The 71608-nt window shown below is 45.1% G+C and overlaps 3 protein-coding genes and 2 long non-coding RNA genes across 6 annotated transcripts; 3 read left to right on the top strand and 2 right to left on the bottom strand.

Annotated features, from left to right (window-relative positions):
- The first annotated feature begins 18848 nt into the window (after positions 1 to 18848).
- Positions 18849 to 35111, top strand: LOC125529894 (uncharacterized). Its single transcript, XM_087533150.1, has 8 exons — positions 18849 to 19070; positions 19459 to 19508; positions 19874 to 19993; positions 20315 to 20434; positions 20551 to 20640; positions 21136 to 21345; positions 34770 to 34875; positions 34955 to 35111. The coding sequence occupies exons 1-8, from the start codon at positions 18849 to 18851 to the stop codon at positions 35045 to 35047; spliced, it is 1011 nt and encodes a 336-aa protein (XP_087389276.1). The 3' UTR covers positions 35048 to 35111.
- Positions 23084 to 34606, top strand: LOC147960115 (uncharacterized). Its single transcript, XM_087537406.1, has 7 exons — positions 23084 to 24158; positions 24405 to 24613; positions 31973 to 32057; positions 32470 to 32977; positions 33079 to 33196; positions 33395 to 33490; positions 33710 to 34606. The coding sequence occupies exons 1-7, from the start codon at positions 23084 to 23086 to the stop codon at positions 34604 to 34606; spliced, it is 2988 nt and encodes a 995-aa protein (XP_087393532.1).
- Positions 35112 to 45749: 10638 nt separating the features above from the next.
- LOC147960114 (uncharacterized) lies at positions 45750 to 46766 on the bottom strand. The gene is made up of 2 exons (XR_015611549.1): positions 46479 to 46766; positions 45750 to 46132 (listed from the first exon to the last, which is right to left on the bottom strand). It is a non-coding gene; the product is annotated as an uncharacterized LOC147960114 (long non-coding RNA).
- A 140-nt stretch (positions 46767 to 46906) lies between these two features.
- Positions 46907 to 49235, top strand: LOC125529895 (uncharacterized). Of its 2 annotated transcripts, none has more exons than XM_048694313.2 (6): positions 46907 to 47058; positions 47189 to 47297; positions 47395 to 47529; positions 48019 to 48325; positions 48433 to 48614; positions 48725 to 49235. In XM_048694313.2, exons 3-6 carry the CDS (start codon positions 47518 to 47520, stop codon positions 49043 to 49045), a joined length of 822 nt encoding a protein of 273 aa, XP_048550270.1. In that variant the 5' UTR covers positions 46907 to 47058; positions 47189 to 47297; positions 47395 to 47517; the 3' UTR covers positions 49046 to 49235. The 2 variants fall into 2 exon arrangements, with proteins under 2 accessions (XP_048550270.1, XP_087392865.1); XM_087536739.1 differs by having other exon boundaries at positions 46928 to 47058; positions 47146 to 47297.
- Positions 49236 to 49747: 512 nt separating this feature from the next.
- LOC147960113 (uncharacterized) lies at positions 49748 to 51212 on the bottom strand. Its single transcript, XR_015612082.1, has 4 exons — positions 51080 to 51212; positions 50687 to 50933; positions 50480 to 50547; positions 49748 to 50095 (listed from the first exon to the last, which is right to left on the bottom strand). It is a non-coding gene; the product is annotated as an uncharacterized LOC147960113 (long non-coding RNA).
- Between the last annotated feature and the right edge of the window lie 20396 nt (positions 51213 to 71608).

The raw sequence follows: 71608 nt of genomic DNA, 5'->3' as shown, positions 1-71608 counted from the left end.
TATGTTTTTAAATGCAAGAACAAACCTCACCAGGCTACTGTGCAGACTTATTGTCAGTGGAAGATGCTACGGTTGAGCAAAATTGGCTTGGGATTTCTTCTATGCCTGCTGCTCCCTCCTGCAGCAATTATTTAGAACAACAAACCAATTTACTGTGAGATGAGAGAAGGCAGACTAAAGAAGCACATCCGTAAGTGTATATCTAATAATATAGATGCTACAAATCAATAGAACTAAAATACTCCAGCAGTTGGGATCAGCTAGATCTATGTCTACATCACCAAATCAGAAGTTCAGTTACCTGTGGTTCGCTTGATAGTAGTTGCAGGTTTTCATGCACTGAACTCAAGAACCGACCAGCAGCGACCAAATCTAAGCACAACCATCCCTCACAATTTGAATTCTACCCCAGCAAGTACAGACACGTCCTCTGCGACCTCACACAGATACGAAAGCGTCATAAAGCACACCGCACTACGCCGCCACCACGACCTCCAAAACATGTATAACGACTGAAATAAGCGGACACATTCTACTCACACACAAGCATGACATATAAGCGGGACGAGGCCGAACAATACACGATGGCGTGCCAGATCCAGAAAATTAAAATGATCAACAATTTAAACACCATGACAACACGTACAGGAAAGGAAATATGCATTTTAGCTAGACAGAAAGCAAGCAAACCTCGATGGCAGAACAGAGATGCAACAAAGCAGAAGATCAGGATGCAGCAACACAAGAGATCGCAGAACCTAATAAATAAATGGACATGAAGTGGTCAATGCACCGGCATGCTATGGAATAGACAAGTAAAAGAAGAGTCGTTCCCCAGGCAAATTAAAGAACGGTCCATTTACCTGAGTTAGAGTGGAGAAGCAGGCAAGCAGAGCAGCCAAGATGGATGAGCATACGAAGGACGAGCGGCCGGCAAAACCAAACACAAAAACAGAAACCAAATAGAGATCAATTTTCAGCTGAACCAGTAGATTCACTCCTTCAGGTATACATCCTAATTGGTCCTACAATGATCACAAGAAATTAGAGGATGGAACTTGACTGCCTTCTGTATCATTTGAAGGACGAACTTGACTGGCTATTAAAATGATAAAACGCATGATTGTCGCGGCACATGTACTTTTTTGTGGGAAAACATGCTGTTAGGTGCAGAAGTAAAGAACATATCGCATGGTTGCTTGTTGGCATGTATAAAATCATCAGACCAAGACAGAAGAACCATGATTATCATATGTACTGGAACTAAGATCTACATAGTGGCAGCCATTGATCTAGTTACTCAAGGGTAGTGCTACTGTTAAACAACAACTCTAAAGCAAAGTTACTGAATCTACTAAAGTAGAAGAGAATTCAGTTATTTACCTGGGAAGAAACATCACTTCATTTCCAATAGAAATATGACCAGTTCATTTTCAAAGTAAAGATACTCATCCTTGAAAAGTGAAACAAAACTGCAGAAGAGCAAGGTGTCAAAATCAGATGAGAAATTAGATATTGATAGTTGAACTTGGCGAGCATAGCATATGATAAGATCGGACAATATGATTAAACACAACAATGGAGCAAGTATCACAAGTAAACCAACACTGACACACTTCAGTAAATATGGTCTGAATATTTCAGAACTAAGTCTTAGGGTTTGGGTTTAGGGATGTGAAACTGCACCAATCATCCAATTTACCGGCGGCGGCAACAGACAGCGGATCAAATGAAAATTCATGGAGTACTATTATCCAAACCACTAACTAAATCAAGACAGTGAATCTCAGACGAACACTCGGCAAGATCTGAAGATAGCAAGCATCTTCAGAGAAATGGAGAAAAGAACAATAGCTACAGCATGGAAGCCACCCTACTTGAGAGGCCGAGCTCAGACCCGTGCGGCTGCTAGTTCCTGATGCACGCATGTGGACGGAGAAGGAGGAGATCCAGCCGTGGTCAGGGACCCTATGTTCCTGTTGCTCGTGGCCGGGACACCGCCAGCATGGGCGACGGGTGCGCTCGCTCGCGCTGGAGCTCGGTCTAGCCCACCTGGTGTGGTGCGGCTCGCCATGGCCTGCCGTCGTGCGGTGCGGCTGCGACCCTGTCTCTTCCTGTTAAGCACGGAGGAGCCTTCTCATTCTTGCAACCTACGTACACGCAGAGAATGAAATAGTGATCATATCATACAGAAAATGCATGTAAGATTGTATCTTCAGGCACACATATATCTTCAACCGAAGCAAAGCAGACTCATACATATGCACATGATATCCCTGTAAGGATGTGACAAGAATATCGAGAATTAATATCAAGTAAGAAAAAGCATGAGTTGCAGATTTAGTGATGTGAGATGGGGCTGACCTGTAACTCACCAATTGCTGAAAGAAAACTTGTGATCAACTTCCTCCCTTTAGTAACATCCACCTCCAAACTCTGGAATCAAATCAGAAATCCAGATGGGAAGAACGAAAAAAATAGATGTGAATGATCTTTACAGAAAACGAAAAAAATCACACTTGACATGTTTGTAAATAAAATAACAACCTATATGTAATCCGTCAGGGAAAATGATATTGAAAACAAAAATGTTAAATTTCTTCCTCTGTAAGGTGAAAACCCTCAAAAGGGGTAATCCCATGGTCCCATTCTAAATTTCTTGGGGCATATATTTAATGACTAAAGTTTTCAAATTTCTCGGAGTATTAAACATAAAGCTGAAGAATGCATGAAACAACAGACAAAATATATCTATCATAGGATTTCCTCAAAGACATAAATACAAAGAGAGTATTGGGATAAATTATCAAATCTGTTCAAGTGAAGAATGCATACCCAGGGTTTTTTACCCCCCCCCCCCCTCCCCGGCCTCCCCAAAGACACACACAAACACACACACACACACACATCATGTTCTTGCCTCTAGTGTACAACTTCTTATGTGAAGGCAATACCAAAGTACATGAGATAACATGAGGTCAGTTATTTTTCACAGTAATAATCTTAATTGTGAGACATCACTATGCAATATCTCAGAGCCGGTAAAAAAGAGTTGCACATTATTGAGGGTTTGTGACAGGATGGTATGCCATCGACAAGTTAAGGTGATAAATTTTTTGGTGTTTTTCTCTTATGGGCAAGGAAGCAAGAGTTTTGCTATTACAAATTTACTATACATACATGTTGAAGTTTTTGCATACCTACAACTTCGAACTGGTTGGTTCATCCAATGCCCTCTCCTCCAGCTCATACATCATGAAGCCGTGTCGGACCATTAATCTTCTCCTCTAGCAAGCACCTGGGTAAAGATACTAAATCAAACACACACAAAAGTGCCAATGAAACACAGATTCTACGGCACAAACTGAAGGTACGACAAACATTTGCTGCAGTAGTAGTTTAAACACATGCTAATTGCGATGGAGAACAGATGGTTCTCATCATTCTCATTTAAGCCCAATGATCTCATTCATGTCAAGGGTACTGTAAAACATGATTGTTAAAATTCAGAAACATCAAACTATATAACCTCCTGACTATCACCAAAAAAACAAAGTGAATCCCTGCCACCAGAGATCTTGGCACAACAAAATCGAAGCCGCTCACATGGGCACGCTCCTTAATCTCCACATACCTGTTGCACGCCTCAGGGTCTAGCTTACGAGAACTGAGCTCTTCGCATGCGCTAAACACAATCTCATACAAATAGACCATTCTACCACGGAGCTCGGGGAGAAACATGGCGGCGGCTCCTCGCCCTTTCACAATGAGCATGTTTGAGCCAATCAAGAAGGCAAAAAGTAAATGAACAAAACAATTGCAACTGAAGAAATCAGGATGCTCCCTGCAAATAACATATCTCAAGAACCCATAAAAAATGAAACTGCAGTCCATAAGGCAGGTTGCGAAGTATGTGCGGCAGCAAACAAGAACTGCATGATCAGATCATCCTTGATGGCCGGCATGATGTCCTAATCACATAGCGGTGGTGCTACTAATTAAATTGATAACTGTGATGCTTTTATCTAAATCTAAAGACAACAAATGGTGTCATGAGACCGAGTTTAACTATGTGCGGAGGCAAACAAATATGGTTTTAGAGTGGCTACAACCAAAACTACTTTTGTATTGACTAAAAATAAAAAATAATTAGAATGATAACGTGAGAATGAGGTTAGTAGAATCATGTCTTGGAAATTATGCATTTTTTGTATTTTCTGCCTTTCGTGTCAATGTCAAACAGCATATACTTTGTACAAACAGGAAAATGACACCACTGAATATGACCTAAACCTGAAAGGGTTAATTCATGGAAATTTAACAGACTATCTACAAGAAGCAACGTTCTCTTTCCATCTTTTGTATCTCCGTCAAGCAGGTCGTGAGTAACAAAGATGGCAAGTTGGAACAGTACATGAGCATCTGAATATTTCAGAACTAAGTCTTAGGTGTTCAGGGATGTGAAACTGCGCACACGCGCGTGCACAAACAGAGTGAGCGAGTGAGTGCCTGGTTGAGTCTCGGGGAGAGAGAGATGGGGATCGTACCGGATCCAAAGCAACAGTAGCCAAGTTGCGAGAAATCCATCGACGGTGGCTCAGATCCCGCACCAACCTGACCAACCCCTCGAACGGAATGCATCACAGGCCCTGCCTCTCGGTCCACAGCCCGCGCCGCCGCAGACGTCCTGAGCCCTGCCTCTCGGTCCACAGGCCGCGCCGCCACGGACGTCCCGAGCCCTGCATCTCGGTCCACAGCCCGCGCCACCGCAGACGTCCCGAGCCCCGTGGAGTGCGCCACCGGCCACGAGCGCCGCGACGGCGGTGGTCCCGCTCATGGAGTCGTCCATGGCCGCCCGGAACGCGAAGAGGAGGGAGGGGCTCGCGGCGGCGGGGGGGGGGGGGGGTGTCGGTGTCAAAACCGGCGGATCTCGGGTAGGGGGTCCCGAACTGTGCGTCTAGGCCGGATGGTAACAGGAGGCAAGGAATACGATGTTTTACCCAGGTTCGGGCCCTCTTGATGGAGGTAAAACCCTACGTCCTGCTTGATTAATATTGATGATATGGGTAGTACAAGAGTAGATCTACCATGAGATCAAGGAGGCTAAACCCTAGAAGCTAGCCTACGGTATGATTGTTGTATATGATGAAGTTGGCCTACGAACTAAAACCCTCCGGTTTATATAGACACCGGAGAGGGTTAGGGTTACACAAAGTCGGTTACAATGGTAGGAGATCTTGAATATCCGCATCGCCAAGCTTGCCTTCCACGCCAAGGAAAGTCCCATCCGGACACGGGACGAAGTCTTCAATCTTGTATCTTCATAGTCTTGGAGTCCGGCTGAAGGTATAGTCCGGCTACCCGAACACCCCCTAATCCAGGACTCCCTCAGTAGCCCCTGAACCAGGCTTCAATGACGACGAGTCCGGCGCGTAGATTGTCTTCGGCATTGCAAGGCGGGTTCCTCCTCCAAATTCTTCATAAAAGTTTGTAAACACCAAGAGTAGTGTCCGGCTCTGCAAAATAAGTTTCCACGTATTGCCGCAGAGAGAATAATATTAACACAAATCTAATCTGCTGACGTATTCCGCAGCGTGACATCAGACTACGGCCAAGCCTTTATTCGAATCGTTTTCACTTTTCCACCTCAGCGTGTTTTGCGAGGTGGTTTCCTTGGCACGTCTTATCAAAGCAGAGATCGTGTCCCCCATTTACGGGATTCTCATCAATACAGACGTGGGTAACCCAACCGCGCCATTTATCACGGCGCTTGGGAGGCAAGCGAGTTTTACTAGGCTGGTGGGTACGCATAGTCGCATCCGCCCATATAAGGGGATAAGGATCCACCTTTTTACCTACGCCTTCTTCCTCCTTTGCCTATCCATCTTCTGCGCACCCGAGCTCCAGCGCCCAAGCCCGCACTTCCTACCTCAACCTTCTCCAACAATGTCCGGAGCGGGAGGCAAGTGGATGGTCTCCTCCGTCACGGAGGGCCATGTCAAAAGGCTAAGGAAGGCCGGATACATGTCCAAAGACATCGCGCACCGGCTTCCTGAGGAGGGGCAGCTTCTCCCCACCCCAAGGCCCCATGAGAGGGTAGTATTTCTTCCCCACTTCCTCCGCGGACTGGGTTTTCCTCTCCACCCATTTGTCCGCGGGCTCATGTTCTACTATGGCCTAGATTTCCATGATCTGGTCCCGAACTTCATCCTCAATATCTTGGCGTTTATCATCGTGTGCGAGGCTTTCCTCTGCATTCGTCCCCATTTCGGCCTCTGGCTCAAGACCTTCAACGTCAAGCCAAAGGTGGTGCGCGGCAACTAGGCAGAGTGCGGAGGTGCCATGGCGGGCAAAATAGCCAACGTCCTATGGCTTGAGGACAATCTGCTAGAGGTGCTTAAGGGTGCCTCCATCGACGAGGAGCACCATACCATCATGAGTACAGTGGTCCAGAAGGTTCTGTCCGCCAAAAGCAGACTGACTAAAGCTTGTGCTAGCCTTCTAACAGGCTTCAAGGTAAGTAAAAAATATGTAAAAATATTACCGCATAGACAGTAGCCCCTGATGCTCTGTTTGGCGTTCGGAAAGAAAAGCCGAATAGAGGATCTATTAAATATCGCAAGAGTCTAACTAAAAAGGAGTCAATATACATATGCAGGCTTCGCTGCTGGCCACCGTCGCACTGACTGCGGAGGTGGGTGCCCTGAAGCAGGGCCTCGAGCAGACCGAGCAAGAGCTCGGCCTTGCCAAACGGCAGCTCGAGGAGAAAGAAGGTAAGAGATACCTTATAGAAAAAATGCCTATAAGAAGACGCAGTTGCAAAAAATGACAGGAGTACACTGCTTATTGTAGGGGCCACAACTGAGGTGGCGACCCTCAAGCAGGCGCTGTCCGAGGCCGAGAAGAAAGCAGCCACGGAGCGCACCGAGCGGGAGAAATTTGAGGCGCAGGTCGGCGAGGTGCAGCAAGAGCTTCAGGCTCTCATGGAAAAACATGAGAGTTTGGAGCTCGACTTGAAGACGCGAGCGTCCGAGCTTGCTGCGGCCCTTAAAACTGCCAAATCTGCCAAGGCCGAAGCCTAGAAGGCCCTCCAGGAATTGGATGCGGTGAAAAAGATAGCGGCAGGTAAGGCATTCTCTATGCAAAGCAGACATATAAAAGTAAACTACTTGTTACTTACCCGAATCCGGAGCTCTCCAGGGGCATTCACAGATCTTCCCCGCAGTGTATCCGATGCCGCCGCATTCTACCAAGCCGAGGAAGGCAGCTCGACGGAGAAGGTGTTCTGGTCTCAGTACGCTAAGGCTGGACACCCTGTGCCCTTGAGCGACCAGCTGAAGCAGCTGGTCGAGCTCCACAAGGCGGCCGAACAAGCCCTGAAGGGCTTCATAGTTCGGCTGTGGCCTGGAGAGGCCCTGCCTGGGAGCTACTTCGGACTGGTGCGGCGGCTGGTGGAGGCTTGTCCAAGGCTCGAGGTCATCAAGCGCTCCGTCTGCATCGAAGGTGCCCGTAGGGCCCTTGCCCATGCAAAGGTGCACTGGGGTAAGCTGGATGGTGAGAAGCTTGTGAGGGACGGGCTGCCGCTGGGGAAGGAGCATCGCAAGCCCGAGAACTATTACAAGGATGTTCTGGCTGGTGCCCGCCTTATGGCGGATGAATGTACCAAGGATGTAATTTTTGAATGAACTCGCTCGTGTTATCCTGTGCGCTGAAAACTTGTTCATATGCGCTAAACAATGCTTGTTGAATTTAAAATATTACTTTCTATGCGGCCGTTTATCAAAAAATTGAGAGATGGCCAATCGTCGGCTTCTGCCCCCATGCCACTAGTGTTGGGGTGTTCGGGATAAACCTGAGCGCTCTTTTTCCCATGATTGGGTCCGTCGAGGGAGGCGCTCAGCACAACGAACAAGGCAATCGGACTATAATGCTTGAACACTCTCACTTAGCCATAGAACTCTATAATTTTAAATTTCGGCGAAGCCCCTAGTATTCGGAAGACCGAGTTCGGGCGCTATCCACGCCTTGGCCGGACAAAGCTGGTTCCTCGCTCGAAGTGGCATAAGTCTTTAAGGACTCGAAAAACCTCTCGAACAGCGACCGGTCTCTCGCCTCATCATGACAGTCAGTTTTAGCTTTCTCCACTGAGGTGCTCGGCCCAGCTCAACTGGGGCACAATCGCAGTGGTTCTCCTAGTGCTACCTTAGCCGATATAGCGGAACGTAAGGCACCAAAACATAGGAGCCGGGCAAACCCAACTATTGACCCAAATTATGATTCGGAGCCGATGCATATAGTGCTATAAGTTCGGGGTGCCACACTTGTGAAAGTGTACGGACTTCTCACGCCATATTGATGGGTACTGAAGCCCCTGGCGTTTTTTGCCGTACCACAGTGTACGGATGCAACATGTTATTAATAAACATATATATATAAGAGGATAATGCAAAAAATAGACAAAAAGCTATGCATTGTTTATAGAAAGGCTACTATGAAAGCGGAACGATACAAATGGTGCGGTAAGCAAAAGAAATTGGACTATTTAACATGTCCTGGCCAGGGGCAGGCCGCGGGATTGTATTAAAAAACAGGTATACTGCTCGCAATAGAGACCACCTGGAAGTTCCATAATGCGGCGTGGCTTGTCTGCGTTCCTGGATCTTGCATCGTTTGTGCGGCAGTTGAATTGCCGAACGGGTCGTCCGAAGTATGGAGTCCTGGGAGTAAGAAAAAAAAGGGAAAAAAAGGAATCCGGCAGCCTCTGGTGCGGTTTAAGCCGTATTTCGGGCGTGCCGTGATAGTGCCCCTTCCCCTGTGCCCACGGTATTTCAAGAGCGTAGTTATGTACGCGAAGCACTGGTTTCGCTATATCGCGAGGGCTAGGGTTGGGGCCGCATTGCTACGCTAGCTCAGAACGTGCCAGGCGGTCTTGTTGTAGGGTACTCCGGGCGCGCTTGACAGTGTCCGGCTTTTTGAAGGCCGAACTGGAGAACTGCCTAGAGAGGCTGCTTTGTACTTCTGCTGCGAGCGCTGCCGTGTGCTCCTCCATTCGGAGGGAGCGTTCAGTGTTCCCATTGACCGTGATTACTCCTCTAGGGCCTGGCATCTTGAGCTTGAGGTATGCATGGTGTGGTACCGCGTTGAATTTTGCGAATGCGGTTCGCCCGAGTAGTGCGTGATAGCCACTACGGAACGGGACTATATCGAAGATTAACTCCTCGCTTCGGAAGTTGTCCGGAGATCCGAAGACCACTTCCAGTGTGACTGAGCCTGTACAGTTGGCTTCTACACCTGGTATGACGCCTTTAAAGGTCATTTTGGTGGGCTTGATCCTTGAGGGATCTATGCCCATTTTTCGCACTGTATCCTAGTAAAGCAGGTTCAGGCTGCTGCCGCCGTCCATGAGGACTCTTGTGAGATGAAATCCGTCAATGATTGGGTCTAGAACCAATGCAGCGAAGCCGCCATGACGGATGCTAGTGGGGTGGTCCCTTCGATCAAAGGTGATCGGGCAGGAGGACCATGGGTTGAACTTTGGGGCGACTGGCTCCATCGCATATACGTCCTGTAACGCACGCTTCCGCTCCCTCTTGGGGATATGGGTTGCGTATATCATGTTCACCGTCCTCACTTGCGTGGCAAATACCTTCTGCGCACTGTTGTTTGGCGGCCTGGGCTCCTCCTCGTTGTCGCTATGCAGCCCCTTGTCTTTGTTTTCGGCTCTTAACTTGCCTGCCTGCTTGAACACCCAACAATCCCTGTTGGTGTGATTGGCTGGCTTTTTGGGGGTGCCATGTATCTGGCACAAGCGGTCGAGTATTCGGTCCAAACTGGACGGGCCCTGAGTATTTCTTTTGAATGGCTTTTTCCGTTGACCGGATTTGTAGCCTCGGAATCCGACATTAACTGATGTATCCTCGTTGCTGTCGCTGTTAACGCGGCGCTTTTGTTTGTTCCGGCGCGACTTGTCGCTTTTGTCCTTGGTATTCGAATTACCAGGGTTCTTGGTTAAATTGTTGTTGCGAGCTAGCCAGCTGTCTTCTCCCGTGTAAAAGCGGGTCATGAGTGTCGTGAGGGCTGCCATAGATTTCGGCTTTTCCTGTCCCAGGTGCCGTGCAAGCCACTCGTCACGGATATTATGCTTGAAGGCCGCTAAGGCCTCTGCGTCCGGACAGTCGACTATCTGATTTTTCTTTGTTAGGAACCGTGTCCAGAATTACCTGGCCGATTCCTCTGGCTGCTGAATTATGTGGCTTAGGTCATCGGCGTCCGGTGGTCGCACATAAGTGCCCTGGAAGTTATCAAGGAATGCGGCTTCCAGGTCCTCCCAAGAACCGATTGAGTCTGCTGGCAAGCTGTTAAGCCAATGTCGGGCCGGTCCCTTAAGTTTGAGTGGGAGGTATTTGATGGCGTGTAGATCATCACCGCGGGCCATGTGGATATGAAGGAGATAATCCTCGATCCATACCGCAGGATCTGTTGTGCCATCGTACGATTCGATGTTTACGGGTTTGAAGCCCTCAGGAATTTTATGACCCATTACTTCATTTGTGAAGCATAGTGGGTGTGCGGCGCCTCTGTATTGGGCTATATCACGACGCAGCTCGAAGGAGCTTTGTCTGTTGAGTTCGGCCCGGCCGGATTTATTGCATCCGGGGTGACGATCACCGTCACGTGCCGTGGGGCGCCCGCGCGATCCGTAGATCGATCTTGTTTGCCTTGCCTTGTCCTCCAGTATGTCGCGCAGGTCGGGCGCATTTTCCCGTGCCTTAGTATGCTTGACGCGGTGCCGGGGCATGGCTTGAGTGGAGGGCTGAGAGGCCTCTCTGTCGCGGCCATGAGGTGGCCGGTCGGCCATGTCATGCGCTGGTGATGTAGGTGCTTCCTCCTCTAGTCGGGGTAGCAGCCTGCACTTTGGGTAACTCTTGGAGGGGCGTTCGAGTTCATGCTCTTCAGCCGCGAGGACTTCAGTCCATCTGTCAGCTAGCAAATCCTGATCAGCTCTAAGCTGTTGCTGCTTTTTCTTGAGGCTGCTTGCCGTGGCCATAAGCCTGCGTTTAAAATGCTCTTGTTCGGCGAGATCCTCTGGCATGACGAACTCGTCGTCGTCAGGGCTTGCCTCGTCTTCGGAGGGAGGCGTATAATTATCGTCCTCAATCTCTTGATCCGCCGCCCTCTCGTGAGGGCTGGCTTCTCTGTCCTCCTGTGCTGAATCTTGCTGGAGGGGGTGTTCTTCGGCGCTATCCGGAGTAGTATTATCTCCCGTGCCGGAATCACCGTTTTTGCTTTGGCGGGATTTAGAGCGGCGCCGCTGACGCCGGCGCTTGGGCTGTTTCTTAGAGTTATCGTCCCCCGCTGTTCCGTCGCCATCTCCATCCTTTGGAGTGTCCACCATATATATGTCATATGACGAGGTGGACTTCCAGCGCCCTACAGGTGTTGGTTCTTGTTTGTCTCCTGCATCGTCGTCCATGCCGTCGATGTCTTCGGAGTCGAAGTCAAGCATGTCGGTTAAGTCGTCGATAGTGGCTACGAAGTGGGTGGTGGGTGGGTTTTGAATTTCTTCATCATCCATATCCCAACCTTGCTGACCGTAGTCCGGCCAGGGCTCTCCTGATAAAGAGAGAGACTTTAGAGAATTCAGGATGTCGCCGAAGGGCGAGTGCTGAAAGATGTCTGCGGCGGTGAACTCCATTATCGGCGCCCAATCGGATTCGATCGGCAGGGGCGCGGGAGGCTTGGAGTTCGAAAAGGAATCCGGATCCTCGGGGTCACGGGCCATGCGGAGTGCGGGGCTGGAGTTTGGCTCGATCACCTCTGAGATCGCAGCCCCTGAGGCAGCGTCCAACCGCTGATCCTTGATCGGCGCACTAGGCTCCGAATCAATGGTCGGAACCGATGCGTGTGCGGCCTCCAAGGCGCTGTTCGGCGGCAGAGCTATATCATGCCCATCGAGACAGTGCGGCGCGCTTGGCTGTGGTTCGAATCCGTCGAAGATCAAGTCCCCGCGGATGTCAGCCGTGTAGTTTAGGCTTCCAAACCTGACCTGATGGCCAGGGGCGTAGCTTTCGATCTGCTCAAGGTGGCCAAGAGAATTGGCCCGCAGTGCGAAGCCACGGAAGACGAAGATCTGTCCGGGGAGAAAAGTCTCACCCTGGACTGCATCGTTGTTGATGATCGAAGGAGCCATCGGGCCTAAAAGCGACGACACAGTGGAACTCTCAATGAAAGCACCAATGTCGGTGTCAAAACCGGCGGATCTCGGGTAGGGGGTCCCAAACTGTGCGTCTAGGCCGTATGGTAACAGGAGGCAAGGAACACGATGTTTTACCCAGGTTCGGGCCCTCTTAATGGAGGTAAAACCCTACGTCCTGCTTGATTAATATTGATGATATGGGTAGTACAAGAGTAGATCTACCACGAGATCAAGGAGGCTAAACCCTAGAAGCTAGCCTACGGTATGATTGTTGTATGATGAAGTTGGCCTACGGACTAAAACCCTCCGGTTTATATAGACACCGGAGAGGGTTAGGGTTACACAAAGTCGGTTACAATGGTAGGAGATCTTGAATATCCGCATCGCTAAGCTTGCCTTCCACGCCAAGGAAAGTCCCATCCAGACACGGGACGAAGTCTTCAATCTTGTATCTTCATAGTCCTGGAGTCCGGCTGAAGGTATAGTCCGGCTACCCGAACACCCCCTAATCCAGGACTCCCTCAGGGGGGTGAGGGGGACGGGGGAAGGAAGGGGCGGCGTCACCAGGAGGCTAGGGTTCGTGGGAGGGGATCGGGGAAAAGAGCTGCGTGGGTAGGTGGGGGCGCGAGTGCGGGCGGAGGCAGCGGCTAGGGTTTCTCCACGGGCGGGCTGCGTTTTATATGTTGTGCGTGAAATGACTAAAATGCCTTTGGCGGGGCACGGAATTTACAGGCGGTGGCATAGCGATTTAAAGGCGACGTGGAGGCAACGGTCGTGACTACGAGTCTAGGAGGGTTTATATGTTCAATTGGTATCACAAGCAAGTTAATGCCTAGATTAGATCCCTAATCAAGTTTAATGGCAATCGATTTAGGTTGATAATTATGATTAAGTTGAAGACGGCGGCCCAACCGTAATAATGAGGTCCTTGGCCCGGCCCACCGGTCGGAGACGGCATGGTGAGAGACCCCCTAGTCGGGACATCGTCATCAAGAGCCTCGTGCGCGTCGCCGACGCTAAAGAACTCCCAATCTCACCATGAGCTCAACACGGCTAGCGTAGTTCGACGGAGGAGCGCACGACTTTGGGCCCAGCACGCTTCTCCAAAGAATCAGGCTACCACACCGCCATGGACGGCGTGCCCCGGGTCGCCATGATGGTTGGCTCACCTGCGGGAGCCGAAGAAATCGAGGAACGGGAGAAACTAGAGCTAGGGTTGTTGACCGACACCCTTTTTTCTTGCTGGAACTAGCGGGGAGTGTGATTCAATCGGACGACTGAGACTGTGCGGAGCTCAGAGCGGGTCTCTGTCGGCAGTAGGCTCTAACCCAGGTTAAGTTAGTCCGCAGAAAATATTTTTTCCATTGCAAAGGTTTTATCTGCTGGGCCAGGATATAAGTTGTGAAAATGTTTTTCATTGTATATTTTTATATTATATCAAAATATTTATGATTTATGCATTGTCCAAATTGAAAATATGTGCCCAAAATTATGTGAAAATAAAATGGTCATAAGTTTTCCTATGTGTTGTCGTGGTAATAATGGGCCAAATTATGTTCTAGGCAATTTTCCCTTTTCTAGTGCATTTTATATGATGCTATCCTTATAATAATGTTAATGCACTATTAACAGGCTTGAAATTGCCTTAAATGTAATAAGAACTATGTTTAAAATGTCCAAATAAAATGGACTAAAGAGAAATTTTATTTGGAAATTTGTAATGTGATATAATGTTAATTAAGGTGATGTTTTTGCATCATTTTATTGTTTAAATATTAATGTTGTGAAATGATATTTATCTTGATCACAATTTATGATGTTTCACACTCCAAAGTTTATTGATACTTTATTTGAAAACTTTATTTGAGTGAGAAGTTTATGATGATGTCAAACTTTTGACATTTCTTTATTATGTGATCATTGCTAATGAGCTAAGGCCGACTTGAGAAAATTTCGACGACGATGTGATTCGGTTTTTCACACCCCACTACATGGCATAATAAATGCTGGGCAACATGCTTAATGGGAAAACTAAAAAAATGTGCTTTTTATGCCATTTAATTAAGTTACGCACCTTTGAAATATGCATACTGACTCAAACTAATATTTATAATATTATGATTAGTTCTCTTAACAAAACATTTTGTTTAGGGAATTTTTATTCCAAAATTCAATTGACCATTATTATTTTCCAAATACTATTATTTGGTGAATCTTGACGTAATTTTGTTGTTCAAATTTTATAATTTGGAGAAATTTATGATAATGAATAGTAATGCCATTTTCACTTTGAATGTCAATTCCAATCTCATTTTCTTTATATGTTACAAGATTTTTTTTGATAATTTCCACACATATGTTTAATGTAAATTTAGTGTCAAGAGGTATCTTTGTGTGTGATGACACATGATTAGATTTTGATGTTACTTTATTGTTAATGTCGGCTATTAATTTACCCAATTTTTGGCTGGTCATTATGTGATTTTATGTATCTCTTATCAAAATGGAACCAACGATGAGTATCGATTAGAGATTTAATGTGCAAATGTTCTAATGCCATATGATGATATTCTGACCAATATTGATTACTTTTAGAAACACTTAATATCATATGTCTGATAGAAATCAATCCTCAGATCACTCATGCTCCGTTGATGCTTGTTTAATCCCACGGTTGAGCCTAACCCCTCTCCGCGCTGTTAACCACCCAATATTCTTGAAGCCACATTCTCGTAACTGCTCCAGCATGCTATTTTGCATGTTGTGGTAAATCATCTCCTATAAGTAAACAAGCATCAACCATGCCTTTTACTGAGGCAAAACGAGACTAAAGGCAAAGTTATTGGATTTGTTCCACTAGAATTTGGAGATGGCTTAATTCTTCATCTTAATGATATTGTTTGTGTATGCTCTAAGTTATTGGAGAAACTTAATTTTTGTCTCTTTAATAGATACATTGGTGAGTTATTTTTTGTGTATGATCAAGTCAACTCCAATTATGTGATGTTATTCTTGCCAAGAGGCGAGAAAACTTATGTTTTTCTCTTGTAATTATTATTTGTGTTATGGTACAATTAAGTTATACGAGAAGTGTTCCTAACGAGACCTCATCAAAAGTGTGGCCATGTTTTAGTAGACCACATTTTAAGGGGGATAATGAGCATCTCATTTTAAGTGAGATATCACACTCGCCTCTCTTATCAAGACCATGACATGGACAACAAAAGTGTGTTAGTTCTTCTTTTAACTTAGATGCAACAAGTCTTATTTTAATGAATGAATGAAAATCACATTCTCTGATTAAGATGCAACATGTCTTATCTGAAAGAATGTGTGAAAGTCACACTGATGTTTTATCTCCTTTTATCATAAATGTTTATGTCTACTTACCCCCTTATGAATAATATATGAAGCACACATTAATGATAAAAGTGGCAAGTCTGTGAATGTAATGTCGATTATGATATTAATATAACTTCTGGCTTATGGTTATAATTCTGACTAATGTTTTTTGTAATTATATGCCACACTTTGTTAAGTTCTTTTTCTTCTTCCGCCGTACGGTGATGCGGATTAAAACTATTTTTTTGTTTTCTAAGACATTATACACTCTCGAGCATCATATACTGTGTTCTATGAGAATAAAGCAATCACTTGGAACTTGCACCTTAGAGCACACATCTTATGGAGAAACTAATTATCCATAAGATCTTCGTTATTGTCCATTAAGTGGATTGAGGATTATGAAATCTCTAGTGCAACACCTACCTAGTGTTGTTGCTCTTCATTTCCTTGTGATAAATAATGTGTGTGAACATTAATCCTAGTGGCTTGTTGCCATGTAGGATAAAGGCTACAAGCTCTTACGGTTTATGAAACTTAATGTCTCCAGAATGAGTTAAATATGGTATGCTATAAATGGTTTTATAAATCCAAACATAGTATTCCCTTCGTACTGATGCATAAGTCAATCTTATGTTGTGTACCGCGATCAAGATGAAGGAGAAAACAAAAAAACTTGATGTTTGTTTTCTAACTAATACCATTGCACGCAATGAAATGATCTACATGTCGTCTTAAGTCATTAAAAACATACGCATCCCGTATCTCTTATTGATGGATTCTTTTATTTATGTCAAAAAATAAAAAATGCTCAAAATTAATATATCATGTCTAAGTATTTTAAAATTATTTGATTTTCGTAAGATAACTTATGCACAGGGAGTACTAACTCCCAGGAAATTTTGAAAGGTTAAAATGCTTGTAACCAAAAGGATTAGCTACACGCAGCCCACGCCACACAACGGCCGCCGGCGACAGGAACGGTCGGATCTGGTCTGGAGTCGTCGCACGTGTACCCGCCCGAGGAGGAAGAAGAGCACGCAGCCGCCGTACCACGCTCGCGCCCCAGGGCGCCGCCGCATCGCCGCGGCCCCGCAAGCTCGCCGTCGAGCGGCAGCCCAGCGCCTCCGCCCGCAGAGCCGTCCGGCGCCAGCCCCAGGGTCGAGCGGAGAGGAACCAGGCCCCGCCGCCACCCACACCGACCGGGCTTTGCCCGGCGGCGACTTGGGGCGGCGGCCGGGCAGGAGGACCGGGAGGAGAAGGGAAGGAGGCGGCGGGCTAGGGCTTGCCCCGGTCGCGCTCGCGGGAGCGACGCGGGGGAGGGGAGGGGAGACCACCTCGGTCTTGCCTCGATTGGTGTACAACTCGGATGCGCTGGTCCATATCCGTGCGGGCCGCCTGTGTACGTATTTCACGAAGGATTTGTCACCACGATACGCGTCTCACGCGCTAAACCGTCGACGACTGCACACCGCGCACCTGACCGGCGAAAACACGCCTTATGGGCCGAGCTCGGCGTGACCGCGGCTCATCAACGACAACGAGCAAGCGTGATGCAGCCAATGGAGCAAAGCCGTAAGAGAGATCTCTGTATCTCTCTCGGCAATCATTATGTTTCTTCTTTTGCAAAACGTGCAATCCCTGTTCGTCTTCTCCGCTCGTCGGCGGTGTTGCAGCGCGATCAAGATCTTGATCAAGATGCAACTGAGTTAACCCTCCAAACACTATAGTTCCTTTACATCTTGATCGCCCACAACACTATGGTTCCTTTACATCTTGATCAGGATCGGAGCTGTAGTGTTTGAGGGGTTTAACACCTAAAAGCCCTCTGATTCCAGTCCTAAGATACGCTGATTTCAGTCCCATCGCCAAACCCTAAACCGCACTATTTTACAACATAAAAAATCGTAAGAGTAGTCAGATGGGGGGGGGGGGGGGGGGGGGGGTGGTTTGGAGGAGGTTGCCACTATTTTTGCACGGGCACTAAACTATGTTCTGACTTCGTGCCATCGGCGGGGAAAGATCAACGGTTCCTACGACATGACATTTGCTTCTTCACCAAGCATGCATACGGTGTCTTCATGGCCCCTCTTATATGGAGTGCTGAGGTTCCTCAGAAACTAAAAGTATCCGCATGGTTACTCTTCAAAGACCGGCTCAACGCTAGAGTTAACCTTGCACGCAAGTATATCCTCGACTCAGACATATGCCCTCGATGTGCTACGACAAACGAAGACTTCAACCACCTCTTCATCACATGCCCTCTTGCCAATAGGATTTGGCAACGGATGGGGCTCTTACCAACTTCCAGCGACATCACAGATCTATGGGACATCCCTACCCCCCCTCACCTCCCAACCACAGCATGGCCTTCGGTCCTACTGGCCTTACTTTGGATGACTTGGACAGCACGCAATGACATGGTTTTTAGATCGATAGACCAAAGCTCTGTAATTTTTTTTTTAGAAAAGGAGGAATACCCCCGGCCTCTGTATCTGGACGATGCATACGGCCAATTTATTAATTATTGACACAAGACTTTACAAAGTCGTACAACAGTAAGACCAAAGCCACCATCTTCGCAACCTCTGTCGCTACTCCTATCTAACTGATGAAGGGGCGCTGATGGTCTGGGCCTAATACCAAACAGACCTCGCAGCCAAACCTAACATCTAACACCTGAGGTCCCAACCAGGACGCCTGACGGGTATGGCCACCCACCAGTCCGCCGTGCTCTTCAACCAGGACGCCTGCCGGGTATGAGGCCGCCACAGCCACCTGCCACATATCCATCTTCAGAGTTGTACTGTTGCATCGGCCTTGCCCGGTCTCGCTGCCGCCGACGCTACCACGACGCCAGACAGCGTCGACCTCCTGCGCGTGTCCGTCACCACACATCTGACGCCAAGCCTCCGCTGCTCCATGCCGTCAAGAGCCGCCGCCAAGAATATGTAGAACGAAACACCACTCCACCGAAAGGGAGACAGCACACCCCCACCCCTCACCTGCAGACCCTTCCATCCGATCCCAATGTCCTTGGCGTCGCCTCCAGGAAGGTTACGGTGCACGGGGCGCCGCCGACGCCCGATCCGCATCGAATCTTGGGCTTTCACCCGAACATGGGTCGGAGTGGAGAGATGGTGCCCTCAGCAGCGCCCCCAAGGAGGAAAGCGGCGCCAAAAAGCGGCGTCGCCGCTGCCGGCCAGCCAAGGCGGCCAAGGTTTCCCCCGAACACCGATCTGCTCCACCAGAACACATCGGAGTTGGATCCGGCAAGATCCAAACCAAACCGGGGACTGGGAAGGGATGCATGGAAGGGAAGGGGGGCAATACCTCCAGATCTGGCACGCCTGCGGCTCGCCTTCCTCACGGCCGAACCCTCAGGCACGCCGCACGCCACGCCAGCAGGGGCCGCCGCCCTGGATCCGACGGCCTCCGTGAAGAAGCGCCGAAGACCCCGCCGCCACCTTCCCCAGCGCCCGCGTGGGCTTTCCCGGCGTTCGTCTCCGGTGGCGGCGAGGGGGTGGGGGAGGTGAGGAGAGGCGGCGGGGGAAAACCCTAGACTCCCCCGAGTCGCCCTAGGGGCGACGCGAGGGACGGGAGGGACGGAGGGACGGGAGGTGTTCCAATGTAACTAGATCACCAAAGCTCTGTAATAATCTTGAGAAACCTTATTTCTGCTTTGGACCTCTGGTCACATCGTCTCGTGAGTTCACAAGACAAGGAGGACGTCTTCTCGTGGCGTTCCTACCTCTCTGCATGTTGCACCGTGCCTATGTAATTCTGTACTCACTGCCACGGCAGTCCTTTGAGTAATATATATTCAGGTGGGGGAGCCCCCCCCCCCCCCCCCCCCCGAGATTCTCAAAAAAAATTTGCAACTATGTAGGCCAACTAGATCTACAACCCATGTGCGGCAGAGTATTTTGTATTCGGTCCGAAGGGGACCTCGAGGCAGAAAAGGACGACCGTGAGTGTCATTATTGTTTCAGTTTTGCTAAAGCATATCTAGATGTACCATAAGTATTGCACATCTAAATCATATGTCATTGATTTTACGTTAAGATTCGTGCAAACCTTTTCTTTGTCTTTTTTCCTTTTCTCTTTATACTTGATTCACTCACTTAGATGTGCAATAACTAGAGCACATCTAGATGTGCCTTAGACACATCATTATTCTCACTAGTAGTCAGTTTGATTTGTAATCTTTGAGGCTATATTAATTAAGAGTTCAGGCTGTATCGTTCTTGTTTGTACTCCCATATAATGTCTACAAGTCTGAATTTTTATTTTCAGTATCATTGACCAATGATCTACTGCACATGTTCTTATAAGGGTGGAGGAGCATACCGATGAAGTGAGCGGCAGTGAGCTTGGACATACAAGTGCAGACCTGTCACAGTTCGACGCCATGACGCTGAATACCACACCTCCTACAGTTCAATCAGCTGATAGGTACATCATTTTCTTCTGTTCTTCCTTGATTAGCCAAGACTTTGTTCGTGGAAATAATAGGTACTGTAATGACCCAGACGTCTGATATGATAAATCCCGTCCAATGGGGCCTCGAGGTAGACCAGCAAGATCGAAACTGTCATTTTTCTTTTTCAATGATTATTTTACATATGGCTATACCTGCTAGAAGTTCAAACTATATTCGCTTTTGTTTGCTCGTCCTTTCTGATAGAAGAAACAGAATGCCTTACAAGTTGTCTTTTCTGATATCTTCATCATAAGAGTCATTGACATATGATCTGCTGTGCATGTTCTGATCAGGGTTAAGGAGCATTCTACCGAGGTGAGAAGCAGTGAGCCTGGCGGTACAAGTGCAGACCTGTCAAAAGTTGAGGGCATTTCACTGAATGTCACATCTCCTGCATATGAATCAACTGATGGGTAATATTTAGTACTATTTAATTTGATTTTGTTGAAATGGGAGCGCACCAGTTCTTATTGTTTCCATTCAAGAAGAATGGAATTCACTGACTGTGAGTTCAAATTGCGATGATCAGGGCTGTGGTGCATGGCAGCAACATGGACATCGGTGTGCCTGATTCTACAGTTGAGAAGCAACCAGCTGCTCAGGAAGCATTATCCCCGAGGTAAGAACTTGTCAAGTATGATCGTTATGATATGTATGATCGTTGATTGTTAATTTGGTTATTTTCTTAAGACATCCATGACTCTGATTCCATCAGTGATCAGTCCGTCGCTGATCATTTGAGTAGGTCCTTTTGACTGAACCGGAAGACAAGGCTAACTAGTTTTTATGATCTGGATTGAATACAACTTAAATTAAAATAACATACTGCTATCAAGTCGGGGCTTCTGGTTCTATTCAATTAAAGATAACTCCTCCAGCAGGATATTCATCATCTTGAGCTCCTCAGTGGTAATGCTTGTATGGCACCATTCCAGTCATATGATGATATTCTGTTTGCTGTTGGCATGTACGGTACCTACACTATGCAAATTTGTTTCCATGTTTTTCTTCCATGCCATCTGGATTGTTGCTCCCTACTCTATGCAAAAAAATTGCCATGGCATCATTATGGTGCTGCATTCTGAGTAATCTTGTTTGGTGCGCCCTGATTCAGGTCAGAAGAAAGGCGGCGGAGAATAAATCAATACCTCGCTGAACATACATATAATGACGTCTTAGAGGCCATGGTTGCTGTGAAAAATGGCTTCTGCAACCCACCCAAAAAGGTTTCCAACCCCAACAAGTCATCGGAAAAGCTTGCCTTGCCTGATTCACCACAGTCTCTGCATCGACTGGATACTCAATCCTCGCAGACAAAAATACAGTAAAGATTCCAATAGTTCGATTGCAGTTTATCATCTTTTCTTGAAGTTTCATTCATAATCTATTATTGATCTTCTTTATGATAACATAATCTACTGTCACTTTCTCATCAAGATTAATTTTAGGAGTGTGTCAATCAAACTGGGTCAATAACCTCACTTAACGGCACTACTAGTAGAACATGCTACATTGTTCTAAAGTTAATGATTCTTGAATCTTTTGGGGACATTTAGCTTACTACATACTTTTGTATTTTGTGGTGAAGTATCAAATGGTGTTGTAGTGCTTTTTTTTAATTGCTAGCTAGAAATGGAGCAATGTTCACCGTTGGTCTCTAAACATGCATGCATGGGTGCGTCACATTGCTCCTCGAATTTGAGAACTTCACATTTGGGTCTCTTAAGAGAAGGTATATCTAAACCCAACACCGCTAGTTGTTGGCGATAAACTGATAATAGATAACTTTTGGGTTTATGCAAGCTCAAGTTTGAGGGCAACATGGACAGGGGATTGCGGAGCCTTTCACATGTCCCTGCATGGCAGTAGCCAATCCATTCCCACCCAACTTTATATAAGAATTTATGTCATGAATTAAAAGTGAGGAAAATTAGTCGGAAACTCCTGTATAGTTATTAGAATGTTTTGTTATATATTTAACTAGATTTGTTAATTTGTTGTCCACATGGAGTCTATGCAATTTTTGTTTGCCAAGTAAGCTGGTGTCTAATCTTCTGTCAACCCAATTATACAAGTTCGCATACATACATGGATGGGCAATTTTCTAGTTCAAGTACCTCAGATGTCCCTGTCATAAGAAGCACCTGACAACTTATACACCTTACAAGTCCCTATGGTGCACTTTACTCTTACAACTGTACTGCCAGTTAGTCTAATTTCCTCATGATTTGTGTTGGGCTGTATATGTGTGAATCTGGCCCACATGGCCCATGTAAACCAGTATATGTATTGTACAGACTAGAGAGGAAGAGAGTTATCCAGAAATTTCCCAAACCCACCACACTTCATGGTATCAGAGCACAGGCGGGAGGCGATGCTGGGTTCTGTAGGTCGCCGGCGGTGAATCGACAGCGTGGGGCGAAGCTCCGGGCACCCAGGGTGGTTGTTGGCGCGCGTGTGCTGCGCGGGGCACTGGAGGCGGGACCGGCGGCGGTAGAGGCGCGCCTGGAGAGGGCCGGCGGGCGCGGCTGCGTGCGAGCGCGCGGGCTGCCTGCGGAGCGCCTGGAGGGGATTGGAGGCTACAGGCGGCACTGCTCTCTCCCGTGAAGAGGTGCGCGCGCGCGAAGTGCTCCTGGTGCTGCGGGTGCTACTATGTGTGGCAGAGGGCAGAGGAAGGAGGCGGCTGCGCCAAGGGAGAGGCCAAGTACTGGCTGGTTTGCTGCTTGTGCGGCTGGCTTGCTGCTGCTGGAGAAAGACTGAGAACAGTCTGCAGTTGCTGCTGCTTGCTGTTGGTGCGGCAGAGGGTGCTATTTGCACTGCTGCTGCTTGTGGCTGCTGTGTGCTGGAACTGCTGTTGTTTGCAGAGGAGAAGGAGGAAGATGCTGTTGTTGCTGCTTGCAAGTGCTGCTGCTGACTCTGTTGCTGCTGGTGGTGTACTACAGTGGAGTTAGCAGAGAAGAGGAGGTAAGAGCTCCTGGATTGATTTGGTGCTGCTGTGTGAGGGGCTGCTAGATAGCATACTGAGGAAGAAGGAAAGTTCTTGCCTGTGATTGAGGCAAGACATGGGAGAAAATCAGGGACTCGAGAAGGCAATTGAAAAATTGGCTGAGCTCCTAACAGCCAAGGTAGGAGCTGCAGCATCTCTAAATAATGCAATTGTTCCTCACATTGAGCCAATTCAGAAAATTGACTTGATGCCAAATGAAATTAAGCTGGAAGGTGTTAAGAATTATTTGAGCTGGTCAAGAAGGGCGCTACTCATCTTGAGGACTAAAGGGCTTGAGGGCTTTGTCAGTGGTGAGGCAGAGGAGCCAGGAGACAAGAAAACTTCAGAATGGAGGACATGGAGAAGTACCAACTCTTTGATAGTGGCATGGTTGTTGAACTCCTTGTCTCCAACCATTGCTGCAACTGTTGAGACTATCTCAACTGCTACTGAGGTATGGAAAACCCTCTCAAAACTGTACTCAGGTGAAGGGAATGTGATGTTAATAGCTGAAACAGAGGAGAGAGTTGGTGAACTCAGACAAGGGGAAAATTCTGTGATGGAGTATGTTGCTGAACTGCAGCGTTTGTGGGCTGATTTAGATCACTATGATCCTCTGGATTTGCCACATGCAGATTGCATAGCAGCTGCTAGAAAATGGATTGAACGCAGACGAGTGATGCAGTTTCTCAAAGGATTGAACTCTGAATTTGAGGCGAGACGTGCTACTTTATTTCATCAACCTACTCTACCTGCCTTAGAGGATGCCATAGCAGCAATGGCACAGGAGGAGGTCCGATTAAAGTTGATGAAGAACAATACAACGACTCCATCTCATCCAGCCTTCATAGCAACCGACTATAAGAGCAGAGAGTGCTTCAACTGCGGTGAGAAGGGTCATTTGATTCGTTCTTGCACGGCTCCACGTAGGAACATGCGTGGAAGGGGGAGAGGATATAACCGAGGTGGATTAAGGGGAGGCCGAGGCCGGGGATACTCTGGTGGTCAAAGGGCAAATGTGGCAGTCTCAGAAGAAGGATCCTCACTCGCAACCCAAGAAGAATCAAAGAAAAGAACAGAAAGCACAGGTGATAAGGATCATGAGGATTGTAGTTATGGCAACTTTGCTCACTTTGTATCTACAGATGAAGGTAATTGTGCTCATGCATCTATTCTCTCACAAAGATCACATCCTGATTGGATATTAGATTCGGGGGCATCAAAGCATGTTGCCGGCACATCAATGGAATTTGAGTCATATATTCCATAGCCACCCACATGTAAGGAGACTATCCAAACTGCTGATGGCACCTCACAACCCATTAAAGGCATTGGCACAATACAATGCACACCATCTATTAAACTTTCATCTGTTTTGCATGTTCCTGCCTTTCCAGTCAATCTTATGTCAATGAGTGCTTTGGTTGACGATGTGGATTGTCGAGTAATAGTTGACCGCTATTTATGTCTAATTCAGGAGAGGCAAACGGGGAAGAGGCTTGGGACTGGAACCAGGCGTAATGGGCTATGGTACATGGATCGCGAGGTGCCAAATAATGCGGTGTCTACGATGTTAGCAACAATGATGGGAGAAAAGGAAACAAAGGTAATGCTTCACCATTGTAGAATGGGACATATGTCTTTTGAGAAGATGAGTAAAGTCTTTCCCGATGTAATGTGTGGGGTGGATAAGAACAAGCTTGTGTGTGATGCATGTGAGTTTGCTAAACACACAAGGACATCTTATGTGAGTAAGGGTCTTAGGAGTATTTCCCCTTTTATGCTTGTTCACTCAGATGTGTGGACATCACTACAGGAATCAGCTATTTTGCCGTCTGCCACGGCGGACGGCAAAGGCATGAACAGCGGACGGCAAAGGCCTTTGCCGTCAGCCGCGGACGGCAAAAGGCTCCGGCAAAGTAGGCTACGGTAAACAGCTACTTTGTTGTCTGCTTCCTGGCGGCTGACGGCAAAGGCCCTTTGCCGTCTGCGGCGGACGGCAAAGAGAGCGGACGGCAATAATTGCGCTGTCAGTCCGTTAAGTGGCTAACGGCAGGCCCTTGCCGTCCGCCGCTGACGGCAAAATTTCTAGTGTCTTTGCCGTCCGCCGTATGATGTCATCTACACGTCACTACATGGCAGGTTCTTTGCCGTCTGCCACTGATGGCAAAGTGCAGGTTCTTTGCCGTCTGCCACGGATGGCAAAGTCTTTGCCGTCTGCCACTGTAGGCAAACTGACCAAATGGGTCAGCTCCCAGGAAGCACAGCTGGATGCCACGTGTCTTCTTTGCCGTCCGCGGCAGACGGCAAAGAGCCCATTGCCGTCGGTGGCAGACGGCAAAGAGCCTGCATATTGGCTCTTTTATCTGTTTTTTATTAAATCCAACAATTTTCATCACAAATATATATGACATATATAGATATATTTCAAAAGGCCATTACAGAGCAAACATATAAGATATCCAACACATAACTTCATCATCCAACCATATATATTACATGCATAGTTCCATCATACATAACAAGTTCAACATAGAGGCATCCAACCATATATATTACAATAGTTTCATCCAACGATACATGCATAGTTCAACGATACAAAAGAAACAGAGAAAGGGATAAGGAGCACTCCATCTATGCAAGCTTTCGTCAAGTGAATGAATCTGCAAAATGAAAAATAAGAAAGTTAGAACAAGAAGAGTAGAACAAGAAGAAGAGTAGAACAAGAAGAAGACTAGAACAAGAAGAGTAGAACAAGAAGAGTATGTCATTTATGAGCTAACATACGTGAAATGGATCATATATGAGCTAACTAAGTTGAAATGGGTCGTTTATGAGCTAGCTAAGGTGAAATGGATCATTTATGAGCTAACTTAGTTGAAATGGGTCGTTTATGAGCTAACTAAGGTCAAATGGATCGTTTTTGAGGTAACTAAGGTGAAATGGATCGTTTTTTAGCTAACTTAGGTGAAATGGATCATTTATGAGCTAACTTAGTTGAAATGGATCGTTTTTGAGCTAACTTAGGTGAAATGGATCATTTATGAGCTAATTTAGTTGAAATGGATCTTTTTGAGCTAACTTAGGTGAAATGGATCATTTAAGAGCTAATTTAGGTGAAATGGATCGTTTTTTTAGCTAACTTGGTGAAATAGATCGTTTATGAGCTAAATTAGTTGAAATGGATCGTTTATGAGATAACCTAGGTAAGATGGGTCATTTTGGAGTTAACCTAGGTGAAATGGGTCATTTTAAAGCTAACGTAGGTAAAATGGATCATTTAGGAGCTAATCTAGGTAAAATGGGTCATTTTTGAGCTAACTTGGATGAACTGGATCATTTATAAGCTAACCCAGGTAAAATGGGTCATTTTAGAGCTAACTTAGGTAAAATGGATCGTCTATGAGCTAACTAAGCTAATTATGCAATTTTTGACATAAGTAAGCTAAGTACAGATCATTTTAGAGCTAACTTAGGTAAAATGGATGGTTTTAGAGGTCAGTAAGCTTATTGAGTCATTTTGGAGGAGAAGAAGCTAAGTCTAGGTCATTATGGTAAGCATTGGAGGAAATAAAGCTAAGTCTAGGTCTTTATGCATGTGTTAAGCAAAACACTAGATAAACTTACCAAGATCCAGGAGGTGTAGGAGCGGGGTGGCTCGTGTCGGTAGCTGGAGAAGGATCGTGCGATGCTTGTCTGGAGTTACGCTGCACCAAAGATCATTTCCAATGTCTTGTTAGCATGATGACACTCAAATGTTAAGACTAGCAAGTAATGACCATTCAAATAAAACTCACCGTGGTCCCAGGAGCAATCACTGGCATCGGCGGAGCGGTCTGACCTGTCTTCTCGCACACAGACTGCACATTTGGTTTTGACGACTCAGTCATACTAGTTAGTAATGAGACAAACACTACATGAATGTTTTGGCTAATCTGCACAAGAAACTTACCACAAGGAGCTCGTACATGGCCCTTGCCTGCATGTCATTCCGTGCCCTCTCCTCCTCCATCATCTTTGTCGTCCTCTCCTCCAACTCCCGCTGCCTCTCCGCCGCCTCCGCCAGAAGTTTCTCCGTTCTATCTCTCTCACTCTGTATAGCAGCCTGCAACACCACTCACATGACCATTTGTAATCATTGATGGAAGCGCACACAATGTAATGGAGAAAGATAACTGAGTACGTATCACTAACCTTGATGGCGAGTTGCACCGGCCGTTCACGAGGCCTTATCTCAGGAGCGGAGCTCGACTGGCGCGCCTTGATCTCCGGGAGAGTGCTAGGACAACAGATAAGTCCATCTCCAATGGCTATGGAGCCATGGGACCTCCCGCCACCAGATATCATCACCAGCTCTGGATCAATGGGACCCTGGCTCGGGTTAAAGTCCTCCCCTTTCCTCGCCTTCCCCTCATCTCTATATCTCACGAGCTTGTTATGGGAAGAGATGTTGGTGAATTTGTTTGCATCATCGAGGTCAGACTGAGAGAAAGCCTTGACTTTCTTGAAAGAGGCAGTGTGGGCCATGGCATACAGGTCGTACACCTCTGGCACCTTATCCGCCTTATTGTAGCGTGCCTGAAAGAGAGAAACAATGAAAATTAGTAATTAAAGGGCTCAAGCTAGCATGATGAATGAATTGCATGAATCATGAAGCAAACCACATACCCAGTTGCGCCCGAACTGATATAAGTTGGAGCTGCCTTGATGGTGTGGCACACCTTCCATTTGGGCACGTTTGTCCTTGGCCTCGTTGTGGAGGGCTAGTCATTGTTTTGAGCACCACTCATCGACCAACACCTCCCAACAATCCATCCGATCCGCACACCATCTCGGAGGCACCTAAGTTAGCAAATAGAAACTTGAGCGCTACGGCTAAGAATTACTAAATGAAGGAACTTAAGTAGAGAAGGCCTTAAGAATTACCTTCATGTACTGCTCCTTACTCAGGAACTTATCGCGGCACGCCGGCTTGGTCTTCTTGATACCACGCAAGGCGTAGTAGTCTCGAACAGCCTGCACCCGAGCCTCGTGTCGTAAGTTCTGGAGTAGGAGCTTGTAGACGTTCTCGATAACATGTGCCGCGTCCTCCTCGTATCCCTCCTCACACCTGTAGAATGTCTGCAATCAAATGAGACAATATTGATTAGTACAATTAATAACTAGCTAGTTGAAGATTTTTAAATGTGTAAAGGAGAAATTACCCAGAACTTTCTGATCACCATGTCTGCCCTCGTGTCGCACACGACACCGTCGATAATCTCATCCGGCGGGGCCGAGGCAGCCACGTAGTGCTCCCAGCTCAATCCAAGCTCTGGAAGCCGACCCTCACCAGGCAACGTGACAAACCCCGGGAAGTTTTGCCGGCAAAGAACTCCAAGGACGGAGTTGGGCCGGCGGACACTATGATGGTGGTCCCAACCCCTGCAGCATGACAAGGCCAACGCATTAGTTATTTGAAGAAACGTGAATGCAGAAGGTACAAAAATATTAAATGCACTTACGTACCTCTCCCCATCAGGGAAAATCAACCACCTCTGCTCGCGGGTCACCGGCACGGACGGGAGCCGTGTAGCACCACGCTGGTAGACGTTGCCCCCCTCCTCCCCCTCCTCATCAGTCAGCTCCCCGCCATCATCAGCATGGCCACTCGGCTCCCCGCCATGCTCAGGCTGACCCGACCAGGTACCCCATCCAGACGTGTGCTCCTCCGGGGTCTCGTGGGCCGAAGGCCCGTCGACCCGAGGCTCGTGGGCCGAAGACTCGTGGACCGGAGGCTCGTGGACCGGAGTCCGTGCAGCCTCCTCCTCAGACGAGTCCACCCTAGCAGTCACGTGCTCGGGTGAAACAGCTGGGGACGGTGGCGAGGAAGGCGCCGTAAGAGTCACCCTACCTCCTCTCCCGCGACCACGTGCTCCACCTCCTCTCTTCTTCTTACCTCGTCCCCTGTTGGGCATCGCGGTCGACGAAGAAGGGCCCGGCGGTGTCGCCATACTGTCCAGCAATGCTCGGCGCAGAGGTACGTGTGGAATGGAAGACCTCGCACCACGCGCCGACGAAGAAGGGGCCTCGGCGCGCTCCCGACCAGTGCCCACCATCTTTCAACACCTGCCATGACAAAGAATAAACGAAATTAGTACAACATAAAAAAAGTACTGTCATAATAATATGTATATCACTTAAGTGCACGGAGGATTTTGTCCGACTGGTACAGGTTTGCAGGCATTACATGGCCTTTGGGTAGAAAGCGTCCAAATACTGTCATAATTGCGTCATAGCATTCTCTGCCCAAGTTGAACTGAGCCTTCAAAGCCATTACTTGTGAGATGGCATCCAACTGACAAAGCTCAGTGTGCTCGTGGAGCGGACGTTTTGAAGACTCCAACATTTCATCGAAGGCCTTTGCAGATTCCTCCATCTCCTCGTCCGAATCCCGAGCATCATCATAGTCTTGCACCATGTTTTCCATCCCGGTACCATGCTCGCCGGTGCGACGATGATCCACCTCAGCTCGGTCACGTTGGGCAGACTCACCATGAAATGTCCACACCGTATAATCGGGCGTAAAACCATTCTTCTGCAGGTGTTTACCCATTTCCGCCTCTGTCCTCTTTTCCCAATTGCCGCATCGGAAACAGGGGCACCAAGTTTTCCTCTGGCCATTTGCAAATGCGGCTTGCACAAACCCCTTGGTTTTTGTGAACCATTCAGCGCTCCATTTGTTCTGACCAGTGTGACCGGTATACATCCACGCACGATCACTCATCTTGACTTTCAGAGCTACTGGACACACAACAATTATATATATAATTCACCATGTATATATTCATCAGTTGATCTACTTTGTCAATTTTATTACGTCCATGCAACCTACACTCTAATAGGTAATGATAGGTCCTAATCCCACCCGAGTATGTGTAGATTGGGTTCATTTTCCCATATGCTATGCTCCGGATCCGACGCAAAATTTTGGCAGCACCTCCCCGCTGTTCTCCTGATACACGTCTCTGCAATAAACAGAGAGGATGTGTACCCGGAGAACAACAGGGGAGGCACTGACGAAATTTATGCGTCGGATCCGGAGCAAAGCATATGGGAAAACGAACCCAATCTACACATACTCGGGCTGTCCATGGATAGCGTTGGACAATTCGAAAGAATCAAGGTTATAAATATGCAAATGCATGCATATTTATAACTATGACGCTTTCGAACGGGAGACACATATTGGTTACGCATACTGATAATTCAAGACACATATATAGCTAGCTACCAAATTTCATGTCATTTGTGCAAATAATTAATGGGGGAGAAGGACATGTCATTTGTGCTCACCCACGAACGAAGGGCAGAGCTCGTCAAATGCACGGCGCGGTCGTCGAACACCAAACCTCGCAGTGATGAAACAACTGCACATTTAAATCTACCCGATCAACACAATTATATATGATGTTTTTCATAACAAAATCGAAAAATATATGACCTAACTAATAATTCATAAATATATAACCCCGTCGGCCTCTGGAAGGCCAAAGAGCACCTTTTCGGGAGGTTTAGGGGGTCGGGGTGTCATGTCGGTGTCGGGGTGCTGTTTCGGGGTTAGGGTGTCGTGTCGGTGTCGGGGTGTGGTGTCGTGGTCTGTGTGTCGGGGTGTGGTGTCGGGGTCGGGGTGTCGGGGTCAGGGTGTCGGGTCAGGTCAGGTGTTGGGGTGTGGTGTCGGGGTCAGGGTGTCGGGGTCAGTGGTCGGGGTGTTTCCTTCTATCCTTCTTCTTTCCTTCTCTTCTTTTTCTTTTTTCTTCTTCTTTCCTTTCTTCTTCTTCTTCTATCCTTCTTCTTCTTTCCTTTCTTCTTCTTCTTCTTCTTCTTCTTCTTCTTCTTTCCTTTCTTCTTCTTTCCTTTCTTCTTCTTCTTCTTTTTTCATCTTTTTTCTACTTCTTTTACTTCTTTTCTTTTCTTCTATTCTTCTTCTTCTACTTCTTCTACTTCTTCTACTTCTTTTCTTCTTCTTCTTTTTCATCTTTTTTCTACTTCTTTTCTTTTCTTCTTTTTCATCTTTTTTCCACTTCTTCTTTTCTTCTACATATTCTTTTTTCTAACACTAACACTAAATTTTCTTCTTTTCTAACACTAAATCTAACACTAACACTAACACTAACAATTAAACAAGAATTAAACAGCAAAAAAAGAAAAACAGAAAAAAAACTCACCGGAGCAGGGGGCGACGCTGGCGCCGGGGTGGTGGGGCTCCGGGGCAGTGGGATGGCCGGGCGGCGGGGGCGGCGCCGGGCGGGAGGGGCGGGGGCGGGAGGGGCGGGGGCAGCGCCAGGCGGCGGGACGGTGGGGGCGGTGGCGGGTGGGGGAGGGGGTGGGAGCGGCGGCGCCGCCGGACGGCGATGGGCGGTGGCGGGTGCGGCGAGGGCGGGGGCGGCGCCGGGCGGCGGGGGCGGGGGCGGAGGAGGTCGAGGGAGAGAGATGAGTAACAGGCGGGGGAGGGGGCTCGGCCGTTAGTTAGGTTAGTTAGGGTAGCCTTTGCCGTCCGCCCTCCTTTGCCGTCCTCTTTTCTTCATATTTGCCATCTGCGACGGACGGCAAAGTGGGGGGGCGTTAAGTATTTTTTAACCAGCTCCTCAGTGGGCCCCCCTCCCTCTTTGCCGTCTGCTAGCGGACGGCAAAGAGCTGGCTGATGGCAAAGGCTTTCTTTGCCATCAGCCAGTTCTTTGCCGTCTGCTTTCGGGTAGCTGATGGCAAAGAGCTTCTTTGTCGTCCGCTAGCTGACGGCAAAGAGCTGGCAGATGGCAAAGTAGCTGATTCCAGTAGTGCATGTCCTGTTATCTCTTTAAGTGGAATGAAGTATTTTGTTACATTCATTGATTGCTATACTCGTATGACATGGGTGTATCTTATGAAGCATAAGGATGAGGTTTTTAAATGCTTTCAGTATTTCTATGCTTATGTGCAAAATCAGTTCAATACACAGATACAGATGGTCAGGACAGATAATGGGACAGAGTATGTGAATAAGGAGTTTGTCACATTCCTATCAAGTCAAGGTATATTGCACCAAACATCTTGTCCGGGTACACCACCTCAAAACGGAGTAGCTGAGAGGAAGAATCGCCATATTTTGGAGGTTGCTCGGTCACTAATGTATACAATGAACGTGCCAAAATTCTTGTGGAGTGAGGCTGTAATGACAGCTACATTCCTCATCAACCGGATGCCGTCAAGGGTGATTGGAATGAAGTCGCCATGTGAGATGTTACTAGGTGAGAACAAATTCTTAGTTCCTCCTAAGGTATTTGGATGCACCTGCTTTGTCCGGGATCATAGACCCTCAGTGGGAAAATTGGATCCACGAGCAGTAAAGTGCATCTTCATAGGTTACCCATCTGGTCAGAAGGGATACAAGTGTTGGAGTCCCAGCGAGCGGAGAACATTTGTGAGCATGGATGTGACATTCAGGGAGTCTGAACCGTTTTATGGAGAGAAAACGGGATCTCAGCTCGTTATTTGACTTCGACTCTCCTAGCATGAGTGGTGCTAGTCGAGAGGGCGGGAGTGAACCACCAAGGACAAAGGAAGATGAACCACCGAGAGTTGTGGTTAGTTCAATTCCATGTCATGCAAGGGAAGAGAGATGGAGAAAGCCAAATGAGAAAGAAAATCTAAGGGTGTATACCAGGAGGCAACCTATGATTGAAGAGAAATGGAGAAAGCCAAATGAGGAAGAAAATTTAAGGGTCTATACCAGGAGGCAACTACAAGATGAGCAGCAACAACAACAATCTCCAATAGCAAGTGACACACATGTGCAGGGGGAGCAACAGGCTCCAACAAGTGTTGAAATTGTTGAATTGTCTGATGGTGAGACATGTGCCACTCCAACTCCATCTAATGTAAACGATTCAATGAACTTGCCTATTGCCTGGAGGAAAGGAACCCGAGTTGGAGCTAGAAAACCTCCAGAGAGGTATGGTTTTGAGCATGACATAGCTAATTACGTATCATATACATCTCTGTCTCGAGATACAAAGCATTCATTGCATCATTGCAATCTGTGGTGACTCCAAGAGATTGGAAAATGGCAAAGCAGGATCCAAAGTGGTACGAGGCAATGTTGGAGGAAATGAGAGCACTTGAAAAGAACAAGACATGGGATATTGTACCTCTTCCAGCAGGAAAACGACCGGTTAGCTGTAAATGGGTGTATACTGTGAAGCAGACTCCTGAAGGAAGGGTAGAAAGATACAAGGCAAGGTTAGTGGCTAGGGGCTATAGTCAGACATACGGGATTGATTATGATGAGACTTTTGCACCTGTCGCAAAGATGGGCACAGTGAGAACCTTAATTTCTTGTGCCACTAACTTTGGTTGGGCTTTGCATCAGTTAGATGTAAAGAATGCATTCCTGCATGGTGATTTACATGAGGAAGTTTACATGGAGATTCCACCTGGTTTCTCAAAGCCCGAGACATCAAGAAAGGTATGCAAGTTAAGGAAGTCTTTGTATGGCCTCAAATAGTCTCCACGAGCATGGTTTGATAGATTCAGACGTGCTGTGTGCAATATGGGATATAAACAGTGCAATGGGGATCATACAGTATTCTACCGGCACTCAAATTGTCAGATTACAATCCTTGCGGTGTATGTGGATGATATTATAATCACCGGAGATGATGATGTGGAAATATCATGACTGAAGAAGAGCCTGAGCAAGGAGTTTGAGGTAAAGGATTTAGGCCAACTGAAGTACTTTCTTGGTATAGAAATTGCTAGATCCCCTAAAGGAATTGTTCTGTCACAACGGAAGTATGCTCTCGACTTGCTTAGTGATACAGGCATGCTTGGGTGTAGGCCTGCTTCAACACCTATTGACCAGAATCATAAGTTATGTGCTGAATCTGGGGAACCAGTGGATAAGGAGAAGTACCAGAGACTTGTTGGAAGGCTCATCTACCTATGTCATACAGGACCCGATATCTCATATGCAGTGAGTGTGGTGAGCAGATACATGCATGATCCTAGGAGTGGACACTTAGAGGCTGTCTATCGAATCCTCCGATATCTGAAGGGTAATCCAGGAAGGGGGCTATGGTTTAAGAAGGATGGGCATCTTAATATAGATGGATACTGTGATGCAGACTGGGGAAGTTGTTTGGATGACAGAAGATCAACTTCTGGTTATTGTGTGTTTGTTGGGGGAAACTTGGTGTCATGGCGAAGTAAGAAGCAGCCAGTGGTGTCCAAATCAACAGCTGAAGCTGAATATAGAGCTATTTCACAAGGCTTGAGTGAGATGTTATGGGTAAGAAATCTTCTCTCTGAGTTAAAGGTAATAAGGAAGGATCCCCTAAGGTTATGGTGTGATAATAAATCAGCTATCAGCATTGCTAATAATCCAGTTCAGCATGATAGAACCAAGCATGTCGAGATAGACCGCTTCTTCATCAAGGAGAAGTTAGATGATGGCATAATCAGGATAAGTTATGTGAGCTCTAGAGAACAAGTGGCTGATTGTTTAACTAAGGGTTTAAGTGTCAAGGAGTGTAATTCTGCGTGTGACAAGATGGGAATGATAGATATCTATCACCCATCTTGAGAGGGAGTGTTGGGCTGTATATGTGTGAATCTGGCCCACATGGCCCATGTAAATCAGTATATGTATTGTACAGACTAGAGAGGAAGAGAGTTATCCAGAAATTTCCCAAACCCACCACACTTCAATTTGTAACAGACAACAATTTTTAACTAATATGTTGTAGGTGTGGAGAATCTACAAAACAAATCGTTAAAAACGGAAAACTATGGATGGAGAAGGAAGTCATGAAGGCTTTTAAGAAGTGCATCATAGAAGGGGAGGGATTGAGAGTATGTGTGACTTCCTAATGCTTTTTCTTTTAATCTTTTCCTAGTTCGATGCAAGTTTTCTTATGAGGTATTGTTTCAGGGTGTGGAGTTTGAACTAGACGAGCTTCTGCACCAGTGTTTCAGTGTAGAGACACATGAGAAGATGTTCCACCACGCTACAACTTCGCGGTGAAGACGAAGGAAGCTGGCTCACACAAGTGGTCATCAACTCTCTATTTTGCGCAAGTGAAAGAAATGTATGGTCGAAAGATGGTATGTGCCATTTCTTCTCCTCTCTTTTATCAAATTTACTTCATATTCAGTGATAAATATCTAGGTTTCGTCAAAGTGGGTTTAATGTGTTGAACTGCATAACTCGTGTTATTAGGCCTCTATTACGCATGCAAGAATCAGGGGATGGATGCACTGCGGCACCCTGCCGTTCCTATCGGATACGAGACTGGCCAGCCTGGTGCGGGACGTGCCTTCGTTGATGACAACTCTGATGATGATTGTAGTATAAAACTAGACAATGATGATTTTGTGCGGGCCTTTGAACAGGTCTTCTGTAAGCGAGCACCCTCATGAGTGCATTTTTTGGTGTCTGTAATAGTGAGTTATTTTTCATGTTAGGAGCAACGGCGACTAGCATGTGCTCTAGTTGTGCAAATGCCACTCGACAATACTCACTGCGCTGAGACATGTAGGCGTACTCAGATCGCTGAATTGAACTTTGATGGTGGACTTCTCCTGTGGTGCTTTGTTTTTGGTTATAGAACTTGCTTCTAAGTACATGGTATCATATACTCTTCATCTGGGTTTATTGTTAGTCCGATGAATTTTTGGCCACTATTATATTTTAATTATAGTTTCTTCTAATTTTTCATGTTAAAAACATGTGTTTACTATGTCTAATTTGAGGTTAAATTGCCCATGGAGTTTTTAAGGAAGTGACAAGAAATACCAAATAAATGAAATGAAAAGATATGAAGGTCGCATTATAGCAACTATGTGCTTATGCACACCGCCACGGACTCCATATCCATATGAAGCACGGCGGATGTCAATCGCAGATATAGCGAATCTAGTAGAGTTGCTCTTACGGTTGCATCTGCCTTCCATGGCTAGCAAATAAGCTTTTGTTGGAACTGACTCGCTCCTGTCATGTGTTTCTAATGTTTTTGAAATACTACGAATTGAACACGCTCTAAGATTGTCCCAATGTTTTTGGCAAATTAAATTAATATCAATTCGGAGTGCCTAGAACTCATCTAGATTAGATATAATTTCATCTCATTCATCTGACATTAGCTGACATAACCTATTGTTGATGTAGCCCGCTTTCATTATCTGTCCAATTAACACACTTGGAGAAATGTACGTATTGTCCCGTTCGCCGGCCCAATAATGTGCTTTAGACAAATGAAAATAAAGAAAAATCGATAGGAGCAAGGATTGAACCAGCAACCCCACGAAAATGGATGGCTAGTCCTCGCCAGGTTAGCTAAAATGACATATGTCCACTGTCAAGTACTATGGCGATATTAATGGAATTGTGTGACATTTTGAAACTGTTCAGTTTTTAAAGAAAAAGGGATTTTAGTTTCTTTTTTTCTTTGTACTTGGTATGCACACAAAAATGGCCAGTAATATCACCGCAAAACGACTGAATAGTACCCCTTGCAGTTTGGATTGTTGTGTGCAAAAAACTTGCAAGTGCGACCCTTGTGAAACTTGCAACTGCAACCCCTCCCAAAACGTACAATTGAACCCCCTGTTAAAAAGTTGCAATGGTGCCTCTCCTTGATACCTTGCGGTTGTGACCCCTCTTAAAAAATTATAAGTACGCCTCTCCTTAATAACTTGTAGTAGCGACTTAACCTGTAAACTTGTAGTTGCTACCTCATTTTAAAACTTGCAGTTGCGTCCCTCTTTGAATACTTGCAGTTGTTACCCGACTTAAAAACTTGCAATTACGACCCGACTTATAAACTTGCATTTGCGGCATTAATAAGGCCATGAACTTCTTAAAAGAACAACAATTGTTATTTCATATGTTGTGCTCATTTGAAAACTTACAGTTGTGATCCAAGTTGAAACTACCCTCTTTGAATACTTGTAGTAGAGACACCATTTGAAAACTTGCAGTTGCCACGCCCGACTTGAAAGCTTGCAGTTACAGCCATATTGAAAACTTGCAGTTGTGATCCAATTTTGAAGCCTTACGGTTGCAACCCGACTTGAAAGCTTGTAGTTGCGACCAGTAGAAACTTTGGTCACACAAAAATTTGACTGAAAACACATGGAAGAAACATTTTTACCCGAAGAGGGCGCTTGTATTTTGATGTCATTAGAATTAAAAAGAAAAGGAAAAAACTTGACAGAAAAAGACTAATAAAGAAACATGGGATAAAAAATAGCTGAAAATAGAAAAATTGAAAATATAGAAAATTGAAAACAAGAAAGAGTAAAAGAAAACAAATGCGGAAGATCAAACAAAGACTGAAAAAAGACCAAAGTTGAACAAGCCCACATGGTCCGTTACGCACAAGTAGCTCGACACATAAAAAGAAACAAGTGTTGCTAAAAAACGAAAGCAACCTTTTTTTTAACATAGTACAGAAGCAAGCGCCCGCACGGAAGCTATGTCTGGTTTATAGTGAGATATATGTTACCATCGCCTCACGGGCAGCGCGGCCAGGTGTGCCCACTACTGTAGTAGTTCATTTGCTTTTTCCTGTGCTTTTTGTCTTTTTTTTCAATGTTTTTGACCAGGCTTTTTCTTCTGTTGGTTATCTTTGTCTGTTTTCATTGTTTTAGTCCGGTTTTCTTGTTTTTTCCTTTGTTTTTGTATTTCTTCATTGGTTTTATTCAGTTTTTTCTTTTATTCTTTGTTATAATTCGGTTTTCTTTGCGTTTCGCTGATTTTTTTTCATTTACTTCTTCATTATACATTGGTTTTCTTTGTTTTTATTGGTTTTCATCGGTTCTTCGTTTTTTTGTTTTCTTTGTCATTTTTATTTATTGGATTTGTAAACACACGGCTAATGATAGTATATATATATCACCCAGGGTGCGGAATAAGTTATTCTTCACCCGAGGTAATTTTACGATCATTTCATAATTAAATTACGTTTTGAGTTCAAATAGTTACATTTCTATTGATTCACTACATAAAATTTGACACAAAAAATAAAAATATAGGTCATAAGACAAGAAAATTTATAGTTTATGTGTATTTTACATTATGTTTTTATGTTTGTAATTTTATATTACATAAAAAAGATTTTACGATAATTATATTTTTTTACGGTCTCTTTTTACGTCGGAAATAAGACAAAACTTACGGAACGTAAAATTACGGTGCATTGATGGTAAAATAGAGGGAGTGAAGAATGAGTATTCCTCACACAGGGTGACAAATAGCGCGACCCTATATAAAGCATGGATTTGCTATCCACACTAGCTCGGATGGTTGTTATCAGAACCGTTCGTTCGCTTTGGGATCCGCACCTTTGGTGGATAAGGTTCTGATTTTGCCATTTGTTGAATTTGGCCAAGACACAGGAGGAATGCCAGGCTGCACCTTTCTGGAGTGGTAGCCCCGTAATGGCAACCTACACTCTGACTTTGCATGCGTGGTCAGAACAAAAGGAGCCGTGCTTTTCTCAAACGCAGGGATCAGACAAGAGCTACTTCGGGCAATCATTTCAATCGGTTGATGATGGTAATTTACAAAAGGTTCTGAGCTGCGGCGTGCTGGATGGACATGTAAAAGCTTCCATTTTCGTATAGCCAACTGAACAAATTTCGGCACCTTCTGGACTAGTAAATGGACTATAACGTGCTGGACTGGACATGTAAATCCTGCCGGCTTCGCCTAGCTAAATGAAGATGGTGCGGCATTTGCAGGCGCCATTGTCCCTGCTGGCGAGGATGTCCAGCCCGGTGGTGTTGCAGAGATCCACCACAGCTACCAGCAGGTGCGTATTCATTGGTTCAGCCGCTTTGCTTATGAACGGAAGATTTTTTGTTGAATATTAGTTTTGTTTCCAGTACCTCGATCCGCCGAACAACTTGGTGCCTCTGAATGTGAACCAAATTTCCATGCTAATTCCTTCGCTTCAGTATGGTGGGGTCCTGTCAATACATGGGATGCATGTCAGCACGGTATGCAAGAACGAAGCGTGCCGGTTTTGGTAGTTTTCATACTAACTGGAAAAAAAAACTTCCTACGCCCATGTTGTTTGTAGGCGCGACTGCTTGGTGGGATGGAACCGTAGGGATCTGACAGAAGAAATTAACTTCATTCTAGACGACGGTCGACGGCACTTGCATTATTGATCATGTTTTCCAAATACGTGGGCAATTTCAATAACCATTCATCTGTCGCTTTTCAGGACGATCGACTCAGAGTACACGCAAGCGTTGGGTTTAGTCAGGTAAGCGCGTGTGATGCAGATATGTCTTTGTTTTATAAAGTGTCGTCTGTAACGGCTCGCCTCTGAAAAAAATCACTTTATAAAACACAAGCAGCAATGGTGACTACGTAATAGTTAATGGCTCTATTAGGAGGCGGGATTCCCTCATGCACGTACAGGTGTACTCCTTAAGGTGTGTGGCAGACAAAAACTATGTATGCATTTGGTCAGTTTGGGGGTGATTGCTGCGTGTCTACCTCTGAACAACAATGTTGGCATGTCTTGTTTTTCAGTGGACAAACTACAACGACATTACTCACCACTTTCTCCATTGCATATATGACAAGTTCCACCCCTTCTGGTTCGTTTTTGTCAGTAAGCATGCGATGTATTTTTGTTGCTGACCAAACTGCTCTTTTTATACAGTACAAAGAGAGGCAAATGGATATCCGTCGGAGGGACTTGGCCGTAGCCGCCCACGAGCAATCATCTTCTGCTCCGAACAGTGCCGACAGGCACTTCGCTAATGTCCTGCGAGCATTAGATTTCTGTGTGCCGCCGCCCTATGAACAAACGTGTTTGTCGATCTTCCGGCTGCGCTTAAACCTCTTGTATTTGGGGAGCAGACATCGAATGGTCTGCTTGGCTTTCACAAGAGTGGTCGCGCTTGGCTTTAGCCGCTGCGTGAGTGCGATCACCGGCCGCCCCTTGCTGTCTGCGCAATAACTTTCAAGGAGGGCCGACAAAAACGATGACAGACAAACTCTGAACCCCGGATTCCATGAGCCACGGGCCGGGCGTCTTGTTTCGGGGGGTGAGCATTGACTTTGTTTCAGTAAATCTCGTGTCTATTCTGACACCCATCACGGTAAAAACTAAAACCCTACCGTAGAATTGGATAGGGTCTTTTTTATTAGGGCATCTTCACGCGAATCCTCGAACCGCCCCAACCGTTTGGATGGCGTGGTACGAACATGTTTTTTCATTGAACATGGTTCTTCATCGGTCTGTTCGACGGTCTGGACACACTTTTTTTTTCTGCAAACTAAAAATAAAGTGAGGTTGGCACTGCGGGCGTCCGGACTGCTGCCACGACCACGTCGGGCAACCGTGGCCCATCTAAAACCCTCTCCAATGGCCGCATGCTTATCCGCACGTTGGTGGTCAGCACAGCTACACAAAATCAACACCACATTCATGTCGGCCAAGAACGAACACGAGCACTTACTCGAGCCGGCATTGAAGCGGTGCGCCGGCAGACGGTGGTCAGCACCGCTACACAGCGTCAACACCGCATTCATGTCGGCCCAGGACGGACATGACCTCTTACTTGAGCCGGCAATGATGCGGTGCGCCGACCGAGAGCACCGGATGTGCCACTTCCTGGCGCACGCAACTTCTCTCTGCATTCAAACGGCATCATTCCATCTGTCTCCCTCCATTAAACGTACATGATTGCCGAGGAACCTACTATGACACCACCCATGCGTTCCTCTACCACCCACCATTAAGGACCTCACCGCCCGGCCAGCCCTCCGCCCACTATTTAAACCCCAGGCCGGCAACATAACCGCATCCATCCACCCTCCTCCGCTCTCCATCTCCTCTCCGCACCACACCCGGCCGCGTCGCGAGAAACCAACTCCAGCCACTGCGCCAATAGTTTTAAATAGCGCACTAAGGGTCTTAGCGGCATACCTCTTCTAAACGCTATAGCGATGCTATAGCACGCTATTTAAAATATTTGTTCATAAGTTTTGACCAAATACCCATAGCGCATGACCTCTTCTAAACGCTATAGCACGCTATTTAAAAGCATGGTTGCGCCGCATTAAAGCGGGTTGACCGGCCCTTCTGATGGCCTGGAAGCAGCTATTTAAGTCGTGCGCTGGCGATGCACATCCACACTTCATCCTCTCTGAGCCCCTACTCCTCCCAGAGAATCCCCAGCAGGCGGAGAAGGTGAAAGCTCTATGGGCCCCTCCACATGTACGGCGGTTGGCTCCTTCGGCAAGGAGGATATCGTCATCTCCTCCGGCGAGGAGGACCAGACTCCCCCTCCCCAAGAGCAGCGACCGCCACAACAACTACGCCTCCTCTCGGAGGCCACTCTAACGGTCGGGGAATTCACCTGTCAAACGGAGATAATGACGGAGCCACCGTCCCTACTGCGCTACCATGGGAAGTGGGAGCCGGCGTCCCCACTCCAACAGGTGAAGGAGGAGCCTGCGTCCCCTACCGTGCAAATGCAGCCACGACGGCGTCCAGATCAAAGACACCATCATCCAGGAGGAGCCCGTGTCCCCATGGCATCCAAATCGGATGTCGCATGAAGTAGGAGTCGGCGTCGTCGCCGCACTGCCGCTACGCCTGTATTGACGGGCCTGCGTTGTTGCCCCGCCGCAACCGCGCAGGAGGAGGCGGAGCGGCAGGCAACGACTGGACACGGCTGCCGTGACGTGCCGTTGCTAGACAGAGGTTGCCTCGTATCTAGCTCTTTGTTCCCACGAATATTGGATTTCCTAGAATTCGGCTGCCGTTGCTAGACAGAGGCTGCCTCGTATCTAGCTCTTTGTTCCCACGAATATTGGATTTCCTAGAATTCGCCTGCCGTTGCTAGACAGAGGCTGCCTGCATTTCTGCCAAGTAGAAAGTTGGAGCAGGTGCGACCAGTGCTCGCATCGAGGAATAAGACTTTGATGCGTCTTGAGTAGGGCGAACTGAGGAAAAATACGTGTGTCTTGTGGATCTCGTGTTGAGTAGGGTGAACTTTATTTTTGCATATCATGAATTCTTTTTGAATATGACCGACACCTTTGTCACAGTCACTTGGCGCTTTCTCAATAATTGTGGTATGTAGAACATGGCCACAGAATCAACAATTTTATTTCTTTGCACCGAAAAACTCATAAATTTATTTCTCTATGCATATGCATATCAATAGCTCTATGTATAAGATTGTCTACATCAACCACCCCTCTCTCTCACACACAGACACACACATGCACACTCTATCAGTCTCATTCACCTCCCTCTCTCACACACACACTCACATAGTCAGTCTAAATCCACCCCCCCCCCTCTCAGTCTTCATTTGATTCGTGTGCTAATCTATATGACTACAACAGAGAGAGAAGATGTGCACATCTTATGGATCCGGTATTGAACAGGATGGACTTATTTTTGTGCATCACGAACTCTTTTCAAATATGACTGACACCTTCATAATGGTCACGTGGCGCTTTCCCAATAACTCGGTTATGTAGATAGTGGCTAACGAGTCAACAATTTCATTTTTTATTAGAAAAACTCATCAATTTTGCCCCGGAGCAACCCGACTACTGTGAGTACCCGCGACAACACCTTCAAGAAAGGTTCTCGTGTGCAAAAGAAAAGGTTCCCTCAGTCGGGGGTAAGCATGGTTCTAGTAATATAAAATGGATGTTCGTGTAAAATCTAACGATGAAGTAGTTCTGACTATGTAAAATGGAGGTTATGTGTAATCTAACAATGTGATGACACGTTGTGAATGGGTTATGTAATCAATTAGAAACTGACATGGCATTACAACACAACATCGTCGTCCAGAAAAAATGCATGGTGTGGAAAGTACAGTAGTTGCAACGTCATCAGTATATGAAAGGTTCGCGTTCACATGCAAGAGGGTGCCCCGTGTGCGGGTATGCATGGTTCCGACAATGTAAAATGGTGGTTCTTGTGTAATATAAGTTTTATGGTGATGCTATATTTAGTTGTCTCCCCCCTCCCCTCTCTATCTAGTCCTTTAATATCGGATTTAACGGGCACACATCGTAAAAAAAGTCATATGGCGTCGAACATTGTCAGTGGGTGCAACGACCACCTTATGAAGAAGGTTCTCGTGCGCAAAAAAGGTGCCCTCGGGTGGTATGCATGGTTCCATCAATGTAAGACGGAGGTTCTTGTGTAATGTAAGCCTTGCAGTGATATCTCTCTCTCTCTCTAGTCGTTTAACATCGGATTTAACGCGCACACATCATGGAAAATTCATACGGCGTCGAAAGTTGTCGATGGGTGCAACGACCACCTTATGGAGAAGGTTCTCGTGCGCAAAAAAAATGTGCCCTCTGGTGGGTATGCATGGTTCCATCAATGTAAGACGAAGGTTCTTGTGTAATGTAAGCATTGCAGTGATCTCTCTCCCTCCCTCCCTCCCTCTCTAGTCCTTTAACATCGGATTTAACGTGCACGCATCGTAAAAAACTTATACGGTGTCGAATATTGTTGGTGGGTGCAACATCCACCTTATGGAGAAGGTTCTCGTGCACAAAAAAGGGCGCCCTCGGGTGGGTGTGCATTGTTCCGACAATGTAAGATGAGGTTCGCGTGAAATCCAACAATGAAGTTGTACCATATACCGCTCTCCCACCCGATAACAATCCGCTTTCTATCGCTCTCTCTATCTACTTAACACCCACTTGCTCTCTAGTTCTCTATCATGTAGACCAACGCGCACAAAGCAAAAAAAAGCTAGAGTGGGAGGGTACAATATTTTCTGAACAACAGCATGACCGTAGTTGGCGTTTCCATCGGCATGTCGCTCTTTTCTTGGTGGTAGTCTTTGTCGCCTTTGCCTCGCACGTGTTAGTCAGTTGATCTTGATCTACCATTCTATTTGTTTGCGTGTTTGCTCGATGATTTTACCAATAAGAGCATATACAAGCGCGGTCACCAAATCCAGCACTCCTCATATTGGTGCGTCCGTGGCTGTGTCTCATAAATTATGTCCCTCATAACCATACAACGTACGGAATTTAATCTACGTAGATCAACGCCCGAGCAACAAACCTACTGAAGTCAGGCATAATTCACAGATAGGATCATCGAACAACCAAAATAAACAGTTTCCATAGATCGGACAATACTTAGACATAAGAAAAAATAACTAAATTATACGGAAAAAGGATGGAGGAAATCACCATTTTCTCATCGACCCCTTCCCATTGCGGTCGACAGTGCTGCTCTGGCTGTCGGTATAGGCGTCATCCGCCGGAGGGTCGTCGTCGTCGTCGTCAGAGCTTGATTCATCACTGACGTCTTACGCGTCGTCCGACAGGTCCATCAGCACGCCGGCTAGCCCTCCGGAGCAAGTGCTCCTTCTCCTTGGCGTGCCTCCTTGCCTTCGCCGCCGCCTCGTGTTCCAACAGCTCGATTGCGATCCGGAATGCTTTAGCAATCTTCCCCCGGAGCCGCCATGCATCCAACCCACCATTGTCAGGAAGCGGCGGAGGACGTGTTGAGGCGCCTGTCTGTAGGTGCTTTCAGCGATCTGTGGTTGTCAGAAGCAGTACTTGGCATCTATAGATGATGTTGCTATCCCTGCAAAAAAAGGATGTTGTTGTTAGTTAATTACGTTGATGTTATTTTTGGTTATCCACATATATATGTGCATCTGTTCACTGAACAGCTGCGATCGTTGCTGCACCGTTTACTGGTGAAAAGAAGATGCATGAGCGTGCGATACGGATACAAGATCTCCACTGGCCACCTGTGATTCCTCCTGATTCTAGGTCAAAATGTATTATACCACAAATGGTCAGGTTCAGAATCGTATCCGTGTGTCATTGTCAAGCGCGCCGTACCCATTTTGAGTCTGTCTGACACGTACTGCCGCCCCTGTACGTCCTGTTCATACACCAACGCATGGGACCGCGTGCCCTGGTTTCACGGCTTTAGTGTAACCATGGGTGTTGCACGCCGTCAGACTGTAGCGGGCAGCAGCCTGTGTGTGTGACGCATTTGTTTTAACCAAGTACTCCCTCCGTAAACTAATATAAGAGTATTTAGAACATTAAAATAGTGATCTAAAGGCTTTTATATTAGTTTACAGAGGGAGTACTAGCTGGGAGCTACCAAAGCACACATCAGCCTTGGGTGAAAAACGTTGCGGTGCTAGAAACCAACACAACCCACACCATCCATGGAGAACGTGTGCTCCCCCATGTCGTTTACCTCCTACCCAAACAACCGCCTGTTCATGCCCCACCGCGTTATTGAGTCCACACAGGCCATGGTCGGACGAGGGAATCGCCTCCGAGCCACCGCACTCACCATCTCAGACGTAGGGAAGGAAGCCATCCTCGCCGAATTCGCCTATATTCAGAGAGCGGCCGTTGGCGTGTCCATGCTCTCCGTGCAGAACTTCCTCGTCCGTTTCATCAAGTTACTTGCTTACCTAAAATACGTACAGTACTTAGTAGCTAATGTATTTTTTAACATTTTCTCTATTCACATGTCTTACTATGCAGAAACTTTTCATTTGAGTAGCTTAAAGCGAAATACTGTACTTAGTAAATAAGCTAGGTCTATTAGACTGGTAGCACCGCAGTCAACAAGCTTTGTGCGCTGTAGTAGAAGCCATCCAGCCAGGAGCTAAGCTTTTCATTTTCTCGGAAAGGAACTGATTTCTACCAGAGCGTAAAATTCAGAGTAAAATTTAGCCAGGAAAAAGACCGTGCATTCTTTTCTGGCATTCCATCAAACAGTTGACGTGCAGTTTGACTAGAGAACAATTCTCAGACTGCAGAGAGTAAGATTCAGTCAAAACTAATTCAGTTGGACCATAACAAATACATCAGTGCAGAAAAATGTAGACCGTGCCGTGGGAGTTGAAGCTGTTGCTCCTACTACTCTGGCCGCTGCAGCTTGTCGTTCCCTCTTCAAGACAACCAACTAAAAAATCATAGGGAAGAAGCAAGAACAGCAGAAGGCAGTTCTGCGCATGGCGAGCACAAGGCAGCACCGTCATGATTCTTGGTGAAGCATGGCGACCTCGAGGCAGAAGCTTGGGACATCAGACCACATCTAAGGCTAGTCACCTGCATCGTCAAATCCAAAATGCATCACACAGGAAACCAAACAAAAAAAATTTGATTAGGAGCAGGCCCGGATCAGGGAGCAGGCGAGGGGGAAATTAAGAACAATAACATTACATTCAGAGGGCTGCAGCTAGGAACAAAAAAGATAACATATACATCAGCAGACAAACTAGAAAGAATTGGATTCGTCAAGGTCCTGGTAAGTAATCTATGAAAATTAGTACGGTAATCTGGCTACTACTCTTTTTGCAGCTTGACGGCCTCTCAAGCCCGAACAACCACAAACTCACACATCCAGCAACAATCAAAGGGGACAAACAAGAAGTTCGAGCACAAAAAAACATGCCTTTTTTCAATGCCGCCACTTGAGAGTTGGGAGTATCTGTGGACCAGGAGGAGGCCGTGAGAGGCCATGATCTCCAGATCAAGCTCCGCGAGGTTGACGACGATATCGATGTGCTCCGCGAGGATCTCGCTGGTATTTGTGCAGCAGAAGAGGATGAAGGGATGGGGAGCACGAGATGAGGGCGGGAGAGGGTTGGAGCCGTGCGACTCGCCAGGATGGTAGAGGGGACGCGGATTTTTAGAGCAGCTGCGTCGGGGCCGCGCTATCGTAGCGGTTGAATCATCGCTCTGTACCTCAAGATGCCCGTCACGGAATCCCATTTTAGTGCACACGTTACCGTGGCAGATGGCTGTTACGGTCATTGATGTCATAGGGGTACTGCTCCATCGTAGGTTCTGCAGAATTTTGTCCTCCACCTCCTCCTATGTACCGACGCGCACCCGTGACTTCGACTCACGACTCACTATACACACCACCCTGCTCGTTCCTTGACTTATCGTTCAATGGACGGAGTGCAAGGAGGCGATTCCATGGCGCCGGCGCGGAGCCGACTGGAAATCACTCCGGCGGACGGCGATAGGTACCAATTAATAATCAATCAACCTGCAATACTGTTCGCTTTGCTCGTCTGGGGTGGGCTCCAATTGAGCTATATTTCCCCTGCGAGGTTATGAATCCCCTTCCAATATGGATTTTGTGCCGGGCCACAGATCCAACTCCGCCGCCGGCAATCCAATCTTCTCAGGCAGTCCGGTAATGAAGGGAGCGCTCGAGAATCCCGGAAGATGCGCATATCCGAGATGCGACGGCAGACCCCAAGTATGATTTATCTTGTTTCGGAGCTAAATCAGTTGTATGTCAGTTCTCATGTTTAAGCTCATTCATGTCCTCAAATAATCTGGTCTCATTTGTGCAGTGTGCACACCGGATTAATAACGCCTCCGGCTACATTGAGGGGCGCTAATTCATGTGCTTACGGCCCTGTTTGTAATCCACATGTACCTGCTCCTGATTCTGAAAACCTCATAGTTGTGCCTGGATGGAAGAACAGGTAATAATTCGTCGACACAATAAAAATTATGTGTTTTTGTGGAGTACTGTATGAATCGGCCTGAAGCTTTACATGTGTTCAAGAAGACTGTTCTGAAAATCTTGTTTACTCCATTCGTTCCATAATAAAGAACGTTTCTTTTAATACCACATTAGTGTCAAAAAACACTCCTATATTATTTGACCTGGGGAGTACTTTGGTGTTTGAATCAAGGTATACAAAATTCAGTGGAATTCACATGATACCATAGACCCTATTGCATTCGACTTCATCAAGAATCTCCCTATAGCAATAATATCAGTGTTAGCAAAGTTTATAACATCCTGGATGGGGCCGAATGGAATTCGCAAGCAGTACCATATCGGAAACAAGTATTGCGGGCCCTATGTGCCAAATTCTTCCAAGAGTCAATTCTCTGATATTTTCAACAATTTGAGCGATTTATGATATGCTTGACCAACTGCCATCTTTGGGTCACAACTTTTGCAGTTTGTTCCATGCTGCAACAGGCAAGTGCTCGGCGCATATATTGAACATGTGCAATCCGTTGTGGCCAGAGAGAATAAGCCCGTGGGTGCGCCAATCTTTGTAACCAGAGAACAACTGGAGTATGAAGTCATGATCGATCATGGGGCTATTCGGACCAGGATTCATGGACCTGGCTGGCAGAGGTTTCTTGACGAGTACGCAGTGCGGCCTGGTGACATGGTGTATATATGCCTTACTCGCGGTGATGGAAGATTTTTCGTGGAAGTTGAGATGGGTGGCATAAGGCAAACCCCACTTCCTTATATCGGTAAGTTTAAGGCATCAAATCTGCGAGTCTGAGTTATCACTCTTTACTGAGTATTTTAAATTCTCTGAATTATTCGTCATGGCTTATAAAACTTGTGGTTTTGGCAGCTCTGAATGGCTTATCCCTTGTGCATCGCGAGCTCGTCGACCAGTGTGTGTACACTAGGGGGATACGGTTGGAATTTCCAGAGATGAGAAAGATGATCAGACGTGCTTTCACCCCCTTGGAAGATATATGTTGCATCTTTGTACACAAGATGACTGGTGTTGACATTAGAGGTGGCTACATGGTTAGTAAACGTATCTCTATTATCTTGACAAAACAAAAAGTTGTTTCGTAAGTCAAATTTAGTAAATGGCTGACCACTCATCTCTGAATGTCGTTGTTTGTATTTGAAAGAGGCTTCCGAAGAAGGCTGTTGATCTTATTGAAAGCAAAACGGGCCATATGGATAATTCAGGGAGTATTCTGCTGCATGACGATACAGGAGCCCTTGTAGCGGCTTCATTCAAAAAGGCAAACGATGGCAGACTCGTCATACAAGGAGGTTTTCCGAAGTGTGTCGGTCAGCTTGAACTGAAGGAAAATGATCTTGTTGTCATCACGTTCCACAGGCGTGGCATGGACTATTTATACATAGACATAGATGCCATGTTGAACTTGGGAGCAGCTCATATATGCTTGCTCTTTTGTGTACTTCGTCATGGATCGGATTTGTAGCACTTTCGGTGTGGTACGAGACTATGTGTAAGTTTCAACCTATCCAGCACCCGCGTCTACATCTAAGTTTGATTGGTGTGGAATTACCAATGGTCATATGCTCTGCTTTGAAGAGCATGGCATAAGTTTGATTACCTTTTTCTGTTGGATTTTAATCACATAAATGCATGAATGTAGATTTTTCACCGGATTTGATGTGAGCAATTAATTTTTCGGTACCCCCCCCCCCCCCCCCCCCCCCCTGACTGCCATGTTACGCATCATGTGCCTGGCACCTGGACACATATCATGGGCCTCGCACGTAACACTTCACATTTGAAACACCAGCATGCTGGGCGCTTGCATCCTGTGCCTTGTACATGTCTCGTGTCTGTACCATACTCCACGGTGACATGATTGACAGCAGTTCGGAGACGTGGCAGGTACATGGATGCATAAGAAAAAATTGCAAAATGTGCCAGGCACATTACTCAATCTGGGACCTTGCCATTCCCATGATAAAAAAGGCTGGTGGTACGTCGGAAGAATATCATGTGCCAGGTACAACTTCCATCTCAATATGTACCAAGAATCATGAATTGTGTCACGACACGCACTGATCGTATGATGAATGGTGATCGTCCAGTTATCACCGCACGTCTCTTTAGGAACCAATTATAAAAATATTTTAAATTTGTAAATCACAGCTCGGACATTCATCAATTGACCTCCCTAACGAAAAATGCGATAAATGGTTATGTCTGAGAAATGCAAATGTACCCGATATTAAGTTCGCTACATGGGTTGACAACAGAATTAACTAGTCTTCGTAGCCATATCGCACTATCGCAGCTCTCAATATCATATAACGCTTGCACCCAAAACAATCACCCCATACAAGTTGTGCCCCAAGATACTTCTTGGTTTTTCACCATTGCGTTACCCGCCTCTTCACTCTCATTCATTCATTCATCTATAGACTCGATAAATTGATGCGGCCTCTTTGCATTGTTTCCCTTGAGATGTAAAATGTCATAAAGATAAATATAGCGCCAAACATCCTTCATCAACCTGGGTATGAAAGAGAATAATATCATCAATCAATTCAGTGTTTGAGAAGCAAAAATGGCAACTTACAGCTAGAAATGCTTCGTTACTTTCTTCTTTTGTTGGAACGCATATCCAGATCAGCACTCACCACATGAACTAAAAATAGATGTCTTTATAATTTGATTCATGCACTCTGTAATATATCAGTTCGTCTGTACTAACCATGCCACATTACCAACATTCGTCGATTCACCTAAGGTCATGAGCGTCCGCATCACAAAAAACAGCACAATAAAGAAAAAAACCTACTAGACATCTGACGTATTACCCATGACATTTGCATCCCGGGGCCCCTTTTCATAAGAACAAAACGAAGAACACGACTATGCATGCATGTCATTTTACCTGCATGATGACGGCGAAGTGTGCACGCCAGACAGATGTTGCTGTCCCAACCCCGTGCCTAGTTTGACCTGCAAAACAGAGGATCCAGGGCTAATAATGCTCCTGATATTTGCCCAAAACTAAACAACGAACTGGGTGTAGTACTCCCAAATAGACTACATCCCGACAGCAAAACTCCAATGCGCATAGAATAAATCACGTATTTACCTGTGGTGGATCCGGACAATACCAGACGGCGCGGGATGTCACCGACGGCGGTGCGCGCTGCATCCCGGCGCTGGATAAGCACCGGCGGCGAAACTCGTGCCAGTGCCGCCGGCCCGGAACCGCGGCTGGATGCGCGCCTCCTCTTGTCCCAGCCACTCGCGCCTCTGCTCAGATTTAGGTACTGTTCATGTTCTATCTCAGATGAATCCGCCTCTCCTGCCGCCAATCATGCTCCTGGGGATGGCTACTGCAAAAGGGAACGCATATGGACCAGAGTCACGGGCCGTGCAGCGGGAGTGTCTATCCTTATCTCATTGTACAGTACCCTAGGGTAGGTCACGGTCCCGTCCCACTAATAACACGAAGGAGATAACCGTGGCAGGAGATTCTTACGGGAACGGCTGGCACAGATCCCTAAGGATATGGACGCATAGGATGAGCGGGCCGGGGCGCACCTGCTCAAAAATATATTTTCGATGGTAGAGGTGGCTCGCTGTGGAGGGGAAGGGTGAGAAGGTTGGGGTGGCGGATGGGATGGAGAACGAGAGAGAGAGAGCCACGGGGTGGATAAACGAGCAGGGCAAAAACGGCGAGTAAGGTTCGCACCAATCACATACATGGGCCGACGGTTCTCCAGAACCTTACGGCCGACTGCAATCACGGGCCCGTGACTGCCAAACCTGCCGTCTTGCAAGCCTACTACTGCGCGCTACTGGGCTGCAAGCAGGCTGAGTGGTCCAGGTTTGGCTATAAGAGGAATTATTCATCAATGGCTTAAAAGTAGAAAAATGCAAAGAGGGAAATGAAAGGGAGCAGATCCCAACACATATGAGCGTCTGTGATTGCAATCTCTCTGGCGAAACTATATATATTAATAGTGTTACTATTCATCACCCAGGGTGCAGAATAAGTTATTCTTCACCCGAGTTAATCTTACGATTATTTCATAATTAAATTACGTTTCAAATTCAAATAATTACATTTCTATTTATCAATTACGTAAAATTTGACATAAAAAAAATAAAAATATGGGTTATAAGACAAGAAAATTTGCAGTTTATGTGTATTTTAGACTATATTTTTATCTTTGTAATTTTACATAACATAAAATATTTTTTACGGTGATTATATATTTTCTTACGGTCCCTTTTTGCGTTGGAAATAAGACAAAACTTACGGTGCATTGATAGTAAAATAGAGGAGGATGAAGAATAACTATTCCTCACCCAGGATGACGAATATCACGACCCTATATATATATATATATATATATATATATATATATATATTAGTGTACATGTAAAATATTTTTTTGATAAATGCTGAATATTTTTCAAATATATGATGTACATTTTTTATTTAATGCATGTTTTGAAAACTTTTGTGAATACGCAGTCAACATTTTATTAATGGTAATAAAGATTGTATAAAACTACTCGAACATTTTCTTACATCATATAACCAATTTTTAAATATCACAACCATTTTTTTGCAACATAGGAATATTTACACTTATTGAGAATGTCAAATACAATTGTTTTGCGGGGGACATAATTTGTTTAATGGAACTAAACATTTTTCCATTGTGTACACATTTTTCAAAAAGTTCACCTAAATTTTTTGAATCGCTTAAACATTTTTTCCATTGTCACGATCATTTTTTAATTGATGCACTATTAACTTTTTTCAAAATGATTTTTAATACATTCATTTTAAATACAAATAAAAATAAAAGACGGAATTAATATGAGTATGACATCAGCATGATGCCAGTGCGACAACTTACGACCCCGTTGGCCAGCCCAGCACCGGCTCCCTATAGCGAGGGTGCCTTCTACCTCGTGTCAGGCGGGGTATTGTCGTGTCTAAAAAATGTAGCATCGCTACTCAGCGACAAGAGTCGTGACGGGTCTCGACAGTCCACGAGCATGATAAAAAAAAGGACAACGCTAACGTCTACATGTGTGGTGAGAGCAAAACCTGCCCACACGCCCTATAACATACAAACTGCGCCATGTCACCGCGATGTGGAAATCTTTTTAGATTTTTAGTTTTTAAAATGTTTTATCTCTTAAATAAAAAATCCGATTGAAGATCCGTTTTCATCATTAAATCCCTCGTGACGAGATCTTCGAAACTATGTCTCATATCAATATATTTCTACGATTTTGGGTTAAAAATTCCCATGTCTATTGCATATGAATTATCATGGTGTTTACACTGAAGATGCCATGGTATGTTTCAGCTATTTTGTTGTATATTTAAAAGTAAATTTTTACATTTATAAAACGGGGAACTAAGAAACTAGACTTGCCATGAACTATGAACTAAAATTGCCATGATACATGCACTTAAAATTGCCATGGTTTATACAAAAAATAATTTTCATAGACAAAGTATTGGAGTTGCCATCATCAAAATACGAAAATTGCCATGCTCCACAAACTGAAATTGCCACATGGCAACTTTAGTTTAAGCACTATGACAAATACAGTGTAAACATCATGGCAACTTTTGGGCAATTTTTTTTTGTTGAAACATATCAACATGGGGTCTAGTTTTGAAGATCTCATCAAGACGGATTTAATGGTGAAAATGAATTTTTAATTTGTTTTTTAATTAGGAGATAAAACATTTTTAAACCGAAAATCAAAAAGATTCTTCTGATGTTATCTGTTCACATGTGGCAAAATAAGTGATAAAAAAATAAGCGATGTGCAAGATGCCACACGTGTGGGCATTAGCTTTTTCTAAAAAAAAGCTGCCATGGGCTACATACAACGTTCGCTGGGACATCTGCACGAATTAGGAGAAAATTCATTTTAAACCCTGAAGTCGTACAGGCTGGGCGAAACGAACCCCAACGTCGATTGCACCCTGAATTTTGTAATCCCGGTATAAATTGAACGCTTGGGTTGTTTTCCAAAGGATGGCCGAGATTGGCGTGAAAAAGACTGCACTGGCCAAGTGAGGCCCAACTCGCTGTCTACTTGGAGCACTCCGCAAGGCCCGGGAGGCCTAGCAACCACCTCTTAGCTAGAGAACGCAAAAGAAAAAAAGGCACAAAACTTAATAAATTGCGAGTAGCAAGATTTGAACTCCTAACAGGCACGTTGACGACTGTAGCCATTAATCACTAGGCTGACTTCAATTACTTGTGCACTATATTGAAAACAGACCTATTTGACCCTTCGTTTAGTTCATGGAAATGAAAACGATCTATAGAAATTCAAAAGAGTTCATGAATTTGGCAAAAAGTTTATCGATTTTAAAAAAGTTCATCATATTTGAAAAACAATTTATCACTTTTGAAAAAAAAAACTCATGGCTATGAAAAATAGTTCATCAATTTTGAAAAAAGCTCATCAATTTTCAAAAAAAGGTTCACGGATTTGGGAAAAATGAGCAATTTAGAAAAGCGGTCATGAATTTTGAAAAAAATATCAGGGATTTTGAAAAAAATCAACTATTTTGAAAATAAGTTCATGGATTTTCAAAAGAGAAGTCCCCAGATTTGAGAAAAGTTTGTATAAGAATCGTCCATCTAAGGAGCTTCCACGAACAAAGTAAAGAAGACAAAAAGGAAAAGGAATAAAGTATTCACAAGAGATGAGGCGACCGTGTTGGTTATTGCAGCTTGCACCAAAAGAGGAGGTAGCGAAGTTTGAATCACTTTGTGTGCATCTTTTTTAGCAGTGTAATAGAAAAAAAAAATGACAAATGGGTCGACCTAGCGCGAAGTACACTGTTGCTCAGTGGACGAATCCCGTTTTCATTTGCCACGGCGGCGTTTTTATGCCTCAAACAATATCAGGATTCGATTTAGACCAAGATAACATAATTCAGGTGCAATGAGCAAGGATTTGAATGTGGGGTTCGTTACGCTCAACCTCTACAAGTTTAAGATTTAAAGTGGACTTTTTCCGCATGAATCATGATGCCTTTTATTAATCCAACAAATGTGCTCATGAATGGGATCAAATTAAGAGCATCTATCATCGAACGCCTCAAACTCATTTCATATGCTTGGACGGGTCATCCGATCTCTGTCCAATCGTAAAATTTTGACCCAGATGGGTGCCTCAAATGACCTCAAACGCCCAGGCTGTCTGACACTCCTCATATCCAACCCAAATATGGGGCGGATATGGCGGCGAGCGCGTCCAGGCACGCCCACCATGTCGGACCCGACCCCACATATATTTCTTCCCATCCGCTCGCCGGGCCAAACCCTAACAACTTCACTCCACTCCCCTCTGCCACCCAAGCTCGTCTTCGGCGCCTTCCGGTCATCTCCGGCATGACAGGCAGCGGATCCGAGTCCTTCACCTCCAGATTCGTCGACCCCGAGCTCATCCCACGCGGCCTCGATGAGGAGATGGTCGTCCGGCTTGCGCTCCGCCGCGCCCGGGAGGAGGCCCGTGCATGGCAGCGCTCAGACTCCTTCTGTTGAGAATCCATTGCGTCCACCCAAATGGCGCATGGATCCGATGCTAGGGCAGTCGTAGCTGCTTCGCCAGAAGCAGTGCGGTCCATCTGGCATCCGAACACGGTGACGGACGCGCAACCCCTCCGTTGGCGCGCCGAGCACCGGGACGCACCATGGGCCTCGTCTGACGAGAACATGGCACGACATGCCCGACGACATGCCACGCACCGAGCGCGGGAGGCGGCGGCAGAGCTCGCGCGTGGAGGACGTCGGTGACGTGGATTCGCATTCTCTGGCACCCCGTATGGCGAATCAGTCCGGGCGCCGCAACGCACCATGGTGGACGTCGCCGACTCATCACGGAACGGATCCGTCATCGATCTGACGTCCACCGGCACCGTTCAGGTCACGGGCTCCGACGAGGAAGAGTAGGGCATGGGAGACGGTGCTGCCTTGACTCCCGTGAGCCGGCTCGTGTTCCATGCACTACTCTACCTTGTTGGCGACCGGACCAACACTCTGAGGGGTGCAGACGGCCGCCGGACATGGCCACGGCGGAGCCGGGCGAGCGAGGAGCGGAACCGGACGAAGCTCCGCTCAAAGATCGCTGCGTTGCATGTAATAATATGAATTTGAGGTTTTTAATCTGAGAAATCCGGATGTGAAATGTATTTCTTAAGATGTGATAGGTTATTGTCCACGGACACATCGGGTGTTTAAAGGGTCGGATTTGCCAAGTGCAGCTATAGATGCTGCAAGAGCAACTCCAATGGGGCGACCCATTTCGTCCGCGGTCGTCCATTTGGGTCGACGTGGACACAAAAGGTGGCCCAACACGCCGACCCAAACGGACGCGCGTTCGTTTTTCGTTCGCGGGCGACCCATTCCCGGCCCATTTTTTAGCCGGATTTGCGTCGGCGCGGACATGTGACGGACGCGCGCGCGCTCGCCTATTCCTCTTCCCGAGCCCGCTGGTCTGTGACACATTGGCCTCTCGTCTCACCCTGCGCCCAACAAGCAACCCTCCCGCCTCCTCCGTCGCCGATGCCGCCGCCCATTTTTTCCGGCGACTCTTCCAGCCGCCGCCGCCTCCACATCCGCCTAGCAACGCCCCCCCCGGTCGACCTCCACCGCCATTTTACCGTCGGGGAGCAAACTGCTTTCCACCGCCGCTTCCCCCACCGCATAGCCGCCCGCGACCAAGAGGCCGCCTCGCCGCCCCTGCCACATCAGACCGGCACGCTCGACGGACGCCGTCACACTCGTCGGACACCGGCAGGGCAGCTAGCTTGTCTGTGGGCGCCGCGACTCCCCTCGCCGGCCGTCTCCAACGTTGATGCCCGCAAGCTGTTCGACAGTTTGCCAAGGTACGAAATGGACTCCGCCGACGAGTTTTTTTTCCACAATTTCCTTTGCGACTCCAACGATTCGTCGTCCGACGACGAGGAGGAGATATTGGCTGCCGTGTTGGTCCATCACCACCTCAACAGCCAGTGGCCATTGTTCCGTGGCTCCATTCCGAGCCACCTTCCGGCGTTGAATCGCAACCGAGAGAGCGGGCATTTCCTTCTCTGGAAGGACTACTTTGATACAACAAACCCATTGTTCAAACATCACAAATTCCGTCGCCGGTTCCGTATGATTCGGCATGTTTTCAACCGTATTAGAGAGGGAGTGGTCGGCTATGATGACTACTTCAAGTGCAAAGAGGATGCCGTCGGCAAGATTGGTTTCTCCTCTTATCAGAAATGCACTGCTGCCATCCGAATGCTTGCATACGGTCATTGACGAGCACGTCCGTATGAGCGAGTCTACATGCCTAGAGTCCCTGTATAAGTTCTGCAAGGCTGTTAATGCTGTGTTTGGCCCTGAGTACTTGAGAGAGCCGACAGTTGAAGATACAACCCGTTTGTTGGCGATGAATGCCAGCAGGGGCTTCCCGGGGATGCTTGGCAGCATAGACTGCATGCACTGGGAGTGGAAGAACTGCCCTTCTGCTTGGCAAGGGCAGTATAAGGGACATGTCAGGGCATGCACTGTCATACTAGAGGTCGTGGCGTCTCAAGATCTCTAGATCTGGCACTCTTTCTTTGGCATGGCTGGATCACACAATGATATCAACATGCTTCAGTGCTCGCCGGTGTTTTCTAGGCTTGCAGAAGGCAACAGCCCACCGATGAACTTTACTGTTGATACGTCTCCAACGTATCTATAATTTTTTATTGTTCCATGCTATATTATATCCTGTTTTGGAAATTATTGGGCTTTATTATACACTTTTATATTATTTTTGGGACTAACCTATTAACCGGAGGCCCGGCCCAGAATTGCTATTTTTTGCCTATTTCAGAGTTTCGCAGAAAAAGAATATCAAACGGAGTCCGAACGGAATGAAACCTTCGGGAACGTGATTTTCGGAACGAACGTGATCCACAGGACTTGGACCCTACGTCAAGACATCAACCAGGAAGGCACGAGGTAGGGGGCGCGCATACCCCCCCAGGCGCGCCCTCCACCCTCATGGGGCCCACGTTGCTCCACCGACGTACTTCTTCCTCCTATATATACCTACGTACCCCCAAACTACCAGATACGGATCCAAAACCCTAATTCCACCACCGTAACTTTCTGTATCCGTGAGATCCCATCTCGGAGCCTTTTCCGGAGCTCCGCCGGAGGGGGCATCGATCACGGAGGGCTTCTACAACAACAGCATAGCCTCTCCGATGAAGTGTGAGTAGTTTACTTCAGACCTTCGGGTCCATATTTATTAGCTAGATGGCTTCTTCTCTCTTTTTGGATCTCAATACAAAGTTCTCCCCCTCTCTTGTGGAGATCTATTCGATGTAATCTTCTTTTGTGGTGTGTTTGTTGAGATCGATGAATTGCGGGTTTATGATCAAGTTTATCTATGAACAATATTTGAATCTTCTCTGAATTCTTTTATGTATGATTGGTTATCTTTGCAAGTCTCTTCGAATTATCAGTTTGATCTGGCCTACTAGATTGATCTTTCTTGCAATGGGAGAAGTGCTTAGCTTTGGGTTCAATCTTGCGGTGTCCTTTCCCTGTGACAGTAGGGGCAGCAAGGCACGTATTGTATTGTTACCATCGAGGATAACAAGTTGGGGTTTATTTCATATTGCATGAGTTTATCCCTCTACATCATGTCACCTTGCTTAAAGCATTACTCTGTTCTCTTGAAGTTAATACTCTAGATGCATGCTGGATAGCGGTCGATGTGTGGAGTAATAGTAGTAGATGCAGGCAGGAGTCGGTCTACTTGCCTTGGACGTGATGCCTATATACATGATCATACCTAGATATTCTCATAACTATGCTCAATTCTGTCAATTGCTCAACAGTAATTTTTTCACCCACCGTAATACTTATGCTCTCGAGAGAAGCCACTAGTGAAACCTATGGCCCCCGGGTCTATCTTCCATCATATTAATCTTCCGTCAACAAGCTATTTCTTTTTCCATTTATTTTGCTTTCTTTACTTTGCATCTTTATCATTAAAATACCAAAAATATTATCTTATCATATCTATCAAATCTCACTTTCGTAAGTGACCGTGAAGGGATTGACAACCCCTTTATTGCGTTGGTTGCGAGGAGTTTATTTGTTTGTGTAGGTGCAAGGGACTCGCGCGTGGCCTCCTACTGGATTGATACCTTGGTTCTCAAAAACTGAGGGAAGTACTTACGCTACTTTGTTGCATCACCCTTTCCTCTTCAAGGAAAAACCAACGCAGTGCTCAAGAGGTAGTAAGAAGGATTTCTGGCGCCGCTGCCGGGGAGTCTATGCAAAAGTCAACATACCAAGTACCCATCACAAACCCTTATCTCCCGCATTACATTATTTGCCATTTGCCTCTCGTTTTCCTCTCCCCCACTTCACCCTTACCGTTTTATTCGCCCTCTCTCTCCGTCCTCCTTCTCTTTCTCTATTTGCCTCTTTTTGCCCGTGTCTTGTTTGCTTGTGTGTTGGATTGCTTGCTTGTCACGATGGCTCAAGATAACACCAAATTGTGTGACTTTACTAATACCAACAACAATGATTTTATTAGCACTCCGATTGCTCCTCTTACCGATGCTGAATCTTATGAAATTAATGCTGCTTTGTTGAATCTTGTCATGAAAGATCCGTTTTCCGGCCTTCCTAGTGAAGATGCCGCTACCCATCTAAACAACTTTGTTGATTTGTGTGATATGCAAAAGAAGAAAGATGTGGACAATGATATTGTTAAATTGAAACTATTTCCTTTTTCGCTTAGAGATCGTGCTAAAGCTTGGTTTTCGTCTTTGCCTAAAAATAGTATTGATTCGTGGAATAAGTGCAAAGATGCTTTTATCTCTAAGTATTTTCCTCCCGCTAAGATCATCTCTCTTAGAAACGATATCATGAATTTTAAGCAACTTGATCATGAACATGTTGCACAAGCTTGGGAGAGGATGAAATTAATGATACGTAATTGCCCTACACATGGTTTGAATTTATGGATGATTATACAAAAAATTTATGCCGGATTGAATTTTGCTTCTAGAAATATTTTAGATTCGGCCGCGGGAGGCACTTTTATGGAAATCACTTTAGGAGAAGCTACTAAACTCCTAGATAATATTATGGTTAATTATTCTCAATGGCATTTTCAATGGCACACTGAAAGATCTACTAATAAGAAAGTGCATGCGATAGAAGAGATTAATGTTTTGAGTGGAAAGATGGATGAACTTATGAAATTATTTGCTAATAAAAGTGTTTCTTCTGATCCTAATGATATGCCTTTGTCTACTTTGATTGAGAATAATAATGAATCTATGGATGTGAATTTTGTTGGTAGGAATAATTTTGGTAACAACGAGTATAGAGGAAAGTTTAATCCTATGCCGTATCCTAGTAATTCCTCTAATAATTTTGGTAATTCCTACAACAATTCTTATGGAAATTTTAATAAGATACCCTCTGATTTTGAATCTAATATTAAAGAATTTATTACTTTGCAAAAGAATTTCAATGCTTTGATTGAAGAAAAATTGCTTAAGATTGATGAGTTGGCTAGGAACGTTGATAGAATTTCTCTTGATGTTGATTCTTTGAAACTTAGATCTATTCCACCTAAGCATGATATCAATGAGTCTTTCAAAGCCATGAGAATTTTCATTGATGAGTGCAAAGAAAGAACCGCTAGGATGCGTGAGAAAAATTGCTTTATAAAAGCGTGTTCTTCTAGTTTCCATAATAATAAAGATGAAGATCTAAAAGTTATTGATGTGTCCCCTATTAAATCTTTGTTTTACAATATGAATCTTGATAATGATGGGACTGAATATGATCCACCTTTACCTGGAAGGCGTTCCAAAAATTCGGAGTCTTTAGATCTTGATGCTAAAATTGTTAAAAGTGGGATTGAAGAGGTCAAAACTTTAAATATCAATGAACCCACTATTTTGGATTTCAAGGAATTTAATTATGATAATTGCTTTTTGATATATTGTATTTCCTTGTTGCAAACCATGCTAAATTCTCTTCATGCTTATAGTCAAAATAAAGCCTTTACCAAACATATCGTTGATGCTTTGATGCAATCTTATGAAGAAAAACTTGAGTTGGAAGTTTCTATCCCTAGAAAACTTTATGATGAGTGGGAACCTACTATTAAAATTAAAATTAAAGATCATGAATGCTATGCTTTGTGTGATTTGGGTGCTAGTGTTTGCACGATTCCAAAGACTTTGTGTGATTTGCTAGGTTTCCGTGATTTTGATGATTGCTCTTTAAACTTGCACCTTGCGGGTTCCACTATTAAGAAACCTATGGGAAGAATTAATGATGTTCTTATTGTTGCAAATAGGAATTATTTAACCGTAGATTTTATTGTTCTTGACATAAATTGCAATCCTTCATGTCCTATTATTCTCGGTAGACCTTTTCTTATAATGTTGGTGCAATTATTGATATGAAGGAAGGAAATATTAGATTCCAATTTCCGTTAAGGAAAGGCATGGAACACTTTTCTAGAAAGAAAATTAAATTACCATATGAATCTATTATGAGAGCCACTTATGGATTGCCTACCAAAGATGGCAACACCTAGATCTATCCTTGCTTTTATGCCTAGCTAGGGGCGTTAAACGATAGCGCTTGTTGGGAGGCAACCCAATTTTATTCATTGCTTTTTGCTCCTATTTAGTAATAAATAATTTATCTAGCCTCTATTTTGGTTGTGTTTTTTGTGTTTAATTAGTGTTTGTTCTAAGTAGAACCGTTGGGAAGACTTTGAGAAAGTCTTTTTAATCTTGCTGTAAAAAACAGAAACTTTAACGCTCACGAGAATTACTGTCATTTTTATTGGGAAAGTTCTATTTAGTTAATTATTTTTGTAGATGATTAACAGATAAATTACTCACGTCAAGAAATTTATTTTAGAATTTTTGGGGTTTCAGAACTTGCGTTAGCTACAGATTACTACAGACTGTTCTGTTTTTGACAGATTCTGTTTTTCATGTGTTGTTTGCTTATTTTGATGAATCTATGGCTAGTAAAATAGTTTATAAACCATAGAGAAGTTGGAATACAGTAGGTTTAACACCAATATAAATAAATAATTAGTTCATTACAGTACCTTGAAGTGGTGTTTTGTTTTCTTTCGCTAACGGAGCTCACGAGATTTTCTACTTTAAGTTTTGTGTTGTGAAGTTTTCAAGTTTTGGGTGAAAGATTTGATGGATAATGGAACAAGGAGTGGCAAGAGCCTAAGCTTGGGGATGCCCATGTAACCCCAAGATAATCTAAGGACACCTAAAAACCCAAGCTTGGGGATGCCCCGGAAGGCATCCCCTCTTTCGTCTACTTCCATCGGTAACTTTACTTGGAGCTATATTTATATTTACCACATGATATGTGTTTTGCCTGGAGCGTCTTGTATTATTTGAGTCTTTATTTGTTAGTTTTCCACAATCATCCTTGCTGTACACACCTTTTGAGAGAGACACACATGATTCGAAAATTGTTAGAATACTCTATGTGCCTCACTTATATCTTTTGAGTTATATAGTTTTTGCTCTAGTGCTTCACTTATATCTTTTATGGCACGGTGGTGGATTTGCTTTATAGAAACTATTGTTCTCTCATGCTTCACTTAGATTATTTTGAGAGTCCTACAAAACAGCGTGGTAATTTGCTTTAATTATGTTAGGCATTCAAGATTAATAATTTTTTTTCTTATGAGTGTGTCGAATACTATGAGAAGTTTGATACTTGATAATTGTTTTGAGATATGGAGATGGTGATATTAGAGTCATGCTAGTTGAGTAGTTTTGAATTTGAGAAATTCTTGTGTTGAAGTTTGTGATTCCCGTAGCATGCACGTATGGTGAACCGTTATGTGATGAAGTCGGAGCATGATTTATTTATTGATTGTCTTCCTTATGAGTGGCGGCCGGGGACGAGCGATGGTCTTTTCCTACCAATCTATCCCCCTAGGAGCATGCGTGTAATAATTTGCTTCGATAACTAATAGATTTTTGCAATAAGTATGTGAGTTCTTTATGACTAATGTTGAGTCCATGGATTATACGCACTCTCACCCTTCCACCATTGCTATCCTCTCTAATACCGCGCACTTTTGATGTCTAATACACAACCTTCTTCTTGTAGACATTGTTGGGCCTCCAAGTGCAGAGGTTTGTAGGACAGTAGCAAATTTCTCTCAAGTGGATGACCTAAGGTTTATCAATCCGTAGGAGGCGTAGGATGAAGATGGTCTCTCTCAAGCAACCCTGCAACCAAATAACATAGAGTCTCTTGTGTCCCCAACACACCGAATACAATGGTAAATTGTATAGGTGCACTAGTTCGGCGAAGAGATGGTGATACAGGTGGTATATGGATGGTAGATAAAGGTTTTTGTAATCTGAAATTATAAAAATAGCAAGGTAACTAATGATAAAAGTGAGCGTAAATGGTATTGCAATGTGTGTAAACAAGGCCTAGGGTTCATACTTTCGCTAGCGCAAGCTCCGTCAACAATAATAACATAATTGGATCACATAACTATCCCTCAATATGCAACAAAGAGTCACTCCAAAGTCACTAATAGCGGAGAACGAACGAAGAGATTATGGTAGGGTATGAAACCACCTCAAAGTTATTCTTTCCAATCAATCCGTTGGGCTATTCCTATAAGTGTCACAAACAGCCCTAGAGTTCGTACTAGAATAACAACTTAAGACACAAATCAACCAAAACCCTAATGTCACCTAGATACTCCAATGTCACCTCAAGTATCCGTGGGTATGATTATACGATATGCATCACACAATATCAGATTCATCTATTCAACCAACACATAGAACCTCAAAGAGTGCCCCAAAGTTTCTATCGGAGAATCATGACAAAAACGTGTGCCAACCCCTATGCATAGGTTCATGGGCGGAACCCGCAAGTTGATCACCAAAACATACATCAAGTGAATCACGTGGTATCCCATTGTCACCACAGATACGCACGGCAAGACATACATCAAGTATTCTCAAATCTTTAATGACTCAATCCGATAAGATAACTTCAAAGGGGAAACTCAATCCATTACACGAGAGTAGAGGGGAGAGAAAACATCATAAGATCCAACTATAATAGCAAAGCTCGCGATACATCATGATCGTATCACCTCAAGAACACGAGAGAGAGAGAGAGAGAGATCAAACACATAGCTACTGGTACATACCCTCAGCCCCGAGGGAGAACTACTCCCTCCTCGTCATGGAAAGCACCGAGATGATGAAGATGGACACCGGAGAGGGATTGCCCCCTCCGGCAGGGTGCCGGAACGGGTCTCGATTGTCTTTCGGTGGCTATGAAGGCTTCTAGCAGCGGAACTCCCGATCTATTGTGTTCCCCGATCGTTTTAGGGTATATAGAGATATATAGGCAGAAGAAGTACGTCAGGGGGGCCACGAGGGGCCCACGTGGGTGGAGGGCGTGCCCTACGGGGGTGGGCGCGCCCCCTACCTCGTGGCTCCCTCGTTGACCCCCTTACATGCACTCCAAGTCTTCTGGGCTTCTTCTGATCCAAAAGTAAGTTCCATGAAGTTTCAGGTCAATTGGACTCCGTTTAATTTTCCTTTTCTGCGATATTCTAAAATAAGGAAAAAACAGAAACTGGCACTAGGCTCTGGGTTAATACGTTAGTCCTAAAAATTATATAAAATAGCATATAAAACATCCAAGGTTGATAATATAATAGCATGGAACAATAAAAAATTATAGATATGTTGGAGACGTATTAGCATCCCCAAGCTTAATTCCTGCTCGTCCTCGAGTAGGTAAATGATAAAAACAGAATTTTTGATGTGGAATGCTACCTAACATATTTCTCTATGTAATTCTTTTTATCGTGGCAAGAATATTCAGATCCATAAGATTTAAGACAAAAGTTTAATATTGACATGAAAACAATAATACTTCAAGCATACTAACAAAGCAATCATGTCTTCTCAAAATAACATGGCCAAAGAAAGTTATCCCTACAAAATCATATAGTCTGGCTATGCTCTATCTTCATCACACAAAATATTTAAATCATGCACAACCCCGATGACAAGCCAAGCAATTGTTTCATAATTTTGGTGTTCTCAAACTTTTTCAATCTTCACGCAATATATGAGCGTGAGCCATGGACATAGCACTATATGTGGAATAGAATGGTGGTTGTGGAGAAGACAAAAAGGGGAAGATAGTTTCACATCAACTAGGCGTATCAACGGGCTATGGAGATGCCCATTAATAGATATCAATGTGAGTGAGTAGGGATTGCCATGCAACGGATGCACTAGAGCTATAAGTGTATGAAAGCTCAACAAAAGAAACTAAGTGGGTGTGCATCCAACTTGCTTGCTCACGAAGACCTAGGGCATTTTGAGGAAGCCCATCATTGGAATATACAAGCCAAGTTCTATAATGAAAGATTCCCACTAGTATATGAAAGTGACAACATAGTAGACTCTCTATCATGAAGATCATGGTGCTACTTTGAAGCACAAGTGTGGTAAAGGATAGTAGCATTGCCCCTTCTCTCTTTTTCTCTCATTTTTTTTAATTTTTTTGTTTGGACCTTCTCTTTTTTATGGCCTTTTTTTTATTTGGTCTTCTTTGGCCTCTTTTTTTAGGTCCGGAGTCTCATCCCGACTTATGGGGGAATCATAGTCTCCATCATCCTTTCCTCACTGGTACAATGCTCTAATAATGATGATCATCACACTTTTATTTTCTTACAACTCAACAATTATAACTCGATACTTATAAAAAAATATGACTCTATATGAATGCCTCTGGCGGTGTACCGGGATATGCAATGACTCAAGAGTGACATGTATGGAAGAATTATGAATGGTGGCTTTTCCACAAATATGATGTTAACTACATGATCATGCTAAGTAATATGACAATGATGGAGTGTGTCATAATAAACGGAACGGTGGAAAGTAGCATGGCAATATATCTCGGAATGGCTATGGAAATGCCATAATAGGTAGGTATGGTGGCTGTTTTGAGGAAGGTAAATGGTGGGTTTATGGTACCGGCGAAAGTTGCGCGGTACTAGAGAGGCTAGCAATGGTGGAAGGGTGAGAGTGCGTATAATCCATGGACTCAACATTAGTCATAAAGAACTCACATACTTATTGCAAAAATCTATTAGTTATCTAAACAAAGTACTACGCGCATGCTCCTAGGGGGATAGATTGGTAGGAAAAGACCATCGCTCGTCCCCGACCGCCACTTATAAGGAAGACAATCAAGAAATAAATCATGCTCCGACTTCATCACATAACGGTTCACCATACGTGCATGCTACGGGAATCACAAAGTTTAACACAAGTATCTCTCAAACAACTACTCAACTAGCATGACTCTAATATCACCATCTTCATATCTCAAAACAATCATCAAGTATCAAACTTCTCTTAGTATTCAATGCACTCTGTATGAAAGTTTTTATTATATCCCTCTTGGATGCCCATCATATTAGGACTAGTTTCATAACCAAAGCGAACTACCATGCTGTTCTAAAGACTCTAAAAATTATATAAGTGAAGCATGAGAGTTCATTAATTTCTTCAAAATAAAACCACCACCGTGCTCTAAAAAGATATAAGTGAAGCACTAGAGCAACAACAAACTACTCCGAAAGATATAAGTGAAGATCAATGAGTAGTCGAATAATTATGCAACTATGTGAAGACTCTCAAACATTTAACAATTTTAGATCTTGGTATTTTATTCATACAGCAAGAAAAACTAAAGAAAATAAAATGACGCTCCAAGCAAAACACATATCATGTGGCAAATAAAAATATAGCTCCAAGTAAAGTTACCGATGAACGAAGACGAAAGAGGGGGTGCCTTCCGGGGCATCCCCAAGCTTAGGCTTTTGGTTGTCCTTGAATATTAACTTGGGGTGCCTTGGTCATCCCCAAGCTTAGGCTCTTGCCACTCCTTATTCCATAGTCCATCGAATCTTTACCCAAAACTTGAAAACTTCACAACACAAAACTTAACAGAAAACTCGTAAGCTCCGTTAGTATAAGAAAGCAAATCACCATCATAAGGTACTGCAATGAACTCATTATTTATTTATATTGGTGTAATATCTACTGTATTCCAGCTTTTCTATGGTTCATACACTCCGATACTACTCATAGATTCATCAAAATAAGCAAACAACACATAGAAAATAGAATTTATCAAAAACAGAACAGTCTGTAGTAATCTGTATCAAACGTATACTTCTGGAACTAATAAAATTCTCAAATAAATTGGTGAACCTGAGGAATTTTTCTATTAATCATCTGAAAAAAGAATTAACTAAATAGCACTCTCCAATTAAAAATGGCAGCAATTCTCGTGAGCGTTAAAGTTTCTGTTTTTTACAGCAAGATCAACAAGATTTTCCCCAAGTCTTCCCAACGGTTCTACTTGGCACAAACACTAATTGAAACATAAAAAACACAATAATAACAGAGGATAGATGATTAATTTATTACTAAACAGGAACAAAAAGCAAGGAACAAAAATAAAATTGGGTTGCCTCCCAACAAGCTCTATCGTTTAACGCCCCTAGCTAGGCATGATGATTTCAATGATGCTCACATAAAAGATAGGAATTGAAACATAAAGAGAGCATCATGAATAATATTACTAGCACATTTAAGTCTAAACCACTTCATATGCATAGGAATTTTGTGAGCAAACAACTTGTGGGAACAAGAATCAACTTGCATAGGAAGGTAAAACAAGCATAACTTCAAAATTTTAAGCACATAGAGAGGAAACTTGATATTATTGCAATTCCTACAAGCATATATTCCTCCCTCATAATAATTTTCAGTAGCATCATGAATGAATTCAACAATATAACCAGCACCTAAAGCATTCTTTTCATGATCTACAAGCATAAAATTTTACTACTCTCCACATAAGCAAAATTCTTCTCACGAATAATAGTGGGAGCAAAATCAACAAAATAATTATCATGTGACTGAAAATTAAGATCAAGATGACAAGTTTGATGGTTATCATTATTCTTTAAAGCATACATGTCATCACAATAATCATCATAGATAGGAGGCATGCTTTCATCATAGTAAATTTGCTCATCAAAGTTTGGGGGACAAAAACTATCATCTTCATCAAACATAGCTTCCCCAAACTTGTGGCTTTGCATATCATTAGCATCATGGATATTCAAGGAATTCATACTAACAACATTGCAATCATGCTCATCATTCAAATATTTAGTGCCAAACATTTTAATGCATTCTTCTTCTAACACTTTGGCACAATTTTCCTTTCCATCATACTCACGAAAGATATTAAAAAGATGAAGCGTATGAGGTAGACTCAATTCCATTTTTTGTAGTTTTATTTTATAAACTAAACTAGTGATAAAACAAGAAACTAAAAGACTCGATTGCAAGATCTAAAGATATACCTTCAAGCACTCACCTCCCCGGCAACGGCGCCAGAAAAGAGCTTGATGTCTACTACACAACCTTCTTCTTGTAGACGTTGTTGGGCCTCCAAGTGCAGAGGTTTGTAAGACAGAAGCAAATTTCCCTCAAGTGGATGACCTAAGGTTTATCAATCCGTAGGAGGCGTAGGATGTATATGGTCTCTCTCAAGCAACCCTGCAACCAAATAACAAAGAGTCTCTTGTGTCCCCAACACACCCAATACAATGGTAAATTGTATAGATGCACTAGTTCGGCGAAGAGATGGTGATACAAGTGGTATATGGATGGTAGATAAAGGTTTTTGTAATCTGAAATTATAAAAACAGCAAGGTAACTAATGATAAAAGTGAGCATAAATGGTATTGCAATGTGTGGAAACAAGGCCTAGGGTTCATACTTTCGCTAGTGCAAGTTCCCTCAACAATAATGACATAATTGGATCACATAACTATCCCTCGACATGCAACAAAGAGTCACTCTAAAGTCACTAATAGCGAAGAACGAACGAAGAGATTATGGTAGGGTATGAAACCACCTCAAAGTTATTTTTTCCAATCAATCCGTTGGGCTATTCCTATAAGTGTCACAAACAGCCCTAGAGTTCGTACTAGAATAACACCTTAAGACACAAATCAACCAAAACCCTAATGTCACCTAGATACTCCAATATCACCTCAAGTATCCGTGGGTATGATTATATGATATGCATCACACAATCTCAGATTCATCTATTCAACCAACACATAGAATCTCAAAGAGTGCCCCAAAGTTTCTACGGGAGAATCACGACGAAAACGTGTGCCAACCCCTATGCATAGGTTCATGGGCGGAACCCGCAAGTTGATCACCAAAACATACATCAAGTGAATCACGTGGTATCCCATTGTCACCACATATACGCACGGCAAGCCATACATCAAGTGTTCTCAAATCTTTAAAGACTCAATCCGATAAGATAACTTCAAAGGGGAAACTCAATCCATTACAAGAGAGTAGAGGGGAGAGAAAACATCATAAGATCCAACTATAATAGCAAAGCTCGCGATACATCAAGATCGTATCACCTCAAGAACACGAGAGAGAGAGAGAGATCAAACATATAGCTACTGGTACATACCCTCAGCCCCGAGGGAGAACTACTCCCTCCTCATCATGGAGAGCACCGGGATGATGAAGATGGCCACCGGAGAGGGATTGCCCCCTCCGGTAGGGTGTCGTAACGGGTCTAGATTGGCTTTCGCTGGCTACGGAGGCTTCTGGCGGCGGAACTCCCGATCTATTGTGTTTCCCGGTCATTTTAGGTTATATGGAGATATATAGGCGGAAGAAGTATGTCAGGGGCCCACGAGGGGCCCACGAGCACTACTAGGGAAAAGCCTATACACGGAATTTTACCAGTAGCGCTGTACAAAATCAAGCGCTGCTGCTACTTAGTAGCAGCGCGCGTAAATAAACCACGCTACTGCTATGACTTTAGCAGTAGCGCGTACTAGCGAAAAGCGCTGCTGCTATGTTTGAATTGGGCGCACATGGCTAGCCCAACCTAGCAGTAGCACGTATAATGGCCCAGCACTACTGCTAATCTCCTTAGCTGCAGCGCGCTTACATGTAAAGCGCTGCTGCTAACGGAAATAAAATAAAGTGAAAAACAAGTAGAAAAGTAAATGAAAATGAAAGAAATAGAAAAAGGAGAAAGGGAAAAAATAAAATGTAAAGAAAAATAAAAGAAAAAAGAGAAAAAAGGAGAAAGGAATAGCAGTAGCGGGTTCTGCAGAAAATCGCTATAGCTGCAGCGTGTATTCCAGAACGCGCTGTAGCTAACGTAGCAGTAGCGCCCTTTCTGGAACGCGCTATTGGTACTTCTGACTTAACCACGCGGTTCGTCCTTCCCCACGGCCACTTCATCCCCCAAATCAACTCCACTCTCGCCGCCGCCGTCGCCCCTCGGCCGCCGCGCGCTCTCCCCACGCCGCCCCCGACCCCAGATTCAACGCCGGCCCCGCCCCCGACCTCAACGCCACCGGGACGCCGCCCCCGACCCCGAGCTCAACGCCGCCCCGGACGCCGTCCCCGCCCCCCCGACCTCAACGCCGCCCCGGAGCCCCGACCACGACCTCGACGCCGCCTGCCCCTCCCTCGTTGCAGGCACCCGAGGTGAGCACGCCTGCTCCTCCCTCTCCCCTACCTCTGCCTAGGGTTTCTACCTCCATCAAATTAGTTAGGGTGGAAACGAATCGGATGCGGATGCGGCTCAAATGAGTTAGGGTTCATGTAAGGGTGGAAACGAATCAAATTTCTAAGATGAATCATAAAACGAGTAAAATTTGACCACTTATTTCACTTTATAGTTGGATAATTGGAATATCCTCTACCACTTTCCACCCCTATAGGTTCATCAAATTAGATGGTAATTAGGGCAGTAGTTCTTAGGTACTAATTAGTTAGTAAGAACTAGGTACTAATTAGGTACTAAAATATTTTTATTTATAGTAAGTTTATTTTTAGTAAGAACTAGTTGAATTAATAGAACTAGTTAGTAAGAACTTGTTGCTATTTTTTAGTTAAAGCAATTTTCCCGCATTGACGTGGACGATGCCTATCCCGCATCCTCGTCGTCGAGTCGGCGGAGGACGACACCTGCTTGACCAGATGGGCCATGTCCGGGACTGGGCTCCGCTGGGGTGGTACTGGGAGGCGCTACCTACCGGGGGGCGCAGGTTGGTGAGGAGCCAGCCTGTCGTTGACCCGAACTTTCTTTGGTGGCGGTCGCGTGGGTCAGTGACGGTCCAAAGGCTCGAGGACTCCGCGGAGGTGGTGCGTCACCGTGTCAGTGAGGAGGACGCGCACGTCCGTCGCTACTTGTTTGCGTTGGAGCACAGGTTCTCCAATACCTGGCAGGTTCTCCAGGGATCTCACTGGAGCTATGATCCCGTGATGGTTCCTTCTCTGTGGGTGTCCACCGCCCGCGCCGATACCCGTCGTGTGCTAGGGTTTTAGTTGTACTAGTGATGTTATATGTATGACACTATTCGGGATGTATTAGTGATAATATTCGACGATGTACGGACGCATGAGATGATTTACTTTTGCTTATTGAATGCATGCTAATTTGAGTCTTATAAGATATTTTGAAATGTATATCTTGTGTTGCTCAATATCCAAGTGGCCGGTCATGTTTGCAAGTTACACCTCCGAGTGGCCTATGTTTTGCCGGAGTGTTGATTCATTTCCGTTCCGGCAAATTTCAGGCGCTCGATATATCCTATTTTAGCAAAGGTCATGCCGGATTTTTCCGTGAATTTTGGCATGACTTTTGCCAGAATATGTAGGAAATATCGAGTGCCCCGGATTTGTGTGTTGAGTATCCTGGTAGTTGTCTTCTATCGATTTTCAATTAATGTTTTAACTATGAACATAGGAAATGTCTGACGACAAAAAGGATTTCGGTATTTGCAAATACTGCGAAGACGAGCGCGG

This window comes from Triticum urartu, chromosome 7A, assembly GCF_056163025.1.
Source record: "Triticum urartu cultivar PI428250 chromosome 7A, HENAU_Tu73, whole genome shotgun sequence".
NCBI classification, from domain to species: domain Eukaryota; kingdom Viridiplantae; phylum Streptophyta; class Magnoliopsida; order Poales; family Poaceae; genus Triticum; species Triticum urartu.
This window is presented reverse-complemented; position numbering and strand designations above follow the sequence as displayed.

Coding starts and splice junctions, on each gene's coding strand:
- LOC125529894 (XM_087533150.1), top strand. CDS start 18,849: ATGGAAGGGAAGGGGGGCAATACCTCCAGATCTGGCACGCCTGCGGCT. Junction 19,071..19,458: donor GCGGCGAGGGGGTGGGGGAG/GTGAGGAGAGGC, acceptor CATGTGCGGCAG/AGTATTTTGTATTCGGTCCG. Junction 20,435..20,550: donor GCATATGAATCAACTGATGG/GTAATATTTAGT, acceptor TGCGATGATCAG/GGCTGTGGTGCATGGCAGCA.
- LOC147960115 (XM_087537406.1), top strand. CDS start 23,084: ATGGGAGAAAATCAGGGACTCGAGAAGGCAATTGAAAAATTGGCTGAG. Junction 24,159..24,404: donor CTTTGTATCTACAGATGAAG/GTAATTGTGCTC, acceptor CTGCCTTTCCAG/TCAATCTTATGTCAATGAGT. Junction 33,491..33,709: donor AGCCCGAGACATCAAGAAAG/GTATGCAAGTTA, acceptor TCATGACTGAAG/AAGAGCCTGAGCAAGGAGTT.
- LOC125529895 (XM_048694313.2), top strand. Junction 48,326..48,432: donor AACCCCACTTCCTTATATCG/GTAAGTTTAAGG, acceptor TGGTTTTGGCAG/CTCTGAATGGCTTATCCCTT. Junction 48,615..48,724: donor ACATTAGAGGTGGCTACATG/GTTAGTAAACGT, acceptor TGTATTTGAAAG/AGGCTTCCGAAGAAGGCTGT.